Source organism: Furipterus horrens, unplaced genomic scaffold (assembly GCF_987537825.1).
Source record: "Furipterus horrens unplaced genomic scaffold, mFurHor1.1.pri manual_scaffold_5, whole genome shotgun sequence".
Classification (NCBI taxonomy): Eukaryota; Metazoa; Chordata; class Mammalia; order Chiroptera; family Furipteridae; genus Furipterus; species Furipterus horrens.
Genome location: NW_028327175.1, coordinates 15256984 through 15329072, shown reverse-complemented (window position 1 = coordinate 15329072; position 72089 = coordinate 15256984). Strand labels below are relative to the sequence as shown.

The 72089-nt window shown below is 35.0% G+C and overlaps 1 non-coding gene across 1 annotated transcript; it reads left to right on the top strand.

The window, feature by feature from the left end:
• The first annotated feature begins 39275 nt into the window (after window positions 1–39275).
• On the top strand, window positions 39276–39405 carry LOC150008244 (small nucleolar RNA SNORA44). Its single transcript, XR_016511558.1, has one exon. It is a non-coding gene; the product is annotated as a small nucleolar RNA SNORA44 (small nucleolar RNA).
• Window positions 39406–72089: the final 32684 nt, after the last annotated feature.

Sequence of the window (72089 nt, the reverse complement as noted above, 5' to 3'; positions counted from 1 at the left end):
GTTTCACGAGGTAAAAACTCGCTTTGTTTTTTTTTCCACCTTGGTCTACCTTGATCTCATCGCTTGGCAGAGAACATCTCTCCTCCTTTGTGGCATTTTATTTTTATGACAGCAAAGGTTTGATGAGTAGCATCTTCATCTAGACATGTGTCTTCACAAGCGTTAGGAGGAGAATGAACCTAGTAACTGATAACTCACTAATAGATCACTTATGCTTTAAAAAATTCCTTGTAATTTGCAAAAGTAATCAGTGTGGTGTTTTATTAATATTGCCTGGTGCTTTTGGAGCATTGTCATTTTGTTTTATTACATTTTTTAAATATTATAAGTTTGTCAAGTGGGCTCTTCTTTCAAATTAACAATGTATTTATCCCATTTAAAATTTCATCTGTTCTGTTTCATGAAGTTGCTATTTGATGTAATTGGACTTTATTTTCTACATTTCCCTGTCTTAATTTTTCTTCATCTCACTTAGTTTCCATTATTTTCTTCTGGATTCAGAGCAAATTTATTTAATAGGTATTCCATTTAATTGATTTCCCAAAGAATGTAACTTGTTATTTACCACCATCACAATAATTTTTAGTTTGATAATTCTGTCTTTAATCAGGAATACATATTTTATTTCTAGAAAAATTTTATTTATCAAAGGCATAATGGTAGTTTCAATCTAGGTTAAAAAGTTGAGGTGGATGCTGGGTCCCTGGTTTCTGGGCTAAGTGGGTCCCAGCCACAACCAGGCTGCCTGTGTTGAAAAGTGTCCTAAGCAGGGAGGGCTCAGCTCACACAGGGCTTGTCTTCATCTGCTTTGTCGCGCTCCCCCGCGTGGAAGACAGCATGCTGAATGCCTTCCTGAAGTCACACCTGGGAGAGTACAAGAACCTGAATTCTAAGTTGACTCCATCTCCGCATCAGGTCTAAATGCTCTCATTGGAAAAATGGTAATTACACTCTATTTCATGACAGTTATGCAAAGCCATTTTCAACCTGCAATGACGATGAAGGATGAGAAGTTGAACCACTCTCCCCCACACTGCGGACAACAGTGCTGGCTTGGAGCCTAACTCTACACATGGACCAACCAAGAAAGCACACAGGACCCTAAGCTCACCTTCTTTACTTGTATCAAATGATGACCAATAAACTGGCCTTCCATCCCTTTGCTTGTGACAGGAGAGAACTTCAACAAATTACTTAGCATTGTTAAAATAAAAGAAAAAATGAATAATAAAAGAGGTAATAAGAGGAAAACCTTGCCTCACTCCTGCTTTTTCTTTTTTTCTTTCTCTTGTCGCCCTGGGTTACACATGTCAAAGTAAGAAATCACAAGGTTACATATATATAATATATATACTAGAGACACACATATGTGTTTTGTGCAATCAAAAATTCTTCACACTATCTAGAAGACATCTCTTTATCCAGCTATAATTAAAGTCCCCAGTACACAGCACACTGCAGAAAGAAAACTGGAAAAATCAGTTTGAGGTTAGTTCCTCATCTGATGACTAGATCATTAGAGGAAAAATTGAATGGTAAGAAAATATATTTTGGTTCACAAGAGGAGACTACAAAGGTGGTCAAAACCTAAGTTCACATGAAACCCGGGAGCATAACTTGCTTCATTTGAAATATTGATAAAAGCCTTGGAAGAAACTCAGCACAGTAAATATTTTAATATATTGGCCTGGAGGGGAAGAAAGCTGTTTTCTACCCCAAAAGGGGTTGTGGAGTAAAATGGGAAATTGGTGACACTGCATTCTTTGTTTGCAATACTCAAATCATTGACTTATTTTTAAACAAAATTTGAATATACTTTATAATTGTTGATGTAACTCATTTGTGTGATTTGATTTGAAAAATATTAAAAACCGATCTCTTCCGGTCTTCTAGAATTAGTAATATTCTAAAACAGTAATAAAAATATTTTATGATGTGTTTTTAGTCAAGATGAAAATTGGCAGATTGGTGAAACTAAAATAATATATTTTTTTAAAATTTACAAATGTACAGAGAATTTTTACCATAAACAAACATAAAAATTTTTAAACAAAATTTCTAAAATACATTTGACTGCCTCTTATGCATTTTTAATTATAATACCTATTAACATATTGCAGAATCAATGTTGCAATGTTCCATTTTTTAGATCACTTATAAATATTGACTTAAAAAAAGGTTTAATACGTGAAAAAATAAGATATGGAAAGTTATGTTCTTCACTTTCTATATGAGGTCTTTGAAGTCGCTTTAGTTTGTTCTATATAGTAAATTGTTTTTCAAGAATCCCGTGAGATATCGTGAAATAATACGGGTTCAAAAAACCCCGCTGTGCTCTCATCTCTTAAAAACTTTAGTCAGTGACCCAAAATTACTGAAAATGTACAAAAAAGATATAGAAAAAGAATGATTGAATAGGGGAAAAATACAACTTCAAAACAAAACAGGTTTTCCCACAAAATGAGGGCAATCCCCGGCTCCAATTAAATTATATACTCCCACTGGCAAAACTTTGTTTCTAATCTAATAAAACCTGAAAAATTCAATGAGGAATACTACTCATATATATTCATTACTTTTTCCTTGGACATTTAAACCCTTTATTTTATAATAAAACAAGTTGCCTACAGCTACATTGGTTGAGTATGAGAAAACTATTTAAATCATCATTATTTAAAACAAAATTTTCTACTAAAGCTCATACAAGTTTAAATAAATACAGAAAATAAAATTCAAATAGATTAAAAGGAAGCTTGCTTTTTTCTTATGATTAAAAGCAATAAGCTCAAAGATATAAGAAGAATACAGATATTCAATAAATATATGACAATTCATATGTAATTGCAGTCTATTTAATCAATAATTTAATTCTTGAAGCATTGGAATTTACATGTTTAGCTGTCTGTGCATTAGAAAAATTGAGACAACAAATATTGCATTAATGGAAAAATGATTACAATTTAAAAAAAAAACCTTACAACAAATGAAATTATCAGTGGCAATGGAATTAAACATAATCACTAATAAAATGAATCATGGGCTTTCTAGATAATCCACTGAGGAAGGAGTAGAAAGGGGAAATGAAATAATTTGAAAAGCTCCACCATATTTTGGGGAATCTAGGAGGTCATGTTCATGTACAGAACTGTGCACATACCCAGAAAAGACTTGATACGGTTATGTAATCCCTGACTTTGAGGCTAAGACAAGCAGTAAATGAAGGTTATGATACAGTTTTAAACTACTGGCTCAGCAACAAAGGTGTACATCACCACATACGCTGAACCTCTTAACAAAAGCCTAGAAACTTACTATTTTGAGGTATTTAAGTATCTCTCTTTTATGATATTAGCTAAGTAGAGACTTCAGCAGATATGTACAACAAAGACTACAAACATTGCAAAATTAGTCCAAAAAAGTCCTAAATAAAAAAGAACAAGAACAGCCAATAGCAACAATAACAAATTAGAGGGAGGATATGATTTCCAGAGTAGACACGTTAATATAATTTTAAATATCCTATTTTCAGCAGTAACAAGAATTATAAAATAAAGGAACACTTTAGACCTTATTCAGGCAAAAAGTAGTCAATAGAAACAATTCAATTGAAAGCTCAAGAACTAAAAGGAAATGTAAAGGAGATGCATATCCAAATAGAGGTTATCAAAATACATAGAATTCTAAAAAAATAAATACCCACATCCTGAATTTTGGAAACTTCAATAACTAAAGTAGAGATTTCACTAAAGGAACTCAATACCAGACATAGGCTGGCAGAAGAAATTTGAAGACAGGTAAAATGTGATCATCAAAATGAGGAACAAAATAAGAAGAAAATAAAAATAAAAACGAGATTATCGGACAAATTGTGGGATGCCAGCTTGCATGCAAACATGCGCATAATGAGAAGACCAGAAGAAGAGAGAAATGTACAGAAAAAAAATTGAACAAATCATGGCCCCAAACTTCCCAAATTTGATGAGAACCCTTATCTTCCAAGTGCATTTTGAAATAATATCTTGAAATATGATTAGCAGAAAAGTAACCATATTGAATGACTGTCAGTAGCTTACTGTTCATAACTTTCCTGCAGAGAAACTACTTCAGCATAACCATAATATGACCTACCTAGGAAAAAGGGACATTCCCAGCTCTGGCCCACACTGGCATTTCTGTCTTAACTAAGCAACAGGCATAGAGGATGAGGAGAAGCTGGGGACTTGTGGAGATGGCAGGCTAAGGGCAAAGGCTCTTTGAAGGAAATAACATGGGATTACAGCAGTCAGAACTGTAAGGCTAAGGCTCTACTTAAGGGAAAATGTATAGAGAAATCTGTGATTGTTCATATCATCAGTCAACTTGGTTAGGTTATGGCAACCAGTTGGTTGGCCCAACAGCAGTCTGGCTGTTGCTCTACAAGTCTACGTTAGGTGTGACAACACTGAAGTCCGTGCTCTCTGAGTAAGGCAATCTCTGCCCCCGCAGGACAGCGGGCCTCACACGATGAGCTGAAACCCTCAAGAGCTAAGATGCTAGAACTGGTGTCTCCAGAGAAGGAATCCTGTACTTATTCTGAAACTTAGAAATTATGCCCAAGTAGCCAACCTTTGCACTCAAGATCACAACATCAGTTCTGGACGATATTCGCAGCTTGTTGGCCTGCCCTGTTGATATTTGACTTGTTAGTCCTCACAATGACATGAGCCAGTATGAACCAATTCCTTAAAATACCTCTGAAATAAATTCCTTACTCATGTGTTTTTATCTGTATCCATTTCTCTGCTTTTTCTTTCTGTTTCACTATAAATATATATATATCGTCGTCGGCAGCCGTCCGTCTCGAGAGACGATGGTGTAGCTTCTTAAAGAGTCTATCTGCACCGCCGAGAATGGTTGTGCAGTCCGACTCGGGAGTGACACGGTATCTGTCTCCTCCCATGTTGAATCGACATCTTGCGATGACGCTGGAGTGTCCTCTCCAGTGAAGCTGAAGCTACAGAGCCTGGGCAGGGTGATATGGAGGGTCTGCTGTTGCCCATGCAGCAGACCCCCCCTCTCTTCGCAGCTGAAGGGTCCAAGGGAAAGACGGAGTCAATACAGCTTGGCTTCAAGTGCGCCGCAGGAGTTGCCGGTGTTGACTACAACGTCAAACCGCCTTAGGGACTTCGGCTCCGGATTTTCTGTCGGGGTTTACTCCCTTAGCCTTTCCCCTGAAGAGGTATGCCGCAAGGCAGCGGAGGTTTTTTGGAATCAGAGTTTTCCTTCTCTGATGTGCCCTGACTGGAAGATCGAACCAGCGACACTTAGCTCGCAGGCCGACGTTCAATCCACTGAGCCAAACCAGCCATATATATATATATATATATATATATATACACACACACACACACACACACACACAGACACACACAAACACACACACATACATATATATATTTCCATCTTATATTTTCCTCTAGAGGACTTTATTAATACAAAATCAAAAGATAAAGCAAAAAAAAAAAAAAAATCAAGAGCACTAGAGAAAATTAAGGCCTCAGTAAAAACAACCTAACTCCTAGCCAGAAAAACATAAAACTTCAAACTATAAGCCTAGTTATCTCAGTTTCCCTTGCCAATATAATATGTCGGGACGTAATAAAAATTACAATGAATACTAAAAGACAAGAAGAACCATAGTCTAAAAAAAAAAAAATCATGTAACAGAACCAGACTCAGAAATGGCAGATATTTTGAAGATATCAGATTAAAAATTTTAAATCACTGTCATTAATAGATCTATAATAAATAATATAATAAATAATATATAACATGCAAGAACAAATAGGTAATGTAAGCAGAAAGAATGGTAAGAAAAATCCAAAGGAAATGAAGAAATCAGAATCAATATCAGAAATAAAGAATATCTTTCATGGGCTTATTAGTAGACTTGCTGTAACTGAGGAAAGAATCACTGAGCTTAAAGCTATGTTATTAGGAAGTTCAAGCTGAAATGCTTAGAGAAAAATATGAAAAAGAGTAGACAAATATGTAAGAACTGTAATGCAATTATAAAAGGTGTAATATATATATACTAGGAATACCAGAAGAAGAAAAATAAAAGAAGCAGAAAAAGTATGTGAGGTGAAAAGGCTAACAATTTTCCAAAAATAATGGCAGAGACTAAAAATAATGATAGATCAAGGGCCTGGAGAATGCCGAGCAGGATAAATAACAAAAATCCTTCACTTTGGCATACCATATTCAAACTTCTAAAAAAATATCAAAGAGAAAAAGAAAATCTTGAAAAACACATAGAAAAATGATATCTTATATATGAAGGAAGAAGTATAAGACTTGTAGTAGGCTTTGTGTTATTAAAAAAATCAGCAAAAAGAGTAGGGACTGAAAAAATTTTAGTATGAAAGAAAGAAATCACCAGTCTAGAATTCTGTCTCAAGGTAAGTTATTCTTCAATACTGGAAAAATGAAGACTTTCTTAAGCTAATAAAAATAAGTTGTTTTTTTTACCATTAAACCTACCTCTCAGAAATGTTTTAAATGCTTAATAACTAAAAAAAGTATTTAAAGCAAGAAAATGTAGGTCAAAAACAGATCTACATAAAGAAAGGGCATTAGAGAGGGAATAAAGGAAGGTAAAATAATGTCTTTTATTTTTCTTGTTCATGATTGATTGAATAAATAATGGTTCAAACTAATAACAGTATCAATATCATGGATGATCATTGCTTCTTAATACGTGAAATAAATAACAGCAATATTATAAAGCATGAAGGGATGAATTTGAAATATTGTTATAAAGTACCTACACTACTCATAAAATAATGCAATCTTATTTGGAAGTTGACTTGAATTAGTCCTAAATGTATGTTGCAAGTTTTAGCATTTTTATAAAGAAGTGTAATTAATTTGGTAAGAAGTGAGAGAAAACAAAATCATATATAATGCTCAAGTTAAACAAGAAAAAGCAGAAAAAGGGTGGAAGATTTTTTTAAAAGTGTAAAGAAAAGAAAGTATGGAAAGAAAGGAGATTAATCAAACTATGTACATAATCATTTTAAATGTGAATGAATTACATAGAACTAGAAAAAAACCATAAAATGGCCAAGTATACAAAAACAAACAAACAAACAAATGCAAGAACTAACTCTATGTTGTTGATAAGAAACCCAATGTAAATAGAGAAGAGGCAGATAGATTATAAGTAAAGGGATAGAAAAATATACCATGCTAATATTAAGGAAGATAGATATGGAGTAGCTATATCAATTTCAGGCAAAGATGACCAGGCAAAGAAATTTATCAGGGATGATGGGGGACATCACATAATGAAAAAGGGGTAAATTTTCTAAAAGAGTTAATGATCCTTAATGTATACACGCCTAACAGCAAAGCACCAAAATATGTGAGGCAAAAGCTGATAGAATGACAAAATGAAATAAACAACTTTATTATTACAGTTGGAGACTTCAACAGACCTCTCTCAGTAATTGACAGAGCCTGGCAGAAAATCTGTAAAGACGTCATTGAAATGAAGCAGCATCAATCATCTGGATCTAATTGACATTTATGGGATACTTATCCAACAATAGAAGCACATGCATTCTTCTCAATATCACATAGAATATAAACCAAGAAAGATCAAATTCAGGGACGTGAAACACACATCGACACACTTAAAATAATTGAAACCATCCAAAGTAGACTCTTAGAACAAAGCGGAATTAGAGCTCAATGACAGAAAGTGGCTGGAAAATCCCTAACTATTCAGATATTAACCAACAAGCTTTTAAATAACCAAAGGGTCAAAGAGGACATGCTAAGAGATATTAAAAACATTTTGAACTGAATGAAAAGGAAAATACAACTCATCAAAATCTGTGGGATGCAGTGGAAGTGATGCTTAGAACGAAACATAACACTGAATCACATATCATAGAGGAAGAAAGATCTAAAACTAAAAATGTAAGCTTTCATCTTAGGTTATTAGGTAAAAAAGAGCACTAGAAACCTAAATAAAGAAAAAAGAGATAAATAACTTAAAGCAGGAATCAATAGGTTTAAAGTAAGAAATAGAGAAAAGTCAATAGAGAAAATGAGAAAATCAATGAAACCAAAAAGGTGGTTCTTTGAAGAAAGTATTATAACTGATAAACTTCTAGCCAGGCTAAGAATAAAAATACGAAGAAGACATAAGTTACCAATATCAGAAATGGAAGAGGGACCATCATTTAAGAAGGTAACAGAATATTATATAAAAATATATGATCACTAATTTAATAATTTGAATGAATTGGACTAGTACTTGTAAGCCACAACTTACCAAAACTCACACAAGGAGAAATAGATTATGTGAATAAGTCCAAATCTATTACAGAAATTTAAATAATAATTATCCTTCCAGAAAAGAAGGCCCAGAAGTAAGCTGGTCCCAAATCTTTTTAATCTCTAGGAAATAAAAGTAGAGAGAACATTTCCTCACTCGATCTATGAGACCAGAATTACCCCAGTACCCAAACCAGATAATGCCACTACAAGAAAACTACAGATCAGTATCTCTTATAAGTAAATGCAAAAATCCTAATCAAAATTATAACACATCAAATTTTTTAAAATGTATAGAAAGAATTATACATAACAACCAAGTAGAATTTATCCCAGGTAATCAAAGCTGGCTAAACATTTAATAATCAGTGTAATCCATTGTATCAAAAGTATAAAGGAAAACCCTGGCTGCTGTGGCTCAGTGGATTGAGCGTCAGCATGGGAGCCAAGTGTCACTGGTTCGATTCCCAGTCAGGGCACATGACTAGGTTCCATGTCCAAATTCATTTACAAAGCTTTCTTAATAACTAAGAATGTATTTCCATTTTAGTTTTATTCATCTAGAAAAGTTAATTTTCTGTTCTCACTGAATTGGCATGTGAAACTGATTATAAATGAACTGAATTTCATAAGCCAATGAACCCACAATTTTTATTTAAGTTAAGTAGGTATGTGGTACACAACACACACACACGGTTAAATAGTGAAATAGTATAGGTCATATATTATAAGCTTTATATCTAAAGAGAAAAGTAGTAAATACAAATATTTATATGTATTGGGTTAGCCAAAATGTCTGTATGTTTTTTTTTTCTGTAAAATAAGAGACACATTTTGTATTTTCACCAATAATTTTATTGATTTGGGTAGTTTGAGTACATTGGCTTTGTCCTGCATGGTATAATGTTGAGTGTTCTCAATTAGTGTTTAGATTTGATCGTTATCAACTTCAACTGGTCTACCCAACCATGGAGCACCATCCGGCAAGAAATCTCCAGCACAAACGTTCGCAAGTCATCTTTGACACTTTCGATCAGTCACAACACCTTCTTTATTCACTGCACAAATCTTTTTTTTTTTTTTTTTTGCATTTCGGTTGTATTTTTACATTTCTTGATATGTAAAGGATGATATGCTGAAAACATTGCATATTTTATTCCATCTTTAGTATCAAAATGGTGCACAAAAGTTCACCAATGTTGATGTTTGGTTTTTAAATGCATGGTGATATTAAGCCATCAGAATGCAAAATTAAATAAAGTGCAAGACAATTAATCGCTACTAGAGCCAACTTATGGAAAAAATGGAAGAAACATTTTGGCCAACCCAATACATAAAATAGCAATGAAGGGGCAAAGTACAGTTTAGAAAGGACTATGCCTCACTCAAAAATTCACATGTTAAAGTACTAACCCCAAATGTGACTGTATTTGGATACAGGATCCTTAAGGAGGTAATTAATGTTGCATGAGATTATAAGGATGGGGCTCTATTATAATTGAATTGCTGTCATTAGAAGGTCACATAAGGACACAGAGAGAAGGCAGCAAGCCAAGGACAGAAGTGTCAGGGAGAAACCAAACCTGCCAATAACTTAACTTTGGACTTTTGGCCTCTAGAACTGTGAGAAAATAAATTTCTGTTGTTGAAACCACCCAGTCTGTGGTATTTTGTTACACTGTATTCTGTTATTTTGTTATGGCGGCCCTAGAGACTAATACAATTGCCTGTATCCAAAAAGCACTAGTAAGAAATAACTTCCCTACACAAAGCTTGTTAATGGCAGCATATGTAGAAAGTTTTTTTTAGCTACTTAATAGTTTTAGGGTTTATGCGTGTGTGTTCTTAAAAGTCGTCGTCGGCAGCCGTCCGTCTCGAGAGACGATGGTGTAGCTTCTTAAGAGTCTATCTGCACCGCCGAGAATGGCTGTGCAGTCCGACTCGGGAGTGACACGGTATCTGTCTCCTCCCGTGTTGAATCGACATCTTGCGATGACGCTGGAGTGTCCTCTCCAGTGAAGCTGAAGCTACAGAGCCTGGGCAGGGTGATATGGAGGGTCTGCTGTTGCCCATGCAGCAGACCCCCCCTCTCTTCGCAGCTGAAGGGTCCAAGGGAAAGACGGAGTCAATACAGCTTGGCTTCAGGTGCGCCGCAGGAGTTGCCGGTGTTGACTACAACGTCAAAGCGCCTTAGGGACTCCGGCTCCGGATTTTCTGTCGGGGTTTACTCCCTTAGCCTTTCCCCTGAAGAGGTATGCCGCAAGGCAGCGGAGGTTTTTTGGAGTCAGAGTTTTCCTTCTCTGATGTGCCCTGACTGGAAGATCGAACCAGCGACACTTAGCTCGCAGGCCGACGCTCAATCCACTGAGCCAAACCAGCCAGGGCATTCTTAAAAGTACAGCTCATGTAATATTACATATATATTATTTATACTGAGTAAATTAAATCAGCAATATGTATACTTTATTTTGCATAGTTAAGAAGGAACATAATTTGCTTTATAGGTGTTACACAAAGGAGCCAAAGATACACAGATACACACACACACACACACACACACACATATACACACATACGTGCCTGTTGTGGACCCGATGCCATTTACTTCTTCACAGCACTCTAGGACTGTTAGCACCAAAGCCTGCTAGTACTAAACTCAGAGTCTCACATAACCATATGTGTCAAAGATCGTCCAAGGAAGCCTGTTTTTAGCCATGGAGAAGCTGGCCTGCTCTGCATACCTCATGAAACTGCAGCCAGTATCTACTAGCCATAAGTATGTAACCCCAGAGATCATTACATACCCCAGGCCACAGCTAATTTTGAGACCTCTCTGGCCCAGAAACTCCCCACCTTGCTGCTCAGTGACATCACCTAGACACGTTAAGTCTTCTCTCCAACTCTCTCCTACAGTAATTGCTTTGCCTTCTTTCCTTCTGGATGGTGGACTGCTGCTGATATGTCTAAAAAGCCTCCTACTGTGAGGGATTTCCCTTCACCTGCCCCCGTCCAATATCTCAAATAAAACCCCTTGTGTGTTACTGCCACCTTGTGGCATACATCTTTTCTTTGATCAGTCCCTGAAATCCTCAATTCAATGCAATGGGTATGATAGGCTTGTAATCAAACTCAGTAATACACATCAATTTGATAGAAATAAAATATAATTAGAAGTAGAAAATCTCTTATTAAATGCAGCTGTTTCATAACGGTGTTAGGAGAAATAAATTAATTAATGTAGTAAAATACTTAGAATAAAAGTTGAAACACATTCTCTAGCAAATATTAATATTCTTGGCAATCTAGACTCAAAAGGTGCTGATACGATATCCTCAACTTCTTATGCTCTGCCAACTTGTCATAATTACTGTATGATTTATTCAACAAACATCTTTTGAGCGCTTGCAGGGTTCCACATGGTGAGACTGCTTCACATGGGCTCCTCTTATCTTAACAGAGTATTTCACATAGAACTTCACTCTCATATACAGAGAATTTTCTGTCCAGCTGAGTAAATTTAAATCATAAATCATTTATATGATCGTTCTATAATCACTGAAAAAATAAGTTATAGATAGATTACATGGTATTAAAATCATTAAAGTCAGAATAGGAGAGAGAATGATCCTAGGACCATTGAAAAATGCCTGCATTTCCCTTCCACATTATTTTTTGTGATTATACCCAATATTTCCAATATTTAGTTTCAGGTTTCTAGTGTACCAAGTAAATGGGTTTCTTTGATCCTTCAATTTTTATCAAAATGTGTCTCTTATGCATATTTATCTATAATGTATGTATTAAAAATATCAAACCAATCAACTTCCTACGTCTTGCATGCTTAAAGTGGATCCACTCCTAGTTAGACTGACAGGTTCTATGGTCAAGCACCTCCCCCTGCCCCCCAACAATCTGGTACCTGAGTGCGGACAGTGTTACATATGTGAAGAGCAGAAGTTTTTTAGGAAAGCGAAGCTATGCTGTATGATATTGTAGTGGTGAATACATGACACTTTGCATTTGTTAAAAACCATTGAGATTGACAGCACAAAGAGTGAATTTTAATATATGCAAAATTTTTAAAGGTCATTTAGACAGGAGAATCTCACAATGTAAGGTGTTGGGGGAAAAAGAGGCATAGACCTAAGCAACTTTGGAAATAAGTAGAGGATGAAAAATAAAAACAAAAATAAACTATATATATGCACTGTAAAAAATTAATAAACACATACTCTGTTAAGAGAAAATAACTTAGATAATATATTTACTTGAATTAAAAAAAGAAAAACATCATTGAGCCCTGGCTGATGTGTTTCAGTGGATTGAGCACTGGCCTGTGAACCAAAGGGTTGCCAGTTCGATTCCCACTCCGGGCACATGCCTGGATTGCAGGCCAGCTCCCCAATTGGGGGTGCATAAGAGGCAACCACACATAGATGTTTTTTATCGTTTTCTTTCTTCCTTCCTTTCTCTCTCTCTGAAAATAAATATAAAATATAGTTTTAAAGAAAAAAGAATGCACCATTGATATTCCCAGCCTCTGACTAAATTTATATTGCCTAACTCACCCTGGATTATCACATCTGTTACCTTTGAAGTCTAAAACATCAGTGTCTCAGGCAGATGTTTAAGACTTTCCTTAAGATTTCACATACAATGACCTCAGGGACCAATATTCCTAATATGGGATTTGAAAAATGTATTAAAACTGTGTTGGGTATTTACTTTGTTGCCGTCTGTACTCAACTTGCAGATGCCCGTAAGAGTCAAAATGTACACTTATTGTAGCTGACGGCTCAAGCAGATGTGTTAGCGGGGAAGTGCAGAGCAGAGCAAAGTGGAAGGATCCAGCAGAGATTTGTTGGAACCCAGATCCTATTCATTAAAACCAATGGCAAATATAAAACAAATAGGAGGTGACAAAGGTTGAGAAGACATTCACTGTTTGTTTTCCCTGGTGTGTGCTGATTGTCAGCAGTCGCTTCTGTCTGTCATGCATCCCCACACACAGCATGAATCAGAAATTTATTAATAAACGTTTTCACTCCTGATGTTCAAACTATTCTAATAGGCAGTTAAGTACAGTTTTTGGGTTCGCAGCTTGGCATCATCATTTGTCCATCCCCGTGGCAAAGAATACGTAATAAGATTCTCTCAGCGTTTTTTTGCACATAAACTAAAATGACAAATGCTGTGTTTCACTGCCTGATCAGGTACATAAACTCAGACACCCAGCTGGCATGCTGTGGATATACACTACTAGGTTTGGATTTTCTTTCTTTAAATGTTAATGATAGCAGTTTATAAGTTAAATATTATAAAGTCAAGTATACGTTATAGTGAAAGGAATTGCATGAATTAGCAATATGCACAATACAACATATACTTTGATCCTAATATTTTTAGAATTTATGTTATGTGTACAGGATCAGTTTGGATTTTTTTTTTCTATCCGAATAAAGTGAAATTAAATAGAACTATCATAAAAAGGACTATGGTTTATAATTGGGATGAGCTTCCTCAAAAGGCAGAGGGAAGGAAAATGACTAACTCATCCTTCATTTTCTTACATGCATTTAAGAAAATCACTTGATTTTGATGTGCCTCAGTAATAAAATTAGCATTATAATATACACATTGTAATCTATAGCTTTCATACTACATGATCAGGATTTAAATAAAAGTTACAGAATTGCATTACTATAGTTTTAAAGGAGACTAAATAAACACCAAGTTTTGGCTGTATGAGATAAGAAAACTTATGTCATGTGACTTAAAGACTTAGATTTCCGAAATGCTTCATCATTTAACCTGTGTAGAGGCCTTCCCCATGCCCTTTCAGAGAGCACTCCTTTAGTCATTGCTTCAGATATTGGCAAATTATAATATATAATTAATGCAAATTTTAAAATTACACAATTATTAATCTAATATCAAGCAGACCGCATTAAATTATGCTGTGACAGTTTACAATCTCAAAATCTACGTGGCATAACACAACCAAAATGCGCTTCTTGTCAATTAAACACTTTTATTGTAATACTGCAGGGACTTTCTACTTATAAACTGTCACTCAGCAATCTAGGGTGATAGAGGCTCAATCTTAACACTTTTCCACAACCGTTGAAGTAAGGAGATGGCTACATGGAAAGTTGCATGTGGATTTCAAAATTTCCAATTGGAAATTCTTACAATAATACTTCTCTTCACATTTTGTTAGCCATAGCATCACATGACAGTGCTTTGTTGAAAGACAGTAGAAAAGAAATATATCTGGGATGATTTTCAACACAAATTATTACTGCTATCATTATTGAGACATCCCTCCTAGTGCAAACCATAGGCATAGTTATGTTAACTTTAGCCTAGCCATTAGCTCCCAACGTGTGCCAGAAGGAAAGCTGGAGCTCTTGAAAATCAAACTTACCACATGGTAAAGATCACGGTTAACAGGGTTGACTGAGGAATGTTCCTATAAATAAAGTTTTATTGGAATCAGCCATGCCCATTCATTTATGTATTTCTCATGGTTGTTTTTATACTATAACAGAAGAGTAACATAGCTGCAGCAATTTCCACCTAGTCTGGAAAGTCTAAAATATTTATTCTTTAGAATTTTAAATAAAAAGTTTGCCAAAGACTGGAATAAGTGCATACATGACAGATGATAACGATTTTATTTTTGTTTCTTCCATATTTTTTCATGTAGTAGTGCTTGTTACTGATGTAATATTGGGCATGTGAAAATTCAAAAAGACCCTCATTTGTGTTATTGACTAGTGAGTGTGAAAAGCTTCAATCCATATTAACCACCAGAAATTACTGAGAAAGGTAGAGTTTATAACTGTGAAAAGATAAATATAAAGCCATGCATGCCAAGGTTTTTTGTAAACACAGTATTTTAATATATGCTTAAGCATTTCTAATTTTTAAAAAAGTTATATTATTGACAGATTTTATTCCTTTTTTTTCTGTTGTGGCAAAACATAAACAATATAAAATCCACCATTCTCACCTTTTCCATCAAGAGCACCCACATTACTGTGCAACCATCACCACTATTTCCAGAACCCCTCTGTCTTGCCCAGATGAAACCCTGTACCCATTAAATAGCAATTTTCCCAGCCCACAACCCCTAGTAACTACTATTTCACTAAAATTTCTATAAAACTGACCACTCTAGGCAATCCCACCCAAGGAGAATCACACAATATTTATCCTTCTATGACTGGCCTACTTTGTTTAGGTTCATTAATGTTGTAGTATGCACCAAGATTTCTTTTCTTTTTAAGTCCAAACCATAACCTACAGTTTGCATACACCACATTCCGTTTATCCTCTCATCCGTGACTGCCTGGGTGGCCTTCACTCCCTGGTTCCTGTGAAAACTGCTTTCATGAACGTGGGTGTACAGTGTCTGTTCAAGTCCTCCCTCCCACCTCTCCTGGGGACATACCTAGAAGTAGAATTGCCAGATCACATGACAATTCCATGTACCACAACCACCATGCAACTTCATATGCCCATCATCAATGCACAAGGACTCTAGCCTCTCCATATCTTTGCCAGCACCTACCATTTTGTTTTGTTTTGTTTTACAACATGGTCTTGGTCTAAATTTCTCCAAAGATTAATGATATTTAACATTCTTTCACATGCTCATGGGCTACCAGTATAACCTCCCTGGAGATGTATCCACTCAAGTCCTCTAAATTTCAGTTGGGATGTCTGTATTTTTATTGTTGAGGTGCAGAAGATCTTTGTATATTCTGGATACCAACCTCTTATTAAATATATAATTTGAAAACATTTTCACCCAGTCCTTGGATTGTATTTTCAATGTTCATAGTGTCCTTTGATGCACAAGAGTTTTTAATTTTCATGAATTAAAATGTATCTAATTCTTCTTTTGTTGCCTGTGATTTTGGTGCCATATCCAATAAAACATTGTCAAATCCAAGGTTATAAAATTTTGCCTTTATGTTTTCTTCTAAGAGTTAGTTTTAGCACTTACATTTAGGTCTTAGATTTATTTTCAGTTAATTTTTGTGTATTATATTTTGTAAGCATCCAAATTCTTCTTTTTCTTTTTTAGCATGTTAATACCTAGATTTTCCAAAACGATTTATTGAAAAAATTGTGGTTTTTTCCCCATTGAATGGTTTTAACATTTTTGTCAAAAGTAAAGTTGACCATATATGTGACAGCTTACTTCTGGGATTTCTATTGTATTACATTGATCTTTATGTCAGTATGACACTGTTTTAATACTCCACAGTTTAGTAGTAAAATTTAAAATGAAGGAATGTGAGACCTTCAACTTGTTCTTTTCCAAGATTATTTTGTTACTTGAGGTCCCTTTAAATTCCACATCAATTTTAGAATAAATTTTTCTATTTCTGAAAATAAAAACATAATTAAAAATTTAATTAAGATTGTGTTGCATCTGTAGTTTGTTCTAGGTAGTTTTGACATTTTAACGATATTAAATTTTCTGTGAATAAACATGGATGTCTTTCCATTTATATGTCTTCTTTAATTTGTTTAATTTCAGTGCATATATTTTTTGCTTCCTTGGTAGAGTTTATTCTTATGTATTTTATCCTTTTTGATACTATCATAAATTAAATAATTGTCTTAATTTTTTTGATTATTGATTTTCAGCATACAAAAATGCAGTTGATTTCTGTTAGTTTTATCCTCAAAGTTAGCTGATTCATTTATTAATTCTGTTACTTCCTTTTTAATGGAATTATTAGGGTTTTCTATATCTACATATGTCATCTATGAACAGAGATAAGCTTACTTCTTCCTTTCCATTTTAAATCCTTTTTATTTATTTTTCTTGTCTTATTGCTCCAGCTGACTTCCAGTACTATATTCACTAGAAGTTGTAAAAGAGAAAATATTTTAGTCTTTTATAACTGAGCATGAAGTTAGGTATGGGCTTTTAACATTTGGTCTTTCTTATGTTGAAGTAATTTTATTTTATTCCTAGTTTTTTGCATGTTATTATCATGAAAAAATGTTAAATGTTGTCAAAGGTTCTTTTTCCATCAGTTGAGATGATTATATATACTTTTTATCTTTTCATTTTCTTAATATGCTATATTGCATTGATTGATTGTTATATATTGAACCATCCTTGCATTCCCAAAATAAACCTCACTTGGTCATGCTGTAAGTAGGTAGGATGTAAGTAGGTAAGATGTAAGTAGGTAGGAGAAAAAATAAATATTTTAAATTATAAAATTTTCAAATATTCATAAAAAGAGAAAGGTCAATAACTTATTAATTCATCACCCAGTTTTAACACACCATGTTTAAATATCCCCTAGTATTTTTTCTTTAAACCAAACAATGTTGAAGTTAGTATGAATCTCAAAAATAACAAAAAATATTTCTTATGTAAACACAATAACATCAAGCACTACAAATTTAATGATTTATTAATATTATGTAATACTCAATCCATAACCAATTTCCCTTATTCCTTGATAAAAACATATCTTTACAGTTTTTGGTCACATCAGTATAAAAATAAAATCATGCAAAATCCTCCATTCTAAGTTTTTTTTTTTTTTTTTTTTTTGCCATCCCATTTAAATTTTTTAAAAACTGTGTCAATTTTTCTATAGTATATTCCATATACTGGATTTTATTGATTGTTTCCTTGTGGAATAGTTTAAATTTTTCCTTTATTCTCCATATTTTCTGAATATTTTAGTTAGATATAAAGACTTCAACCTCAAAATTTTTGGCAAAAACATTGTGTAGATTGTTTTGGGTGGTCATTTTGCATAACCTGTGGAGACATGTTATGTTTATCTCAATTCTAGTGATTCTAATCAAGAATAAGTTGAAACTAGGTAAGACTTGAAACTTTTATGATTTGTAACCCCCTTTTTAACAAAAAAAAGCCTACAAAATTACAAAAAAAAATAGTTGCAAACATAAATATTTAGTTAGAAATAAGATTTATAAAGCCTAACTAATTACTTCAACTGTCACATATTGTTCTAGTCCCTCCTTGGGCTGGGAAATAGCCTATGCAAGTAAGGAAACTTGAATCTAAACTAAATTATCTCATGGTAATCTGTTTCCAATACTGAGACTGATTAATGAATTCTAGTGGTGATATAAAGCCATTATAATACTTCTCATTAACAATCTACCTTAACACAATGGTACAACCCATCATGATTATTGCCTAAATCAGTTATCTTAACATAGATTGCAAAAAAAAAGTTATTTAAATTTAATCATTTATTCTTCATTTGTGATGAAAATTCATTTTTATATTTATTTTTATTTTTTATATTACAGTTGTTCCTGCTTTTTCTCCTTTTCCCCAATGCCACCCAGCCTCCCCCCCCCCCACCAGTCAATCCCTATATTGATGTCCATGTCTATGGGTTCTTTGATTAATCTCTTCACCATCTTTCACCAGTTCCCCCTTCCCTTCTGGCAGCTGTCAGTCTGTTTCCTGTATCTAATCTTCTGTTACTATTGTGTTCCTTAGTTTATTGTGTTCATTAGATTCCACATATAAGTGAAGTCCTGCGGTATTTGTCTTTTACCTACCACAATATTCTCCAGGTCCACCCATGTTGTTACCAAATGTAAAGGTTTCTTTTTTTTTTACTGCTTTATACTATTCCATTGTGTAAATGTACTATAGTGTATTTTTTTTTGTTTTTGTTTTTTTTATCCACTCATCTACTGATGGGCACTTAAGCTGTTACCAAATCTTGGCTACTGAAAATAGTGTTGCTATGATCATAGGGGTGTATATACTTCTTGTATTCGTGTTTTGGGATCCTTAGGGTGTATTCCCAGAAGTGGAATTGCTGGGTTGAAAGAAAGTTCCATTTTTAATTTTTTGAGGATATTTCATATTGTTTTTCACAGTGACTGTTGATGACAATGCAGTCTGGTGTAAAATCCATTTTTAAGAACAATGATTCAAATCTATGTATCCTAAAATGTAGTTCCTACCAGAAAGATAGTAGTATGTGTATTTCTTTACTATTATTTATTTTCATTGTAATGAGTTGATGTTTTAGGAAACTAATAATTTTATCATGGTGTTATTTTTTTCTTCTTTCTATGAGTATTTTCATGAACTCATTATCTACACAGAAAGAATTTTAATCAACTATATAGACTTTAGAAAAAACATTCAATTATCTTATCATTGGCCTACCTGTTTTTATTTACAGTGACTTCTGGGACCTTTTGACATAACCTTGTTAGTTTTGAACAGCCAGTTTTTTTTCTGGTGTTATAGTATGTGTCAGATTCATCTGGTACATCTTTCCCTCCCCAAATGCAGAACCAGTAATTTCCCCAAGGCAAATCCTAGGCCCTTTAATTAGGTGAACTGTATTAAAAACAATAATTTGGGCATTAAAACAGTTATTATATCATTGTAAAAAGGGGCATCTCCTGCCTCTTTGCAAAAGTTGCATTACAAATTACATCACACCAGAACAAGTAAAATGATTGCTTACAGTCTACTCTGATATTATATATTATTCACTACAATTGGAATGTATTTTTCTTTTGAACCTTACTTTTTTCATTTTAAAGAGCTGTAGATTAATACATTAGTTTTAAAATCTTGTATAATGCAGTTACAAAGAGAAAACCACCCTCTGAGGTAGTTTATATGTGGTGATATGTACAAGTGATATGTATATGTATATCTAATATTTTACACACAATTCACTCTGTAGTCATGGCTGAATAAATAGATATACTTATCATGACTCAGCTGCAAGCTGCTGTTTCCTTATTTCTAATGACAAGTCCTACAACAAGTGAAAATCAAGGATATTTCTGAACATAAATCCTGCCTGGAGCATTTTCTGAAAAAATCTCCCCTTGTAGGACTGTGTTGTTCAGGGTATACGAGTATCCACTATTAAATGATTTCCTCAATTATAAATTCAGAGAAACATAAATTTTACTTTCAGACAGTAAAAATAAAAAGAATTCTCTCAAATAATCATTTCTGAGATTGCTTTCGATATTCCCCACTCTTCCCTGGATCCCATGCCGATTACTCATACAAGAAGGCTACTGTCGCGGGGACCCTTGGCGTATGAATGGTGCACAGCTCCAGTTTCATACCCAGCAATTACTTCTACTTAGGATCTGTGGCATTGGACAGTGAGTGCCTGTCATGCCTGTCATCTAGCTTGCTCTTAATTGGAAAAAATGATGGATCGATGGAAAGACAGGCAGCAGGAAGATGGACAGAAAGATGGAAGACAGCAAATAAAAACAGCAGTGTACAGATTAAAATGTATGTTAAGCTTTGCAAACACTGCAAGAGGCCGGACAGCTTGAAAGATGCTTATGTTCAGTTTACAGATTTATGACTTTCTCTTTCCAATATTCATGAACACAGAGTATTTGCCTAAGGCATGATACAGTGGCAAAGCATTAAAACTGACAATAATTGCCTACCACAGTGAACAACATAATTATATACCTTTGGCTATTTTATCCATTGACTTCAAGATAGATTTACCACTCTTAAATGTATTTATATGTACATAAATGCATTCATCTGAAACAAAGGTCAGTTACTTACAAGATTTCTTAATCTTTTTATCTCTTAACTAATTGTCTTTTTTCCCTCTTTCATTTTGTTTACAGCATGTTAATTGGAGTTTTTCTCAATTCAACAGATCCTTGACTAATTGGCTGTCAGTTCCATTGTGAATGCTATTATCAATAAGCTACAATTATAAATCCTTGGGTCTTCTTATTATTGGAAGAAATATGAGCATAAACAAACTAACATATTTTACATTTAAAAAATTATTGGTTCTTTACAGCAAGATTTTAAGATGATCAAAACAACTGATGTCATTTTATTTATCCCCATATATGTTATATAGAACAGGGGGAATAATGCTCTGCTGGCCAGTCAATTTCTGTGAAGATGTGTAAAAATAATTTGTTTTTAAAAGGGATATACTGATTGCATGTCCCTTTCCAGGTAGACTGTAGTCTTCTCTTCTCCACAACCAAACTTCTTGAACCAGTTCGCTACCTATAAATTTTATTCAAAACATAACCCACACAACTATTCAGTTAACAACAGTCTGGCATCTCTCTTCTTACTCTACTAAAGGATTCTTTGGAGGACCCCAACAAAACCCATTTTGCCAAATCTAAGGATCATCTCACTATTGATATCTCACCAAAACTTTCAGTACTTGATCTTCCCCAAAACATAATCTTCTTTGGTTTTTACTTCATTGCAGGCTCTGGGTTTCCTTCTTTCAATCTGCAAAATTGTAGTAATAAATATTTTTACTAATTGTACTTATATTGAATTTTATAATTTAATTGACTACTACTCATTATACATTTTTATTATTTTTTATTCTCTGGAGAAAGTTATACAATAAATTTTGTCTTAATATGAAGTTGTTTTTCAACTAAATTAAGAGCAGAAAAAAAATGTTGTTTTTAATTACAATTTCTGTCTTTTCTATTCCTTCCTGTACATATGCATCCCAGTAAGTGGTGTTTTCCTTCAGCCTGAAGAACATCCTTAAGTAATTTCTTTAATACATTTCTACTGGCAAGAAAGTCTCTCAGTTTTTCTGTTTTTTCTGAATGTATCTTTGATTTATCCTCATGATTGGACACTTTGTCTACAGTTTATATGTGTTGTTTTAAACTATGTTACATGTGAAAATCTAGAAGATTGCCCCTTTCATTCCTTTAAAATAATTTTTATGGTTAGTGGTGGTTGATCAGAGTTCCAGAGATGGGACTGGAGGCCTTTTATTAGCTCAACGAGAGAACAGTGCTTGAATATTGATCAAGAGAGTTATGTCCCTACATCTGCTCAATCTCCACTGGAGGAACTGAAAATAGGGGCCCTGGTGCTAAAGGGTTTGGCTTCTAGGGGAAACCCTGTCTTCCCCCTTCCCTGTGTCCTGTGTCCTGGGGCCGTGTTCCCATGAGCCATATTGTAGAAGTTGTGCCAAGTTTCAGAAAACTACTCCTGCCTCAGGGTTTTGTCAGCCCCACTCGCCATGGCCCACCGACATTGTCAGCACAGAACAGCCCCTTCCTCTCCTCACGCCGGGCTTGTACAGAAGCTTCTGCTCACAACTAAGACACAGTTCCCAGTTAAAAAACAAAACAAAATAAAACAAAAAAACAAAACAAGCACAGAAAAAATTTTACAGTGGCATGAAGATCACAGCATAACTCTAAAAATTGATTTCAGATGGAAAATGCATTGAATTTTTAATATTACTTTGGAAGAAAATTGAAAATTTTAGAAGTATATATATTTCTATCAAAAAATGTGTTCCTTCCACTTGTTCTGGTCTTGGTTTATGCTCTTCAATAAAACTGTATGGCTTTCTCCATAAGAGTCAGGAACTTGTCCTTTAAGTTTATTCCAAAGTCTTATAGCTTTACTACTGTGTTAAATGGATTTTTTAAATTCATATTACCTCTTCCAACAGAAAAGATCTAGTTGTAAATTATGTTTGCATCAATTCGATTTCCATAGATTCCTTATACTTTTTAAGAATTGATTTGGGTCTCTTAGTTTTTGGAGGTATAAAACTCATATCGAAAGGATTTATCTCTTCATTTTTCATATTTATAAAGACTATTTCTTGTTATGTTATTAACTGTAACAGAATGCATATAATAAAGTGGATGATGATCCTTTCTGTCCTAATCCTGGTTCTTTCTTGATGTAGTCTTCAGAGTTACATTATCTAAAATGATGTTTATTACTAAAGTTTAAAATGATTTTGATGACAATTTCCTTTTTGTTTAGACATTTTATTACAAATGATTTTTAAATGCTACCAAGAAATTTATCTGATTATTGAAGAAAAGTATTTATGTTTTATTTTATGGCTATAATAAAATGTATTGATAGTATTCCTGTTATTGAACTAACTTTTCCATCTTACAATAAATAATACTGTATCATAACATGTTGTGTTCTCATATATTCTATATTATATTAATTATATTATATTATATAACATAGTATATATAAACATATCAATTATATTTGATATAAGACTAAGTTTTAACCATAATTTTTTAAAGTTGCTATATTCTCATTTTATGAAAATATTCAAAGAATTGTATATTTTATTCTATGGCTGGAATGGGCTAAATATGAGTAGAATTAACTATTACTTAAAGTTTATAGAAGAGAAATTAATTATACAAATATCTTTAACTATTTTTTGTTGTTGTTCTCATTTTTCTAGCTTATTTATTGAGGTACACCTGACAAAAAGTATATATATTTAAGGTACAAAATTTGATATCTTGACATGTGTACAAATTATAAAATAATCACCACAATCAAGATAATTAATATATTTACATTAACATTTCACATTGTTACCATTTGCTTATGGGTGTGTGTGTGGTGAAAGCACCTAAGACTTACCCTCTCGACAAGTTTTGAGGATATCAAACCATATTAACTATAGCTACACTGCTATACATTAGATCTTCTGAAATTATTCCTCTCGCATAACTGAAACTATGTACCCTTTGACCAACTTTTCCTCATTTCACCCTCTCGTTTTGACCCTAGAAATGTCCGTTCTACTTTCTATTTCAGTGATTTGACTATTTTATATTCCACTTATAAAGAAGACCATACAGAACAGTATGGTTATTGGAAATACTACTTCAATAAACATTGAAGTGCAGATCTCTTTGAAATATTTATTTCATTAATTTGGGATATAAATAAAATAAATTTGGAACTCTTATTTTTTAATTTTTTGAGGAACATCCAGACTTTTTCCAATAATGAAATGTAATTTTACATTCTTACCAACAAGGTACATGGGTTCCTTTTTATCTTTTTGATAACAGTTATTTTAACTGGTTTAAGGTAATATCTTATTGTGGTGTTAGTTTGAATTTCCCTGATGATCAGTAATTTTTAGCCCCCTTTTCACGTACCTTTTGGCTAATTTTACATCTTCTTCTGCCAATTGTCTATCTGAGCTTTTTGCCTATTTATTAAATTGGCATATTTGGGAGTTTTTTGTTGTTGTTGTTGTTATTGAATTATATAAGTTCTTCATGTAGTTGGGATATCAGCTTTATCAGATATACAGTTTGCAAATATTTTCTCCCAATCTTAGATTGCCATTTCACTCCGTTGATTATTTTCATTGCTATGTAGAATTTTTTAATTTGATATAGTCAATATCTTTTTAATCTGATATAGTCAATATATTTTCTTTTGTTCCTGTGTTTTCCATGTCATACTAAAAATCCATTGACAAGACCAATGGCAGAAAGTTTGTTCTTACCTTTTATTCCAACAATTTCATGGACTCAGGTGTACATTTAACACTTCATTTGGAGTTGATTTTTGTACATGGTGTGAGAGAGGGGTCCAATTTCACTCTTCTACATGTGGGTATCCAGGTTTCTCTATACCATTTATTGATGATACTATATTATCCTCATTGTGTGTTTTGGATAACTTGGTTGAAATTAGTTTTGGAAACATAAATTTGGTCTGGGCTCTCTATTCTGTTCCACTGACTTATATGTCTGTTTCCATGCCAGTGGCATACTCTAGTGATTATTGCAGCTTTGTAATATATTTTGAAATCAATAAGTGTTATGCCTCTAGCTTTGTTCTTCTTGCTCAATGTTGCTTTGGAGATTTGGGGTCTTCTGTGGTTCCATACAAATAGTACAATTGTTTTTAGTTTTTTCCATTTCTGTAAAAATGCCATTGATAATATGTAGTATGGACACTTAAACATCAGTGTTTCCAATTCATGAACATTGAATTTCTGTTCATTTGTGTCTAATTGGTTTTATCTTTTAATTTTATAATTTCAATGTATAGGTATCTCATCTCCTTGGTTAAGTTTATTCTTATTTTATTCTTTTTGTTATTGTGAATAAGACTTTTTTTTTAAGAGTTCGTTGTTTTTGTATATAAATAAATAAAGCTAAATTTTCTTTACTGAGATATAATTGACATATATTACTTTCAGGAGTACAGAGTAATAATTCAATATTTTTGCATATTGCAAAATGATGACCACACTAAGTCTAGCAAACACCACCATACTTTCTTGTTTGGATAGTTCACAGTTTTTGTATATAGAAATAAATGTGACCTAATTTTCTTTATTTCCAAACTTATTTTAAATCAAGACTATTATTTTACAAGGAATTTATTATGTTTTCAAATTTATTGAGATAGAGTTCCAGATAATACTTCATAGTACATTTTTAATTCATCTGTGGAGTTTTGTCTCATTCATTTACCTATAGTCCAGGTCTATTTTCTGGCAGATTTCTTCACTTAGAGAGATCATACTATTCTAAAGCCTAAGATATTTTCTTTATGGCCCTTTACAGGAAATATTTGCTGATATTTTTAAAGGGTATATGGAAAGTCTAATTATTATTACCTTATTGCATTTATTTTCATTACTTTTCTTGGAAATTTCCCAATAGAGCAAAATGTATCAATATATGAGGCTATTTTGTATGTTTTCTATTCTAATTATTACACCTCATTTTATTTCTTTTTCAAAAGTAAACATTATATTTCTTTGTTACAATCATTCCTCCACCTTTCTTATCCAGCTATACAGGTCAGAAACCTGGGTGTTCTTTTGTGTACATTATCCTCCTATATACTCCAGACAATTACTAATAAACGTATTAAATAAATGATATTGAATTTTGCTGTGTTTGGGTAACTAATAATAATATTATGTGAAACTTTTATTCCCTATATGAGATAATTTCCAGTATGTACAGTAGATAATATATTCCTAACAAATCTGCAATTGGCACTGCGTTACCTTCCTGCTGTGACCCAAGTTTGGCACACTCCAGTTCCTTCCCATCTCTTTGCCATTATCTTGTAATGTTTCTTCCAAGCACAGTATCCTCCTACCGGTTTCTCCAGTGCAGAAAGTTCTTTCCCACATTGTGCCATCCACGTGAGCTGTTTCCCCTTCTTGAAAAGCTCCCTCTTCTCTACAACTCATTCAAGCTTCAGAATAAGCATTAATTTCTCTGAAAGGGCTGTTTCTTAACACAAAACACATTTTCTTCCTCACTTCCATTCTTTTTTCAAATACTACACATCTGTTGGATAGTATTTGTTACAAAATAGGACACTGTACGATTTCAGGTTTCTCTCCTCATTACTGTGTAAGCTCAGTGATGACAAGAACCAAATTTTGTAGTAAATACTGAGTCATCGTCGTCGTCAGCAGCCGTCCGTCTCGAGAGACGATGGTGTAGCTTCTTAAGAGTCTATCTGCACCGCCGAGAATGGCTGTGCAGTCCAACTCGGGAGTGACACGGTATCTGTCTCCTCCCGTGTTGAATCGACATCTTGTGATGATGCTGGAGTGTCCTCTCCAGTGAAGCTGAAGCTACAGAGCCTGGGCAGGGTGATATGGAGGGTCTGCTGTTGCCCATGCAGCAGACCCCCCCTCTCTTCGCAGCTGAAGGGTCCAAGGGAAAGACGGAGTCAATACAGCTTGGCTTCAGGTGCGCCGCAGGAGTTGCCAGTGTTGACTACAACGTCAAACCGCCTTAGGGACTCCGGCTCCGGATTTTCTGTCGGGGTTTACTCCCTTAGCCTTTCCCCTGAAGAGGTATGCCGCAAGGCAGCGGAGGTTTTTTGGAATCAGAGTTTTCCTTCTCTGATGTGCCCTGACTGGAAGATCGAACCAGCGACACTTAGCTCGCAGGCCGACGCTCAATCCACTGAACCAAACCAGCCAGGTACCGTGTGGGACTAGACTCCTGTAAAACTATCCTATATAGATCTCCACAAGCACTCTCTAAGTTTCTCAGAGGGAATAAATGAGGAATAGGTTTATATTATTTAGACAGTTTTTGGCTTAATTGATAACAAGTCATATAAACATGCTTAAACAATTAGAAGGTTTATTGTTTCAAAGAATTTACACATGCTAAAACAATGAGAGTTTATCATTTCAAAGAACTGGAAGTTAGAGCAGACTTCTAAGCTCATTGAATACCTGACTTAATGAGATCATCAGTCACTGGTTTTTATCTCTTTTTAACTCTACTGTCCTCGGGGTAGGCTTTATGCTAAGACTGGTTGCCCTCAGGGTTACAAGGTGACTGCCAGTAGCAATCAGTGTTAAAGGCTTACTCCTAGTCTTAGGTTCTTTGCTGGAGAGCAAGAAGGAGCTTTCCCAGAAGCCATTAGAGACTCCTCAACTCTCAGTTCAGAATAAATCCAATGTCTATTATCTAATCCGCTACTGAAAGGTAGAAAGATGAATGTTGTGACTTATTTAGACAACACTGAGACCACTTGGTCTCCACTAAGTTATATAAGCTTCAGAGAATAAATAGATAATTGGGGGAAATGGGTTCAATTTCTAGTAGCGAAATGGAATATGGGTAGGTGAGCTACTAAAATAACCCAATATTACAAGCTCTTTGGCTACCCAAATATTTATTCTACATATATATCTTCATTCTATACATTCTAAAAATATATATTTGTAAAATTTTCACGCCCTCATATAATATGCCTCAGTTCCTCCCCAAAAGGAGAAAATCCAAAGTCAATTATTACAATTAACCTGAAATATGAGATCTCCAAGTACTGTGCCGCTCCCTGCAAGACATCATGTCTAGACGTAGGTCCTAATAATCCAGTGACATCTCACTAAAGGATGAAATATCTTCTCTAAGTGCATGCAAATACAAAGTGACAAAAAGCAGGATAATTACAGTCACACTCCCTCTTGTAAAGGGAAGCAATGCGCAAATTTGGAGTTGTTTATAACATCCTGTGCTTGCTGGACAGGGATCCAAGACCTTCCTGCTCTGTCGGGGGTCGATGTTCACAGCCGGTAAATCAGATGGCTGTTGTTCTCTGCTCTCAGAAGACAGCCATGTATGTTTTCTCTGTGATACATTAGAGTGGACATGAAAATTCTTGGGACTGGTGTTTGACTTAAAAGATTTGCGATTCATATACTCTAACTGAACTTGGGGTCACTTTTCTCATATAGTTCTTTCAAAACTAGTTGTTGTCTATTCTACTTGTTTTCAAGCAACAAAGTAACCACCACTTCATAATTGAAAGTAGTTTGGAGCTAGGAATCTAGAAGTTTCTGGTTTATCATAACAAGTTCCTTGTTTTGTTTGTGCCATGAGAGCTTAATTAAATACTTTCCTTTCCTCTTCACCTCATTTCCCAGGTGATTTAGCCGATTGCTCCTGGAAGGCACATCCTTGTTTTAGACAACTGTGTTGTTATAAGAACCAAGTTGTCACCTTTATCAGTCACACAATGCTTTACAGGAGGTGCTTGGGAGAGGTATCTATTCCAATCATATTTTCTCCCAAATTCTCAAGCTTTTATATTGTCCTGGCAAGCCTTAGCTTTTCTAAATCTTCCAGTCCCCTGATTACTAAACTTTCAATGATTTTGATTATAATACATATGTAAAGATGGGCTCTCTTAGCAAACAAATTTTCCTTTCTCATATTTCAAATAAGCCACCTCCAGACAAAAGTTTCCTCTGTATTTTAAGATGCCGTGTAATGCCATAGAAAGTATTTAACTAGTCAAATGTCATAATTTTTTCTTATCCTAAGATTCACAATGACTCAGTCATCACCAAGAGTTGGTATATGTCTTAAAATTCAAGACAAGAGTAAAACAAACGTTTTCTATAGAATATCAGTATTGTCAGATTCCTGTGATGGAAAATTAAGATCCTCATTGTCCCATGTCAGTTTTACTCAGGCAATACTGTATTTTACAATGTTATTTTCAATGTTCCATTTCTGATACAAATAGCTAATTCATTTAAAATGCTGACTCAAGGAAGCCTGATTCAAATAGTTTAAACATGCTAACTATGAAGACGCTGACCCAAAGGAAGTCTAGAAGAAAGGCAGGTGTCTGGGTTCATCAATCCAGTCGCTCATTGACATTATAAAGGCTCAAGTTCTCCTCTCTCTCAGCTCTCTTGGCCACAGTCCTTACATTATCCTAAAACTGTACCTGAAGAGACTTTTCCAAAGACATTCAAAGGACAACAAGTGCATAAGCAGGTGCTCAACTTCACTAATCATCGGGAAAATGCAAATCAAACCACAATGACATATCACCATGTAACTGCTAGAACGGCATTATTAAAAGGTTAAGAGATAAAAAATGCGGGCAAGAATGTGAGAAAAGGGAACTCTGTCTCGTTGTTGGGAATGTAAGTTGGTACAGGCACTATGGAAAGCAGTATGGAGGCTTCTTGAAAAATTAATAATTTCTTTACCATATATTCTAGCTCAAATCAGTCTGTTAAAGAGATCTTTCCTCCCATATTCATTGCAACATTACTCACAGTAGCCAAAACATAGAAACAACCTGGGTCTACTGATGGATGAATGAAATAAAAAACTATATATATATATATATATATGATGTGGCATAGGTAGGGAGGGAGGGAAGGAGGGAAGGAAATAGAGAGATAAAAAGAGTTATAGTATGTATATACACACAATGAATACGAATATAGCCATAAATGAAAGTAAATCCTGCCATTAGTAACAATGCGGATAAAATGTGAGGGCATAATGTTAAGTGAAATAAGTCAGAAAACAGAGAAAGACAAATACTCTAGGATCTCACTTATAGGTAGCATCTAAAAAGACCTGAATTCATGGAAACAGAGAGTAGAAGTGGTTGCCAGAAGCCCGTGGGTGGGGAAAGTGGGGAGATGTTGGTCAAAGTATACAAACTTCTCGGTATGACATGAATAAATTCTGAGGGGGTGATGTTTAGCCTGGTGACTATAGTTACAGCACTGTATCATATACTTGAAAGAGACAGTGAGAGTAAAGCTTTAAGGTTTTCAGCACAACAACAATAACAAATTGGTAATTGTGTGACATGAAGGATGTGTTAACCAACATTACAGTAGTAAGCATCTCTCAGTATCTTCTTCTTCGGCAGCCGTCCGTCTCGAGAGACGATGGTGTAGCTTCTTAAGAGTCTATCTGCACCACCGAGAATGGCTGTGCAGTCCGACTCGGGAGTGACACGGTATCTGTCTCCTCCCGTGTTGAATCGACATCTTGCAATGAAGCTGGAGTCCTCTCCAGTGAAGCTGAAGCTACAGAGCCTGGGCAGGGTGATATGGAGGGTCTGCTGTTGCCCATGCAGCAGACCCCCCCTCTCTTCGCAGCTGAAGGGTCCAAGGGAAAGACGGAGTCAATACAGCTTGGCTTCAGGTGCGCCGCAGGAGTTGCCGGTGTTGACTACAACGTCGAACCGCCTTAGGGACTCCGGCTCCGGATTTTCTGTCGGGGTTTACTCCCTTAGCCTTTCCCCTGAAGAGGTATGCCGCAAGGCAGCGGAGGTTTTTTGGAGTCAGAGTTTTCCTTCTCTGATGTGCCCTGACTGGAAGATCGAACCAGCGACACTTAGCTCGCAGGCCGACGCTCAATCCGCTGAGCCAAACCAGCCAGGAAGATCTCTCAGTATATACGTGTATCAAATCATCATATCATACACCTTAAACTTATATAATGTCAATGTTAATTATATCTCAGCAAAGTTGGGAAAAAGGTAACTAACCCATAATCAAGCTACATGTCAAAGTAATATTCATATTTACATATTAAAGAAAGAGCTCTTATAATAAGGTCACTTGTTATACATTTATTAAAATAAAAATGTATTTCATAAAACCTTAACAAGTTGACAGGTTTCACAGTGAAAGGATTTAGTAATATGAGAGAAAAAACAGGTGCATAATTTACTGAAATTATTTAAAATGCTCGTTAAATATTTTCTCAGATTATGGATACATTTTCCTTTGCAAGGCAGAGAGCAACACTGATCATTCCTCAATAAATACTTTAAAGTTGAGTTTATCTCTTTTCCATAAGAGCTGAAAGGCTCTACCTAGGGGTGCAATGGTATAGTTACACAATAATTTATGGGATTTTTTTTCCTGTGCTGTGTTATCCTTATGTGTAAAGAGTATATATTTGAATCAGCTTATAATTGGATAGATAGGTACTGATGATAGATTACAGAAAGAGAGATAACAGGAAGAGGGGAAAAGGAGAAAGAAAAGAAGGAATGTACAGGTGGAGAAAGGAAGAAGGGAGGGAAGGAGGAAAGAAAGAGGGGGGAGAAAGAAAACCAGAAAGGAAGGCAGTTAGAAGAATAAGTTAAGGTAAGGAACAGTAAGGAAAGGTAAGGTGGTGTGGGATGGGAAGGGGGGGAGGGGCTAGAAGAGAAGGCATTATGGGTCACCTGCTGATGGGTGTCCTAATCATGGATATTAACAATCTACAATACTTCATTTTATTTTTTTAACAGAATACCTTTACTTCAATAACTCATATTGGTGAATTCCAAAAACGTGCAAAGAAATGTGGGAGTTAAATGTAATATAAGGCTTATATTTTTAATATAATGGACACATTAATGGTTTAGAACTTTTGTTCCCATGAACACTATTAACAGCCGGTAGCTAGAACATCAATCACTGATTTATTGAATGTCCAGTATTCCTGAAACACCAATTATTCATGTCTTCCACTTCATAAGTCTATTTAGTACTCATTTAACAAGGATGGTTCTAAGACTCTGGACTGTGAATAAAATACTTGGAAATCTTGTAGATATGTGCCTGGAGAATAATGACATTCAAGACTTTACTCCTGAGTCAGATGTAAATTCCCCAGTGAGTTCAAGTGATTGTACAGATTTTATCCCTGTTACATATGGGTTTCTTTAATCACGGGACATTTTAGGATAACCATGGTCAACTCTCTGAAACATGCAGACATGCACTCAGGAAAGAAGGCAATGAGATAACAATGTTCTAGAATTGACCGAAGTATATTCCCTGAGAAGACATGACTGGTAAGCTGTTTGCTCATACTTAAATTGCGGGCCATTGTCCTGTCTCACAGGTTTCATGTCTTTTTCTTTCTTTCTTTCTTTCTTTCTTTCTTTCTTTCTTTCTTTCTTTCTTTCTTTCTTTCTTTCTTTCTTTCTTTCTTTCTTCCTTCCTTCCTTCCTTCCTTCCTTCCTTTCTTTCTTTCTTTCTTTCTTTCTTTCTTTCTTTCTTTCTTTCTTTCTTTCTTTCTTTCTTTCTTTCTTTCTTTCTTTCTTATTTTTTTCTTTATATGTATTGCATGGTATAGCCATCACCCAAAGTTAACTCATCTTCCATTACCATATTTTGTCCCCCTTTACTATTCCCAAGCCCCTTCCCTCTTATAGCCACCATACTGTTGTGTGTCTGTAAGTTTCAGTTTTATTGTATGTCCCACATATGAGTGAAATCATATGGTTCTGAGCTTTTTCTGACTAATGCTTTGCTTATCATAATATTCTCAAGGTCCATCCTTGCTGTCCCAAATGGCAGCATGACATCTTTTCTTATGGCTGAGTAGTATTCCATTGTATACATGTACCACATCTTCACTATCTAGCCCTCTGGAAGGACTCATTGGCTCTCTTTATATCCTGGTCACTGTGAATAATGCTGAAATGAACACATGGGTGCATATATTTTTACGAGTAATTTTTCTTGATTTGGTTTTTTGGGGATTGAGAATATCTCTGTAAAGGCTTAGTAGAGTACTAGTCACAGAATTACATTCAATTAATGCAGGCTATTATCTTAATAATAGAACATCACTGTTGATGATTTGGAGTTTATACTATAGATGAATTTTACAGTACAGATTTTGAATTATGATTATATTTCATTTTTTCCCCAATGGGAATGCTGAACAATAGGGGCTTCACATTCACTGCTGGTGGAAATAGAATCTTCCACAAACACTTAAAGGGGTAATCCTGTTATCTAAAATCAATATTTTGCAACTCTGCACTATCTATCCACACCTTCTTTTTAAACTTCTTTTATTTTTATTTTTTTATTTCAAAGAAACTCTGTTATTATCTCAATTGTTCTGAGGTGAAAACAACAGGAACCCTCAAGTATTTCTTTACTTCCAGCAAGAGTACAGAGGCAGTCTCCAAGGTAACAAAATTTCAAACCATATCAGAATTTAGAAATAGAAATCTATACTCTAAATTTTACTAAGAAGTAGAAGTGTATCATTAACACTTTATAGCTCAGTAGCAATATGCTCTGTGTAGTCAATAAATAGGGCAAGAGGTAACTATCCTTATTTTGGTTAAAGCATACTATTATTTCCAATAGAAAACATTGTAATTATAGGTGAAAAATTAAAATTCTAGTTGGAAGAATAACAAAAACAACAAAATATAATAAATACTCATCAATTATAAAAAAAGAAAAAAGTGATACAATATTAGAATTAAGTAAAGTAGCATGATGGCCATATCAACATAATTTTTTTTTAAATTTCTTAGTTTCCTTATATTAACAAAATTTGTTGCAATGATGAATTTAAATAGTTAAATAACATATTGTATGTCATTAGCAATTATAAAATAGTCAGCATAATCTAATGAAATAAGTGAATGAAATACCAAAATACCACTGTAAAAATCCCCAGCATATCTAAAAATATACAAAGTTACATATGATGCTCCCAAATTGAACAAATTCATATTATACAACTATCAAGGCTTACAGAATGTTATTCAATGTAACAAAAATTCTTAAAGGCCTTTTTGAAGTTCAAGTTGATAATAAATTTATTTGGAGACAAAATGATGAATAAATATTCTTCATTAAAATAATAAACAAAAAATTGAAAATAAAAAGGAAAATACAGTAGTAATATAACACCCCAACACATCCTCAGCTCACATCATGTTCACAGTAGCAAGTCATCATCAATGACACAAGCGATATTGGATAAAAAAAAAAAAAATAGAGAGAGCCATATGGTCCCTGGATAACTGAGAAAAGCTATCATACCAGCCCATTTTGAGAGAAAAAGAAACGTCTCTGCTCATTAAGGCATTGTCATTACAGGGTTCTATGACACACAGCTGAATTTCAACCTTAACAAATACAATCATATTTAGAGATGAAATGGGAAGATTTCACTGGGGCAGCAACACTAAAGGTAAATTGGAAAAAGGGATTTAAATAAACTTTAACAGTATATTTTATTTAACTCATTATATCCTAAATAATATCAGTTCAATATGCAATTAATATAAAAACATTAATGAGGTGTTTTGTGTTTTTGTATTGTCTTTGAAATCTTATGTGCATTTTATTCTTACAACATATCTCAATTTGGACTAGTCGTATTTTAATTGTTCAACAGCCACAAGTGGCTAGTGGTTCCCAAATTGGGCCACATAGTTATAGTGGTTTTCTGGAGCATAAGTATTCCAGAAAAGAATACTATGTAGGTGATGCATTACACTGGGAAGTTAGCCCGTATTTGTGATGACTGAGTTTGACTCATTGTTAAGGCAGAACTACCAGATTTCTTCATGAAAAAGAAATATATTTTTTTCTCATTGCAGTTAGTAGCTAGTAATTTTTGCATTTTGCAAATATCCTGTGTATACCAAGTATTCACTTGTTAAAAATTATTTTTAAATGTGTTGTGTAATATTTCAATCATATAAAAAGTTTAAAGACTAACTTAATGAATATCTGGGTGTCCAACCACCCTGCTTTAAAAAAATAAAAACATTCTTTATAGCTGAAACCCCTGGTACCTGTCTCTGATCACATATTCCTTTCTCTGCAAGGGCAACCACTTTCTTAAACGTGTTATCATTTTCATGCATTTCTGTGAACTTGTGATAAAGGGATGTTTTAAAATATTAAGTTAACCCTGTCTGGTGTGGCTCAGTGGATTGAGTACTGGCCTACAAACCAAAGGGTCACGGGTTCAATTCCCAGTCAGGACACACACCTGGGTTGCAGACCAGGTCCCCCTTGGGGGAGCACAAGAGGCAACCACACATTGATGTTTCTCTCTCTCTCTTTCTCCCTCCCTTCCCCTCTTTCTAAAAATAAATAAATAAAATCTTTTTAAAAATCTAAATGCTGAAAAAATAATTAAAATAAAATATTAAATTAGGTCTATAAGAAAACACTAAGACACACTGGCCCAGATATTGCTGTTTTGATGAAAAAATGAAGTTAAATATTTTGTCAAGAGAAAACCAACAGTATTTGCTGACAGTATGAGAGAAGGAAAATTAACAGAGTTAAAGATTTTGAAATTGTTGATTGGATGAGTGATGATACCATTAAACAAAACGGGAAGCATGAAAATGGATCAGGACTACTGGGAGGACGATGATGAGTTTAGTTTTGTTGAAGTAGATTGCATTGCTGATGAAACATTTAAACTTGGTTGCCCCATGTAAGGAGAAGATTGGGTCTGTTCAGCAAGTGAAACAGAGTCTTTATGAGCATAATATCTTTTCTCTAAAATTTTCTACAGCCATTAGAGAAAGTTGAAAGTTATGTATATGAAATAAAGTCATAATGCAGTAGTTAGGATTCCTATTTGTAATAGATAATGTTTTTTTGTTTTGTTTTATTTTTCATTTACCACATATGGAAAATATCTCTGGGTAGTAAAATGATGCTTCTTTGTTTTTTGTACATTTGCAAGTTTAAGCATTACAAACTAAGTACCATAGTAACTCATGCACTCTTTCATATTGTATATATACCCAGAGATAACTAAACCCTTTATACCTCGTCCTCATCTACTCACCCACTAGAAGTATAAAGAAAAAAATTATATGTTAAACATAAATTCCATGCTTTTTCCTCTTTGTTTTACATTTGATATAATCAATTAAGGAACTTCTTAGATTGAAACATATATATTAAAATCCAGATTGATTTGAATCAACCATTCTAAAAACTTTTTATTCAGGTTAATTTGTAAGTTAAACTTATAAAAATAGCATTCAACTATTTTTTATCCTGATTTTTATATCATAAGGTATATAAACGTAAACCTCACAATGACCTCTGTTTATATTTATGGGTTTGAACACTTAACTGGTTAAAAGCAAACACTGAGTATCCGTATTCATTATTTAACCTCCTTTACTTTCTTTTTTGTTATTTTTAAATCTCTGTTGTTCTCATTGTTGAGATTTTTACCCCAGGTACAGATGAATAAGTGTGGATCCAGACAATTTTGGGTGATTGATCTCTGGATTTCCTGACAACTCACAACATATCTAGTAATTACACCAGATACTACTTCAGATTGCCTGGAATAATAACAATTTATCAAACTAGCTAATGGAAATTCATCTTTACCTTAAAGTGTTCACTTCTCTCTCTGTTAAGTTGCTTTAATAGAATGCATCCATAAGGACTTCATCTACAGTCTTTTTCTATTTCTTTCATTTTTTATTATCTTTGGTCATTAAGCAGCCAAAAAAAATGAACAATGTTTCCTCCTTGCATTTTTTATCTTACTTTCTATCAATGCAATAAAGATGTAGATTGTGTCATTTGATATGGAAGCACAAGACAATTAAACATTAGGATTCCAGAGTGCCTTAGCCAAACTCGTACCTGTTCTATACAATTGAGTTTTGCAAAACTCCTTTAATTATGAAAGTAATATTATAAAACTGAAAAATACTATCAATCAGAGAGATTAGTTTCTAATCTTATTCTGCTGAATCTTTAACAATAAAATTATTATATATTTATCAGGTCTAGAAAAAGGAGAAAAGCTAAAATTACAAATTAATACCATGATTTGTCAGTATGAACCAAATCTTTTTTATTTTTATTTTATATGCCAAGAATTCAAAACAGCCCAAGTTCCCATCAGGAGATGAATAGGTAAAACAACTATGGTACATTTACACAATGGAATACTACTAAGCCATAAAAAATAAGCAATGTTTAACTTTTGAGACAGAATAGATGGACTTGGGAAACATTATCCTAAGTAAAATAAACCAGTTACAGAAAGATAAATACCATATGGTTTCACTCTGTGTGAAATCTAATGAAGAAACTGAACTAACAAGCAAAATAGAGACAGACTCATAGATGGAGATCAGGCTGACAGCTCTGGGCAGGGGGCGGGGTGGGGGGGGTTAGCGGGTGGAGAGACCGAGAAAAAAAGAAAAAAAGACTCATGGACATGGACTACAGTATGGAAGTTGCCAGGAAGAGGGCGTAAGTGGAAGTAGAAGAGGGAAATAAATGATAATGGAAAAAATACAATAAAGTGAATAAATAATTAAATAAATAAATACTCTTATTTTTCAAGGACAGTTACTTTCCTCTTCTTTTACTGCTAATATAATTGACAGCAATGTTGTGAACAAATATTTCGCAATGCATATTGGGTCATTGAGAAATATAAAAGAAATGACCAAGGCCTTGGAAAACCAATATTAAAAAAAAAAAAAAAAAAAAAAAAGCAGGTTATACTTCATCATGAACCCTTTTCTCCAGGTCAATGAATCATTGTTATAATGACAAACAACCTAGAGTCTGGTTCCATAAATCAGAGTGAATGGTGGATTTTATGTGTCAGTTTGAGTGAGCTACAAGGATACCCAAACAGCGTTATTTCTGAGTGTTTCATTGAGGGTACTTCTGGAGGAGACGGCATTTACATTAATTGACTGAGTAAAGAAGATCATCTTGAGGAATGCAGATGGTCATCACCCAATCTGTTGAGAAGTTAAACAGAACAAAAAGGCAGATGAAGGAAGAATTTGCAATTTTGCTTGAAGTGGGACATCCATCTTCTCTTGCCTTCAGACAATGGTATTTGATTCTTGCCCCTTGAGACTTGGAACTCAACTTTCAATATCAGCCCTTTCAACAATTCTTCAGTCTTTGGATTCAGATTGAGACTTAAACACCTGGTTCCCTTGGTTGTCAGGCCTTTGGATTAGGACTAAATTATACTTCTGGCAACCCTGGCTCTTCAGCTTGCAGACAGTGGATCATGGTACTTGGCCTCCACAATAACCAATAATTTCTGTAATAAACCCCCTTCCATATATCTACCTATTGGTTCTGTTTCTCTGGAGACCCTTAATACTGAGGATTCTTCAAGGGCATCTTAAAATATATGTATTAAGTTATCTCAAGGGCTTTCTGACATTAAAAGACTATGAATGGAAATAAAGGCAGTAAAGGTATTGACAAGGGACAAAAAATATTAAAATGAAGATTGCCCAGCTCTGTTAATGTACACTTTAAATGAGTGAGCTGAGGAATATATATAAATCATTTCTCAATAAAGTTTATTTTTTTAATTATGTGAATTTATTATTTTCATTTAAAAAGAATTTTTACAAATTTACCTCTCAAATATACACCATATTTTTGCATTATAAGACGCACCTGACCGTAAGATGCGCCAAAGTTTAGAGGAGGAAAACAAGGAAAAAAAATTATCAACCCAGTGGTGTACTAAAATATTTAATAAAATATAACAGAATAATATTTCAACCATATAAAGTGAACACCAATCAACAGTGGTATTAAGAACCGTCATCACTGTCATTAACAAATGAGGAGAGACTTTAAGGTTCAAGTACTCTTCTAGTTTTCTGGGAACCCCAAGAACTCATCATTGCTAGTGTCAGAATTTATGAAGCTCAGTTGCTCACAATCACTGATATCACTTTCTTCACTATCTTCATACTGACCAGAAGCCCTGAGATTCAGCAGTTAAGTGGGACATTTAAGTGTCCCCAGGGGTTTCACGTGGGCCCACCGCTTCCTCTTCTAATAGCTGCCACCACCGCTGACAGGTCAGGTAATACACATCATGGTCTGTGACACAATATTCGCTCCATAAGATGCACAGACATTTCCCCCCCATTTTTGGAGGAAAAAAATAAAGTGTGTCTTATGCAGCGAAAAATACGGTATTTTCTTTTATTGATATTTTTAACCAAAAAAAAATGTGAAATTAAGATGAAATATAAAATATATAATCATTATTGCCACGAGAAAATATGATGTGTAGGCATGGGATCTCCAACTGCACGTGAGAGCAACCTGGAGAGGCTCTGACAGCTCTCCAGCATCATACCTGCAGCTGCCTCTCGCCTTTCCTGTGACCTACATAATATGATGCTTTTCCTGTTTGATATCGGCAAGTTTAACTTAAAATAAATTGTGATTATTTGGAAATATATCCTAATTAAGCATCATCATGCTTAATATAATCTCATAGCACTATTTTTCTTCCCTAATAACAAAGATCACTGCATTACATAACTTTTTTCCCCTACGTATATAATGGCCTTGGTGTCAGGTGTTTTAGTCTTATGTGCATTTGTGTCCTTACATGACATTGTTTTCTCTTCACCCTTATATTTCCCACAAGATGCCAACAATTAGCAAAGTGATGCAGTCCTACCAACTAAATGCAACAGAAAGGCAAAACAAAATAAACCTAAAATAACCAGCTGCTGTCAACGCATATCTATTTTGCCGACTGTCTACGCTTAAGCAGCCTTATTTGTTAGTGCAGAAAAAAGTTTTGGGGAAATCTCCCCAACTGCTATGTAGTATGACAAGAACTATTTCTTGCATAATGCATAAACAGCACAAATTGTTACTAAAGCCTGTATTAAAACAATCAATAATTAAGATGCATATCTAAATTAGAAACTATATTACAGTAATCACCATAACACCAGGAAGATCAAATGACTGAACTGAAATTTAAAATGCCTGATATGCCTGATGTTCTATTTGTCTTTCTAAAGAGGGTTTAAACCCAGACCTCCTCAAGGGTGTTAGGCAGTAATTAGGTGGAAATTCGGTGGCACTAGTTTTTCGTGGGGGTTTTTTTGCCTCTGGCAGTTGGACTTGGGAGCACAGTGATCCACAGCAGGTGGGAGTTTTAATGCTCAGTCAGCTTGTGACAGTGGATGGATCCAGCAAAAGCAGTCCCTCCGAGATACATTTAATGTGAGAAGAGCCTTGGCTGTAAGGCCTGTAATTGTTGTAGATGAGGGAGATAAAAGTCAAGTTACAGAGTTAAATCAGAAGGAGTTGAACAGTGGGCTGAGGTACTTAGACCAAAATACATTTACACTTTTCCAACGTTGTTTGTGTTTCTAAACCTCATTTATAACCTTACTCCATTAGACACGCACTTTTATCTATCACTTTTCTTCCAAGGAATATGGAATGCCATATCATCAGTCATCAAAACAGGCTGGGAAGAAACAAAACGTTATTGACATTCTCCCTTCGCAGATAAAAAATAAAATTGAAGGCAGGGCCAAGCAATTTTCCCTCCTGGATCTCTCCCAGAAGGCATTGGTAAAATCACGAAAGGTTTGATGGGCTCCAGAGACCCATGTCCACAAGTGGGAGATGGAGCTGTGAGACAAAAACATAAACAGAATTCAAATAAGTGGTCAACGATGCCCTTATTTCTCTTGCTCCTCTGTTAGTAACAAAGACAATAAAAAGAGACACTATTTATCAAAATGTGCCCTGTTGTGTTTATTGTAATACTTGTTTGAAACTGCAAAAGTTAGAAATGAGCACATTTATCTTCGGTTTCTTCATAATCATATTTTTAACCGCTTATTCTCAAATGTACTATTTTGATCCACAAATTTGCATTCTAACTCTACTTCTTAAATATTCACAATTCTGTGTTTATAATTCTATAATTTTAATATTTTTTCTGATATTGTAATAATACAGGAGGATTTTACTTTATTTGGAAATATAAAAAGGCTCAATATGTGAAATTACATTTTGCAAACAGATACTGAAAAATAAAAAACTCTACTAATACATAAAATATACATATATAATTACAGGTATGTAATGGCATAGAAATAACTTTATGTCAATAGAAAAATCAAACAAAATAGGAATGGTAGATATGAAGGCAGGATAATAAAATTACAGAACAACAATCAAGCAAAAAAGTGGTAAAGTAAATTAACTGACACCATTCATTAAGGAGGACATTACTTGAATTATATTAAAATTTTCCAGGGACTAGAAAATTTTGTGTCCATATTATAAAACACTCTATCAAATATTATAATGTTCTTTAAGATTTTAACAAGAAGAGAGGTGTAAAAGTAATATTAGTCACTCGTAATAAAACATGTCACTTGTAAGTCATTGATGGGAGTTATTTTCTTAAGAATAGGTGTAGAGGCCCTTTGAAGTCACCAAGGGCACAAAAAGAAGTAACTGGACCATTTTTCAGGAGATTCATTGAAAGAAATATGTTAGAATTTGACAGAAATACTGTGGGAAAGAGCATCTTTTCTTCCTACAGTAAATCCAAATGGAAACACTAGCTTTAGAAACAACCATGTTTAGTAGAGAAACATTCCCAGCCCTCATCCCTGTGCAACACCTACCTCATGTGAATATGGTTAAATACAGACTTTCATATTTAGTTTGACACCCAGAGGTAAACTGCACCCTTAGAAAAATAAATCACAGTCAGATCAGAGATGATATTCCTCAGTTCAGTTTGAATTTGAAAATCATACTACTCTCTGTTGTAATGTACTTGTGTTTTTTCTTAATATACTAAATAAATGAATGGAGATTTATTCAGTTATTGATGGCACTATTTCAGTTCTCATGTTGGTTGCAGTCCTACCTAGTTTTAGAGACTGAAACTAGAGAGTTAAATGCTGATTGAAAAGTAAACAGTAAAGAAGCTTAGCATTTAATGATTTGTATATTTTACAGAAGTGTCTTTATGTTCATGAAGAGCACACTTTTACTGCCAGGTAGGAAAACACAGAACTGTGCAATTCGTTGCAAAATCAGTTTAGAGGGACATTTTGAAAATAATTCTTTGCAACAAAATGTATTCAAACTAAACATTGTGAAAAAAAAATCAACACTTGTTTCCCTAGGAAAAAATATCCCTTATCATATCTTTTTACATTTCATTGCGCTGCACTATATGATTTGAAATGACTCAACTTATACAAAAAAAAAAAAAGAAAAGACATTTTAGAAAATAAATACAGGCATAATTTCAAGAATCGCTTTTATTCACACTGTTCTTATTTGAGAAGTAAACAGATAAACAGAGATGTTTGTTCACTGCAATGATCCAAATAATGTTAAGTTAGCAAAGTTCTTTCAAGAATAATTAGACAGCTAAGGGAGAGGGGTAAGGAGGTGGTCAGATTGAGCAAAAAGGAGAAAGGACTCATGGGCAGGGACAACAGTGTGGTGATTGCTGAGGGGAGGGAGTATAAGGGGACTAAATGGTAATGGAAAAATGCAATTAATTTTTTTTTATTAGAAAATGGGCAGATTAAAGTGACTAAAAGAACTGATATTATCTGCTAACAGCATCCCACCCCAATAAACCTGTCCGGGTCAAGCCTGATATCAACTTTCTTAAAGTCAACCATGTCATATAACATACCTTAATCACAGGAGTGACATCTGTCATAATCACGGTCATGGGGAATTGGGTATGAGTATCAACAGGTGGAAAATCTTGGGACTCAGTTTAGAATTCTGACTACCATACCTACTAAGTTATGCAAGGGAGAGAGTAATCTGGTCTACAGGTACAGCTTAGTATTTGATGATGTTCTTTATACATTTCTGATATTAGTTATTTTAAAGCAAGATGTAAATAATAATATTTCTTAAGTTGATTTAAAGCTATCCCATTTAGACAGATCTAATTTTAAAAAACAATAGAAATAGTTGCATAAATTTCAGTAATAAAGATGACTCAATCTTTCATCATAATTTTTGGAAATTGAGAAGCTCTGGTCAATGCAAAAGACAAAAACTATCAATGTAAGAAAAAAAGGAGAAAAATACAAGTACATGCAACAATGTAGCTTTTTATCTGGAAAAATAAGAAAATTAGCTGGAAAATATTAAAATGAAATAATTGAGTAACATTATTACTTGCAAAATTGTTATGCAAAACCAGTTATCTATAGGTAAACAATGAGCAATTTATGAATATAAAGAAAAAATACCTCATTCATAGTGCAACAACACAAACATAAAAATAAGTAGTTAAGAATAAGCTTTAAAAATAAACTATTTAGGCTGTTTCCAAAATACTTTAAGCTACTGCCTAAGTGCCTATTGGTAGCTGAGTGGATAAGTAACTGTGGGGCATCTACACAATGGAATCCTATGCAGCAGAAAGAAAGAGAGAACTCCTACCTTTTGTGAGAGCGTGGATGGAACTGGAGACTATTATGCTAAGTGAAATAAGCCAGGCAGTGAAAGATAAAACTCATATGATCTCACTTATAAGAGAAATCTAATGAACAGAATAATGAGCAGAATAGAACCAATGACATAGAGTCATGGAACAGACTGACAGCTATAAGAGGGTAGGGGGGAGGCGGGAACTGATTGAAATAAGATGAAGGGATTAGTGAAAGAACATATATAAAGGGCCCATGGACATGGACAATAGTGTGGGGATTGACTATAGGAAAGGGGGGAGGGTTGGGGGAAGGGGGGCAAAAGGAAAATATTGAAACAACTGTAATAGCATAAACAATAAAATATTAAAAAATGAAGTGTTTTTGGAAAGCACAAAATTTACCTAAATAATATACTAAACTAGATATATGTATTCCATGACATACACTTATTATGCAATTCCGAATGTATCTATCAAACTGAATTAATTAAATCCATGTCAGTGCTAAACTATAGAAAACATATTTCTAGGTGAATAATAAAGATGTACTTTCCTTCATGTATTAAAATGCATCAGATACCACTTAAAACAGGACGGTGTTAGTAAAGAATCAGGATGAAATACACAGAAAAAATTAAGTTAATAAATCAATCTAGACGTTGTCTTAATCTTCCCCTACACAAAAACAGAGTAACACAAGCAATGTATTATATGTTGGAGGCTAAATGTAGTACAATGACAACATACATGTGTATTTCTCTGAATGTAAATTTAAGAATTTAATTATATTGTATTATTGGATTAAACTAAATGAAAAAAAATTCTAAGAGCTACAAAATAAAACTACTGATGTACCTTTGACCCAGAAACTATTGTTTTTTATAATTTTATGCTAACAATATAAGATAGTTATAAAACAAACTATGAACAGTATTTTTTATAATAGTGGTATTTGAAATATATTTTTTCAATGTGAACCATGTACATGGCATTTATTCTTTAATTATTCTATACTTGTAGGTTGGGAAATAATACAAATAATAAAAATCAATATTATAGGATTAAATCACCAAGAAAATACTGAAATGCGTATTTTTTTATTTTTATTTTTATTTTGGTTTTTCAATTACAGTTGTCCCCTTTTCCCCTAATTTCTCTCCCCCACACAACCAACCCCCCCCCGCAAAATGCGTATTTTTAAAAACATATTTTTTAAAACAATGATTTTGCTTAAAATATATATGTACACACATATACATATAAAAGTATTTGGAATAATTTTGAGAAAAGTCATTTTAAAATTCTTTTTTGTACTATATTTGTATTCTCTACATTTTCTACAATAAGAACGTATTACTTTAAACATCAACCTAATACACAACAATCTAAAAATAGAGTGAAAACATTCTATAATTAATCAAATTTGATTTCATAGTAATTTGTACTGTTTACTCTTTAGGTAGTCAAGAACTTAGCTTAGAAATAAAGCTTTCAATTAATAAATAGCTATTTCTATATAATAGGTAATACCTTCATTTTTTTTCATTGCAGTTACAATTTTATACTTTTTCACTTATTTTTAAGAAATACAAGTAATAACTCTTATCATAATCCTTGATGCCTTGCTTTTACATATTTCTTATGGATCTCCATTTTTTATTTGATCTCTGGTGATTCATTTTTACTTAGAAATTTTGTTATATTATGTCCCCAATGGATGAGTCTATCAGAAAGGAGACAGGATGTGAAGATGTCTGAATCATACATTAATGCCCTACACAGGACATTCAGGACAGAGAATGCTGTAAAACAATGTATAAGAAGGTCTGTCTTCTTCATGTCAGTCAACTTCTATTCCTAGTTAACCTGATTGTTACTCAATGGGTCCTTAGGCAAAAATATCTGCAAGGCAGTCAATGCATAGTTTTAATGTGATAAACTTCCCTTCACCAAAGCAGATCTAGCTACTAACACTACTTACTGTCCAATCTACCAAAAGCCAAGCCCAAAGCTAGACCTCAGATAGAACACCATGTTCTGGGATCACCAGTCAGCTTCTTTGTAAAAGGTTGATTATATTGGATTCCTGCCATCAAGAAGAGTGTATCGGACTTCTGGCCAAGATGGTGGCCTAGACAGACATGCTGTATCTCCCTCCACAACTAAGAAGGAATACAACTACCTCAAAACTAGAGACAACCAGAAGTTCCAGAAAATCAATCAGCATGGAAGTCCAACAAACAAAGATATAAAGAAGAAATATTCATCCAGACAGGTAGGAGGGGAGGAGCCAGCATGGAGAGGACATAGTGTGGTGGAAGCAGTGGCAGTGGCAGGCTAGCAGAAAGTGCAGTCACACATTTAAAAAAGTTGGGAGGTACATCTGGGGAACATTCCCAGCATCAGACCAGACCGCACAGTTCATGGTCCCAGGCTGGGGAAAATGAAACCTCACTGTTTCTGTCTGTGCAAACCCGTGGGGGTTAGGGCAGAGGAAGAAACTGCCAGTCTCTCAGCAGAGTCTGCTTGTTTAAAGGGCCCCCACAGTCCAAGAACATCTGCAGATCCACCCTCTCTGGGAACAATGGCCAGGGCAACAGCTAGGGGGGCGCCAGTTCCATACAGAAGTGGGAGAAGTGTCTGGAAAAGAGGCAAGTGCTAAGAAAGCAGCACTGTTCCCTCTCAGACCCCTCCCCCACATAGAATGCCACAACATGGTGAAATGGGTTACCCTGTACTGACCAATACCTAAGACTCTGCCCCTTACAATGTAACAGGTGTGACAGCTCTACCTAAGACACAGAGGCAAACAAACACAGGAGCCTGTCAAGTTGAGGAGACAGAGAAGTATGGCCCAAAAGAGAGAACAGATCAAGGTTCCAGTGGGAGAACTAAGCAACGAGGGGATAGCCAACCTAACAGATGCAGAGTTCAAAACACAAGTGATAAAGATGCTCACAGACTTGACAGTTATCCATAAGTATGACAAATGCATAATGGAAGAAGTAAAAGCTATGCTAAATGAAATGAAGGAAAATCCACACAAAACCAGTGGTGAAGGGAAGGAAACTGGGGTTCAAATCAATGATTTAGAACATAAGGAAGAAAAAAGCAGTCAACCAGTACAAAATGAGGAAACAAGAATTGAAAAAAAAATGAGGAGAAGCTTAAGAACCTCTAGGACAACTTTAAACATGCCAACATCTGAACCATAGGGGTGCCAGAAGGAGAAGAGCAAGAGTAAGAAATTGAAAACGTATGTAAGAAAATAATGAAGGAAAATTCCCCAAATTTGGTGAGGGAAATAGACTTACAAGTCCAGGAAGCACAGAGAGTTCCAAACAAGTTAGACCCAAAGAGGACCACAACCAAGACACATCATAATTAAAATGCCAAAGGTTCAAGATAAAGAGAGAATCTTAAAAGCAGCAAGAGAAAAGCAGAGAGTTCCCTACAAAGGGGAGACTATAAGACTGTCAGCTGATTTCTCAAAAGAAACTTTGCAGGCAAGAAGGGACTGGCAAGAAGTATTCAATGTGATGAAAAGCAAAGACTTACAACCAAGATTACTCTATCCAGCAAAGCTATCATTTAGAATAGAAGGGCAGATGAAGTGCTTCCCAGATAAGGTAAAGTTAAAGGAGTTCATCATCACCAAGCCATTATTATATGAAATGTCAAAAGGACTTACTTAAGACAAAGATCAAAATTATGAACATTAAAATGACAACAAATTCACAACAATCAACAACTGAATCTAAAAAATAAAAACAAAATCCAACTAAGCAGACCAGAATAGGAACAGAATCATAGGTATGGGGATCATTTGAAGGGTTATCATCTGGGATGGGGGAGGGGGAGAAATGGGGAAATGATGCAGGGATTAAGAAGTATAATTGGTTGGTATAAAATAGACATAGGGAAGTTATGAATAATAGAAGTTATGAATAATATAAGAAAAGGTGAAGCCAAAGAACTTATATGCACAAACCATGAACATGAATAAGGAGTGTGGGATTGATGGAGGGAAAGGGATACTGGGCAGAGGGGAGCAAAGGGGAAAAAAATTGCAGTATTGTAACAACATAATCAGTAAAATATACTTAAAAAAAGATGTATCCATGAGTTCTATGAGAAATTGATTGCCAATAGCCAGCTGTGCACACCCTTACATATGTGAGCACTAAAATGTGAATCTTATGGGAATCAAAATGTGTGTAATCCTTCCAACCAAGCTGAGGGCAGTGAATAAGGTAACTCAGAATGATAGTATAATGAGAAAGAGTATTAATATTAGCTTAAATATTACTATCAGCTACAGATATAAAAGCTGAAGTATCTATATTTTATGGTAATTTTTCTTTATTTGCCATTTATATGGTAAGTAATGATGGATGCTCATATTTACCTATAGGTCTCAGGTGTATAGAATTAAATAGGTATGAGCTGTGGCAACATGACAGCAGAACTTTAAGTTTCTCTTGCATTGGGGATATGTTCCTGATTACATCACCCTCATCCTTGCTATAGTATTTTGTGACCATATTATATCACTTACCGTATTTTAGGTAAAATTGTTCAAGTATCTTACCTGCTCTGCTAAAGTGAACATCACTAATAATAGACATATTCTTATTCTAATTGTTTTCATCTGAAACACCTATGTGTGCTTTGAATATAGTAAATATTCAACAAATGTTAATTGCATTGGAATACTGAAGGTGATGAAGTTGCAGATAAATATTTGCTAATGGAAAAATATTGGCCAGAATACTGCCTAGAGGGGGAAAGCTATATTTTCTGAAAACTGTTATTACATTCTTGAAATTTTATATTAAATTTCATCAGTTAAAAAAGTGTGATCATATTTTTAGCATTTGATGGCATTTTGACAGGGTCCTAATACCTTTATAAAGGAGGTAAAATGAATTAATATATAAATCCCATTGCAGGTTTACAGGTACATGTATCATAGTTTCACCTTCATTAAAATTTTCGGTTGTGGTCACCTCAGCTCTAAATAAAACTCTCTAAAGAGAAAAAGGCCCGCGAAGAAAAATGAAAAGGATTGTAATCACGGGTGATACTATAGGAGGAGACTCCAAATGAGGGGGATATTAAAAAGGCTTGGCTGAATCGCTCTGAGAAGACCAAGGGGAAAGGGTCACAAAATTGAAGCATATTAAGTAAAGAACAGAATAAAACAGATACACAGAAATTCTTCTCTTTACCCTTCCTTACAATTCAAGGACAGTGGATAAAATCAGAGTGCTTAAAAGATGAAAATAGAAGTCTTCTTCCTTGGAATAAATTGTCAAGAAATAGTTTCAGTGTTTCTGCCTGTTCCATTCTTAATTGAGATACTAAATCAACTTTGCTATACCTTCACTTTCCAAAATTTATATAATAAAATGTTAGATATTTAATGCTTCTAAGACTACACAAGAATCTAATAAGTTTAATTTTTAACAGAAAAGAAATTGAGGCTCATATAATTTGGTACTCGTATTCATTCGTAAACCTAATTAGTTGGAGAGCTGTCCCCAACGTTCTATGTCAGGGATCTTTTGAGAGCTCCATGGTTCCTATCAGAGTAGTTATTGTATAGTATATACCTCATAGCTCAATTATCTATGCATTTAAATACACAAACATATGCATTATTTATGTGCACTGTAAGTGGAATACACATGTAACTATACTTAATGCATCAGAAATTTATTTTAATACTTTTTACTATTTATCTCTTTATTTCAAGGTATTTAAGTAAATGTACCATCTAATTGTCCACATGCTAAAATTATTTATATCAGTTCACACATAAAGTGATATAAATTCTGGATACTTTTAATATAGAGTATCAGTGGAATATATGTTAATATCACAAAACCAATTTTTTGTATGTGGGATAAGTTGAACAACTAATTCTTAAAATTTATCACATTCATTAATTTTTTTCACATTTTCCCTTATTTTCTTAGTCCAACATTAAATTTAAATTGTTGCCATCTTTTAGCATATGTCAGCAAACTGATTTTCTTAAGTTAATGGTTGGCATTAAAAATTTGTATTTTTGTTTTGCTCTGGCTGGTTGGCTCAGTTGGTCAGAGCATTGATCTGAACACCAAAAGGTTTCCAGTTTGATTCCCTGTCAGGGCATATACAGAAGGCAGCTGACCAATGTTTCTCTCTCACATAAATGTTTCTCTCTTGCTCTCTGTCTCCCTGAAAATCAATGAATATATCCTTGGGTGAGAATTTAAAAAATAATTTCTAGTTTTTGAAATTACAAATAAGGAATAAATTTATAATAAAATATGAATTGAAGGAAATTACAAACAGACCTATATTAAAATGTTACACACAGTCAACCTCAGAGACAATATTCAAATTCAGTGCAGATGCTTTTTTAATTGAATTTATTGTGGTGACACTGATTAATAAATTGATATCGGTTTCAGGTGTACAATTCTATAATACATCACCTGTATATTATGTTATGTGTTAACCACCTAAGTCAAGTCTCTCTCCATCACCATTTATTCCCCCTTTACCCTCTTCTATCTCCCTTGCCACCTTCCCTCTGGTAATCACCATACTGTTGTCTATGTTTATGGGTTTTTTTCCTTCACCTTTTTCACCCAGCCCCCAACCCCCTCCCCTCTGACAGCTGTCAGTGTGTTCTCTGTATCTGCCAGTCTGTTTTTATTTTGTTTGTTAGTTCAGTTTGTTCATTAGATTCCACATATGAGTGAAATCCCATGGTATTTGTCTTTCTCTGATTGGCTTAATTCACTTGGTATCATGCTCTCCAGGTCCATCTATTCTGTCACAAAGGGTTAAAAATGCTTATAAGTAGTTTTCCCTTTCTGATTTATCTACCCCTTATTTACTCCAAGTTCATGCCAGGTCGGATTTTTCCTATGTATCTGGGTCTAAGCACTTTCCACAAGCTTTTAGAACAACATATACTTCGGGCTACATCCTGCCATCTATCATCACTGTCCTGTTACTTACTCCTCCTTCTAAGGGGGAAGTTACAATCTCAGCTCCTTGCTATAAGCTTGGTCAAACTATTTGATTAGAGTGAAGGAATGGGAGCCAAAGTGTCAACATGCCAGCTATGAGCTGAAACTTGGAAGTGCATCTGTGTTTCTATCAGCAGTCTTGCTCTGCCATGAGAGAAACATGTTCCAAGCAGGAGCTCCTATAGAATGGTAAAACACACAAAGAGTGATTACAGGCTGACAGAGCACAGTAGAGCTGAGCAGGCAGTGCTGACTTAGAACCATCAAAATACTATGTGAATGAAAAATAAGTTCTGCTGTTGCAAGCTATTAAGATTTGTGTGCTCCTTTGTTACTGCAGAGAATTTGACTGATGTGCATGACAGCCAAATTTTTGGTAAAATTGATATGCTATCCCCAGTGAATTTAAAGACTATTTACTTAGCCTCAGTGTTGTAAGCACAGGTATAACTCTGTGGATATAAAGATTTTTTAAGAGGTATTCTTTTTTATTGCTCATAATAAAATGGATATTGCTGTAGTAGAGAAACATTTACAATAAAATGTGATAAATGCCACAATATAATTATATTCTGGTTCACATTTTGTGAGGAGTCAGAGGCTCACCTAACTCCATGTAAGACAGAAATGCAGAATTTGGAGAATGATTTGCAGAACAGGTAATAACTAACCTGAATCTTGAAGGTAAACAAGGGTTCACTGAAAGGACACATTGAGGAGCTATATTACAGATTTGGGGAAACCTACGAATGAGAGTGACAAATGACACATAGAGGGCCATTGTAAATCAGTCACAGAAGCCTGGGCTGTTGGTAGCTACTGTACCAAAAAGTCAGTCTGTGCCAAATTAAAATGGACCTTTATCATTGCACTAATGAGCTTGCAATTCCCTCAGTAGGTTGAATAGTAGCAAGGCGAAAAATGGGTTATAGATCCAGGGAGAAAGAGATACATGGCTTCTAAAAGTGCATGCAAGAGTTTGAACTAAGACACTGTCGTTGAGCAATTAGAGAAATAAGTTTCCTGCTTGCTTTGGAGGAGACGACCAGTGGGAATTTAGTTTCACTCTGATGCACAATTGTTAGTGTTAGCCAAGGAGCGAAGATGACATTGCTGTCACTGCATCCACCCCGTGAGGCTAACTGGAGGCCTGGCCATACCTTCCTAGTTCTTGCTGAGACGTAAAACTTAGAAATCTGCACAGCTGAGCCAAGGTCAAAGTTCAGAAAAAAGAGTAACTCTGCAGCCTCTCTAAGTCACATTGTCTCAAGAGTAACACTGGACCTATGTGTCTTCATCTTGTGATCAGGACAACGAGAAGGTGGCAGAAACTTGCCAGGGGTGAGGCAGAGTGGAAGAGGTTAGGGGAAAAGAAAAATATAGGAAGAAGTTTTGGATAGTGATATCGTTTTTATCTTTCCATTATTTTGTCCACATACCCAATACATTTCTCTCATAATCTTTTCACTCCACAGGGTTCATTCTAAGTTTCTTTGAACCAAACAGGCAATGTGAGAGAAATTAATTGTGTGTTGTTCTGAAAGTATGAAATTATCCAGAAGGTTTGTGCAGTATCAACCATAAGGAAACAAAATATTTTATCTTAAGTTTTCTCTACATAACGAGATGAGAGAAAGAGACAGGACATCTACAACAATTGAGAGTCATATTCTTCCGACGCTTGTGGTGGTGAGGTGGGTAATTTATCACATAAAAAAAGACCTTAAACCTTTCTTAAACAGATAGATATATTTCACAGTAATGCGTGTATCTGTATGAATGTGTGTTATATATATAATTTCCTATTTCACATAAAAAGCGAAAGGAAAATAATATCACAAAGCTATAACAATCAGCGTAATAGTAAAGTGAATTTGTCATCTCAAGGAGAACTCGAAACATGAAAAACAGCCCAGAAGACTGTCTGAGCAACAGAAATTCTATGAATTCAGCCTTTAATATATAAGCCGACTTTCACAGACACCAGGGTTGCTAAGGAAAAGAGGCAGAAGAGCACGTCTTCATTTTTTTTTCTGCCACCATCAAGGAAAATTCCTTTTTATAGAGGCTGCCAGATCCAGATTTATAAAAAATGGCAGCAATAACAACACTAACAATGCTGAGAATTCTACAACAGGAATTTTATTACTGCTCCAACTTTCAAGTAAAATTAACAAAAATAAGTATCACATTCCTTATTTCCAAAGAGAACAAATTAACTCTATCTATGTCAGTAAAAATAACGGACTTATTTAACTTTTCTAATAGTCACTTGTTTAAAATGTCAGGAAAGAGAACTTAAAGAGGAGAAGGTCTTGAAATAAGGAGACAGAAAAGGTGGAAGAGGAAAGGCTTGAGAATTCAAAAAGCATAAGGTTATCTGGAGGAAAACTGACAGAACTGGAACACAAAGAAAAGGAAAGAAAAGAGAAAAAAAGAAAGAAAAAGAAAAAAAGAAAAGAAGAAAAGAAAAGAAAACTAAGAAAGCAAGCAGAGCTTTGATGAAGAGACACCCTAATCCCACTTGTGAGTGTTGGATCTGAGCTCCCCGAAAGAGTGGTGGCAAAAACCAAGGCAAATCAATAGAAGATGGAGACCTGGAGAATGGCCAGTGCTTTGACTTGGGAGACAATTTTAACTCAGAAAGTCTGTGAGATAAGTGCAATATTATTTGCATAAAACATTGTGCGTGGATGAAGACATGACCCCATGACTGAGGCTGGCATTGAAAACTTGAAAGTTTCCAGGCACACACTTGGAGGACGTTTGTAGGTGATCACTAGAACTTCAAAATAAGAACCAAAAGAAGTGCTTTATTATAATACATTGGATAGTGGTGTTGGTGTGGGTGTGGGTGGGGTGGGTAAAATCTGCATAGTTGACCCACATTTCCCTATATAAACAGTGTAGAATTTTAAAAAATTAGACTTTATTCTCGTAAATCACAGGAGATTAATGCTAAAAAGAATGGATGGAAGGATGTGATAGGAAGACAAGCAGGTTCGTTTTAACTAGTTTCCTTGTTTTGGAGGGCATATCCCATTCTCTGCCTTACACCTAGTGCTCTGTGAGAATGAATACCCCCTGAACCAAGTCTTTTCTTTGGTTCTGCCTATCAATTACCTTCTCTAGCAGGTACTTCTTTTCCTTTCCACAGTAATATTTACGGTTCATGGGTCTGGAGGTTAAGGAAGCAAGTGCTTGTCTGCATGTCATAAATTAATACTGTCTGTATAAAATTCATTACCCTGTTTTCACACCCTGGAAAGGAATAATAATAACAAAACTGCTGTCATTTTCTGTGTCCTGTGCCAGCTGAGGCTGACGTGTAACAGCAGGGGCTTTAGAAGAAAAGCTGTTGGCACTTGGAAAGGCTGGCTGGCACAGCTCCGTCCTATTTCATTACGGAAACAGGACTGTCTATAGGAATTTTTTTCAGAATAGCTCCGGCGAACAAAGTGGCAGAACGTGAAAACCTTTTCAGAACCAGGAACTGAAGAATTTTGAGAACTGGTCAATGATCACAGGAGAAGCATCTTTTTAAAGATCTTTCTTTGAATAAACGTGCTAATCATAAAAATCTTTGCTTTTAGTTCCACTTGTTAGGGTTAGGGTTCGGGTTAGGGTTAGGGTTAGGGTTAGGGTTAGGGTTAGGGTTAGGGTTAGGGTTAGGGTTAGGGTTAGGGTTAGGGTTAGGTTTAGGGTTAGACTTGGGGTTATATATTAAAGGTTGAATTCAGAGAATTCCTGTTGTTCAGAAAGTCTTATGGGCTGTTTTTCGTGTTGTTTCAAGTTCTCCTGGATGTCAATTCACTTTACTGTTACTCTGATAGTTATAGCTTCAGGATGTTAGCTTTCTTTTCACTTTTCTGTGAAATAGGAAATAAAATACATATATGTTACTTTTGAATACATCTATCTGCTTAAGCAGGGTTTAATTTTTTTTCTCTGTGTGCTAAATTACCCACTTCACTTCTACAACCACTGGCAGAATATGTACTCTCAATTTTTGTATATATCCTCTCTCCTTTCCTCAGTTGTAGAGAAAACTTAAGATAAAATGTTTTTTTTTTTTTTCCTTAGGACTTATATTGTGCAAACCTTCTGCATATAATGTGTAAATCAAAGCATGTCTATGGACCTTTTATTTAAATATTTGGGATTAAATGCATGGTTGTGTTTAATTGGATGGCCCTTTGAAAATGTTAATGTCATTTAAAAACCATTTTCTTAAACTATAGTCATACCTTACATTTTTTAGATCTTTACAGATTTCAAATTGTTTTATACTGAAGTTATTTCATTTGACCTTAAAAATAGACATGAGGAATAGTATCACAATTGCAGTTTTCCCTAGGAACACAGAGAGGACCAGAGAGGCTAAGAGTCCCACCCAAAGTCTTGAAGCCAGTCAGAATCAGGTTTGACACAAAAACTGTGATCTTAGCTCAGCCTTGGGACAGTTTTCTGTATATAAAGACGTCCAAAGGTTTTGAGATATCTCCCTCAAAATCTAAAATTATTCTGTGGGGAGTCGGGAGAGAAGCTGACACCTGTTGTAGTCATAGAATGGCCTTCCTGCACAGACCCCGGCCTCTCCCTTTCTGCCTCCTCAGATCTTAGCTCGGCTGCACTGACTCCCCATTTCACCCCGAGAACATGGAAAAGCCGCCAGAGCGTGGGTTGTACAAGCGGATTTCCGCTGTCCAGCTCCCTGTGAAAGCTTGCAAGTCACCACTCCATCCTAACAAGTTAAAAAGCTGAACGGACTGGAAAAACAACTTTTTTTGGATACATAAAGGAAGGGAAGACAAACGGTTTCCCCCCAGTTGGAGAGACTGACAGGCAAATGCAAGGAGTTGTGGCTTCCTGCAGCAGAGACCCCCCGAGCAGAACTGCAGTGGGAACCAGCGCTGGGGCAGGAAAACCTGGACTGCAATTGACAAGGTACTGGAGGCCAGCGTGGGCACATCCAAGATTAAAGACCCCAAGGGGGCCCAGCCGTAGGGGCTCCCCGCAAAATGGTGAAATTTACTTCCGGGAGCTGGCCCAGGTTCCCACTTGTAAATACCAGAGGAAAGGAGTCATTTTTGAAATGCTCAGGACTCTCAACAAGGCCGGCCCTGAGTGGCAACTATTTAACCAGAACCCAACCTGCGGGGCTAACTGCAGAGCATAGCTGAGACCAGGGAAAGGGAGTGACCTCGCTCCAGCTCACTCTAGCTCTATCCTACCTAAGACAGGAAAAAGAAGCAACTGGGAAACACATGTGCAATTCTGTCCAGAGCCACAGGTTCACCAAGGCTCAGCCCTAATCACTCAGGACAACTATAGAGAGTGTCCCCTCCCTCCATACCTCAGCACCACATTACTAAAGGCCAATTTTTTAAGTTCCTTTTACTCAGTACATCACACTTGGCTATTTAAAAAATTATAAAAAATGCTAAAAGGCAATAAAATATAATTTGAAAAGACAAAGCATCCGAACCAGACATGGGTGAGATACTGAATTATCAGACCAGACAGTTTGCAAGAACAGATGAGCAATGTAAGCACAGTAATGGAAATCCTAAGAAACAGCAACAAAAAATACTAAAGATCAAAAACACGGTAACAGAAATTAAGAATGCCTTTGATAGGCTTATCGGCAGACTGGACATGGCTGAAAAGAGTATCTCTGAGCTTGTGGATATTTCAACATAAACCTCCAAAATTGAAAAGCAAACAGAACAAAGTCTGAAAAAAGAGATCAGAGGTCAGAATACCCAAGTACTATGGGACACCTGTAATAGGTGTGTGTGACGTACACAGAATGGGCATATCAGAAAGAGAAGAAAGAGCGAAAGGAACAGAGCAAATATTTGAAACAATAATGATGCAATTGCTCCCAAATTTATTATGTCAGACACCAAATCACAGACCCAGAAAGCTCATAGAATGCCAGCAGGTTGAATGCCAAAAATATACACCTAAGCATGTAATTTTTAACCTAGAGAAAATCAAGGATAAAGAAAAATCTTGAAAGAAACAAGAAAAAAAAAAAGCCTACTTATAAAGAAACAAAGATAAGAATTAATGTGACTTTTCTTTAGAAACAGTGCAAAGAAGAAAGGAGTGAAATATTTAAAGAAAAAGTATTTAATGAAAAAAAATATTGTGCACCTAAAGGTGTACACTATATATTTGCTAAAATAATTTAGCAAATTATTTGTACTGGTCTATAAATAATAAGACTTACTTAAAACTATTGCTTCAAGGAAAATAGTGAAACTCTATATATCTCAGGAGACTACTGAATCTATTGTTACTTCTGCCCCAGGCCCATGTTGTCCCCCATGCCCCAACATCCTCAAAAAAATAAAAAAAAGAAAAAGAAAACCTGTTCAGAGTCTAATCACCAGTTTCAGACAGGCCTTTCTATGGTTTGAAAATTATTGACTTGGTAATCCTTTTTCACTGTTAAAAATATGTTGAGAGAACTTACATTTAAAGAGATGATTGAGCAAGTAGAAGCAACAATATCTTTAGCTTTCATTAGATTCTCAAAAGAGGTCCCTGAACCCCCAATATGTTTGAATGTCTTTACAAATAAAGCAACTAAGATTCCTAATACATGCAATAAAATTTCAAATCTGGGTGCACCTCATGTCTCTTCATTTGTATTCCAATTTTGTTTTTATTATACAAGATGGTTGATGTTTGAGCAGTTTTCCATAAGTCTTTAGTGACACCTTTTGTTCACTTATAAATCACAAACGAGTGAAGATTTCCATGTCACTATTAGAAACAGGCACCTAATGATATAGGAACCTTAAAAAGATCCAACAAGCTAAATAGAAGCAGACCCATAGATGGAGAGCAGGCTGACAGCTACTGGGGAGAGAGGTTAAGGTGTGGAGGGATTGAACTCTGAAGAGAAGAACCAATAAAATGGCATTGGTTTGATCAAGACAGCATAAAGTATATAAAACAAAGCGGGGTCACTCATGTCAACCAAGATGGCTGCCAGTCAGCCATGACACTTTGGTTTAAGAGGGAAACTACCCAAGTCATGCCAGACATGTAAGTCAAGGAGATACACCTAAGGTATCTGCACACATGATCAGAACAACGAGGTCTGCAGAGCGGGACCACCCACAGATAAGCTCCTGGGGAAATTCCCCACTTACCATCAGGGGTGCTAAGATACTTATCAAGAGACCCAGAAGGGTGGAGTACACCACTTTTCAGGTATAACGTAGGCAGGTTCTAGACCACTGCTGAGACAGCTGAGCTCCACACACCAGAGTGCTGCTTCATGCCTTGGATCAGCCACCGGAGGCTCTTGTCTGCCCTGCTGCCCACCTGGCTCCAGAGATCTTTCTTTGCAAGATGCTGACAACTACCTTGCCCACCATGCTGTCTCCTGGACCTGCGGACTGACACTCTGGGACTTGGGTTTGTAATTCTCCACTGATTACTCTGTGTGTGTCTGTCCTTTATAATTTTCTTATATTGTTAGAGCATGGGCAGGATATTAATATATGTTGATGTTCTACTTTGAGTGAACCTGCATAAATAACAGCTGAGTGAATAACATATTGTGTGTGACTCTTGTCTATTCCTTGGTGCTGGGCTGCTCAGCAGGCAGCTAGCCGAGCAGTTGCTCAGTTGATCTATAAGAAAGACTATATAATACAAACATATGCTTATGACAGGAGGAAAAAGGAAAAAGGACTCATAGGCATGGACAAAAGGGTGGTCGTTTGCATGGAGGAAGGAGGTATAAGGGGGTTAAATGGTAATGAAATAATACAATTTAAAAATTGGACAAGAATACATTATTTAAAACCTATGGTCTCAAAACCCCAAATTCTATGTTTCACTTTTTAAGCTAGATTACATCCTCTATATCATTTGGCACTTACTGTGTGTGTGTGTGTGTGTGTGTGTGTGTGTGTGTGTGTAAAGGACTATGCCTAATAAATAACAAATCTATTAAACTTTGTATTAATTTAATTGTCATGAGTAATTTGACTTAAAGTTTCTATTTCACATTACAGGGGATGAGTGGTTTAATATAGTGTGTAAAGCCATCAAAAACATATTATGAAATCTGCAGTAATTATTTTCCTTGAAAGCCTAATTTTCATTAAGTCTTATAACCACATAGTGCAGTTAGAATATTGGTGTGTTATAGCCCTTTGATCCAACATTCCATCGCTACTGAAATATATAAATGTGTAAGATGTGACCAAAATGTCAATACATTCCCAATATCACAAATAAATATAAAAATATCTCATGGCTTTTGAATAATCACATGGGCGCATAGTCCAAATAAATAATATACTGCTTCTCCATCTTTGAATTTGTTTTTTCTGTTCCCTTTTACTAGAATAATCTTTGTCTTTCTCTTGCATGAAGTTTCAATCACTCCTAAGACCCTTTTTATGTCATGGCCTCCAGAAAGTATGTTTCAGTTATTCTCCACAAAATTAATTATTCCCTTAGTACTTGGGAGCACCAGTTAATAGTATTTCAAAATATACATCAGCCACTAGAGTGATGTATGTAAGAAAATCTGCCTCCCACGTATCTTTCCATTTACACCTAATGTATTTCCAGACACTCAGTCAATGCTAAATGAATATTTGATGAGTAAATCTAAGAATGAAAAGAGAAAGAATTCTTTTATTTTTAAGCATAAATTGTGTGTTGGGCACCATGCTAGGCTGCAAGGACACATAGATCTTACCCTCAGCTGCTGATAGGCTGTTGCCAAGATTCTTATTCAGAAGCCCCTGCTTATACCTTAAAATCTCTATCTGGAGATTTGGAGAATGGTTGAAAATAATGTTTGTTGAGTTTCTTTTTTAGGCCAAACACCATGCATATTGCTCTCTTATTTCCATAAATAGCAGTGACATACTGATTTCTCTTTTTACAACCTTACTTTTTCCCTAATCGTAAGCAATATGGACAGATAGGACTGTAACATTCTCCATTTGCATCCTCCCTTTCCACTCTCTGCATCAACATCCCCCACAATCAATAAACTTTCTGATAGTGGGAGCTCTGATTGTCAAGTACAAATTATATTTTTCCTTTTATCTTTTTGAATATGTCTAACTCTCATCACTCTTATTTATCTCTATATTTATAAATCATCATATAGCTTTCTTTTGTATTTATTTAGTTAACTTTTTCTGATCACTTATTATGAACTGAACATCTTATTATAGGCTATATTCATTGCTGTAATTTAATCAAAAGAAATAATATTAATAAAATTTGTTTTTACTCTAAAATGTGTGTCTATATTCCATGAAGTGGAAACTGAGGATCAAAGAGGTTAAATAATTTTCCAAGAGTCGAATAACCAATGACCAGAGGAACTGAGATTTATACCCAAATCTGCTATCAGAACCCAGCCACTCTATTTATATCCTTAATTCCCAGATTGTATAGCTCCAGACCTCTCCTCCTCATCTTTGAATGTGCTTGTCCTCCTTTGTGAATTTAAATTGGTATCTCTTAGGTTTTGTTATAACAATAATGCTTGATACACTTGCCTGCATTGTCACACTACCTCTCCACACTTATGCTGAATTAACTGTTGAAATCTGAGGGTATCCCTCCAGCTCCAGCTCCTCTGTCTAAGAACTGACTATCACACAAGGTCTCTGATGAAGAGAGGGACATGGCTTCATCTAAGTACAAATGGCTCTGCTGTTTAGCCACCAATTACATACTTTCCAAGACTTGTTTCTGTGATATGGTTCAGATATAAGAGTGAGATAGGCCATGAGCCCATGTTGCATCAAAGAGACAGATGGAGAGTAACCTCAGTTCCCGAATTACCAGATCTTGTACCAGGTCATTCAATAATATTCCTTGGTTGCTGAGAGGTAAACGTATGAATTGTCCATTCGGTTTCAGCTGGTTTTATCAAACACTTGGGAGTGCAACTATACAGAGCAGAGTAAGATTTTTCCAGACTGGGGCATAAATCTATCACCACCAAGTAATAAATTATAAATCAACTAATTAACATGCTCCTTGATATTTTTAGGAGCATAGACCTTGCAATCACATGAGGTTAATCCTTTAGGGAAGCAAATACAATTGTAGCTTAATGAATTAGAAAAAAGAAAAGTCTACTCTGAGGTTGCCAAGCTTAAAACAGAAATGAAAATGTGAACTACATACCTTACTAGATAACATATATCTTTTAAAATATTTTATTTATTTATTTTAGAGAGAGGGGAAGAAGAGAAGGAGAAGGAGATAGAGAAATATCTTAATTGGTTACTTCTCACATGCCCCCATCTGGCGACCTGGCCCATAACACAGACATGTGCGCTGACTGGGAATCAAACCAGCACCTTTAGGTTTGCAGACCTGCATTTTATCTACTGAACTATACCAGCCAGGACTGGATAAAAGACACTGAATGGATGCTTTTCCAGAAATCAATTATTTTCCACTCTAAACTGTGAGGTCCCTTATTGTTTGACCTACATTTATAAGGGCTACTGATTTCCAGGTGGGATCATCCTTGCATATTATATTTATAAGAAATTGTATAAATGAAATCATTTCAAAACAGAGTTGGAGCTGCCATCCCTGAGGAATCACCTTGCGTGTCTTATTCCTCAAGCCTTTGGAATTTTTGAACTGGTAAAAATGACCCTTGGACTGAGCCAAACCATCATGTACTCCAAACAACTTTTGTGAAGCTAAAGGGAAAGTAGACATCCTGACTACAAGGACTGAAAATTAAATACATCCTTTAGTACCACGTGTATAGCTTAAGAATAACTTAAGCTATATTTGCACCTATAGGTGCTTATTTGCACCTATAGAAATTTCTTTCTTCTATTTTTGCAATTATTTCCCCTTTCTTATAAATATCCCTTACCTCCTCCCCATAATGGAATGCTATTTGGAACACTTAATGATGAAATACCCCAGAATTGGAATACTGCCTAAATCAGTACTTCCTGAATAACTATTTTTTGATCCCAAATAAACACCTGTTGCTACTCACTTTGGCTTTTTATTTTTAAGGTTGAATCGACATATTAGAGGATGTTAGGAGACTGTAGAAACACAGCTACCTGAGTTTTTCTAATGTGTATCCTGTGTGCAGGTTTCCTGTAGCTATATCCCTTTGTAATGCCTAATTAGTGTTGCTATGGGACAGGCGACATGGGGAGATAAGCCGAAACATATGGGAAAAAATGTCCCTGCAGTCCCACTCCCAGAGAACTCTGTATGCCATTAGTGCCCTCAGTCTAGAAGAGGCATGGAGGGGGGGGGGGAACATGGTTGCTAGGCAACAAAGCTTCCCATTTTGGTCATCCTATAATAAGAAGCTGGAAAGCAGTGAAGCTGGAGAGTGATTCAAGGTCCAGTAGGAAAAAAAAACTTCCAACAACACCCAAACTGTAATAGAGTCCATGGAATGTCTAATAAGAGGAAATCAAAATGAAATAAAACAGCATTCCCTCCCTCTCCCCCAACCTCTCTTTCTTCCCCCTCTCTCCGTCCCCCTCCCCTTTCTCTCAGGTTTAGCAGACACAAACAGAGACTCTTAGCTTCCTAGGTAACCCAAAGTTTGGAAGACAATTAAAATTAAATGGGCATAATACATGCCCAGCCCCTGTCCAGAGTTCCCCTGAGGGAAGTTCTGAAGCACCAGACACCAGATGAGCTCTCCTTATAAACAACTCACTATGTATCAGATTTGTTCAACGGGAACATTCTGCCTTGCAGGACACAGACAGTCCTCTGATCTTGATGCTCAAGCCCATATCTGCCCCAGGGATCTCTTCCTGGCCCTACCAATGGTTAGTTCTATGACTGCAAGAAAGTCACCTTGCCTCTCCGTCATTCATATTCCTCAGCTTTCAGATAAGGATATGAATAGCCACCCCAGCATGAGGTATTTGTAAAGGTTAAATGAGTTACCGCATATGTACACTTCTCTGAAGAGTACCTGGAGGAAAAGTTAGCTCTTGTGGGCTCTCCTACAAGCGAGGAAACACAGTGTAAGTAACATTCACAGTTACATCACTAATAAATGCTAACACTGGAAGTTAAAAACAGGAGATCTGATCCCCGACATATTTTCTTGATAACTTTTCATAACCATATAATCATAGTGTGTTTTTTTTTTGTTTGTTTGTTTAAAATTGTAATCTGTTGCATTGGGAATGATTATCTTTCTCATTTAGCTCAAAGCTTGCAAAGATAATGAGAAGAAGTACCTGGTGTATCTTGAAGATCAGTGGAGGAAAAACAGCAGCTAGAGATATCCAGCTTCATTAAGTTATCCACTCTCAGTGCTAGACACTCACATTGTCTCCAGTTTGAGACTATAATGATTAATGTTGTAATCAACATTATTATATGTGACAGGTATGTGTATGTAAATGAGTATGCACATACATGCATTTATGTTGTGTATATGCCTAGAAGGCTATAGTCCTACATATACCTTGAAAATGTCAGCTTTAACAGATGACAGTTTTTCAAAATAATTGTTCCACTTTACACTTCTACTGGCAATATTTGGCAGTTTCAGCTGTCGCACTTCCTCACCAATATCTGCAGTTGTCTGTCCTCTTCATTTGGGCCTTCCAGTGTTCCTCTGCTAATGATTTCGCTGGATCAGTCTGCACCAATCAAAAGCTTTAAGTTACCATATATGACTAAGACCCCAACAGAGCAAGGAGGACCAATTGTCTTCTTAGTAGGCCTGAATGCCCGGTTGTCTCTCTGTTTTGTCCATCAAAGGAAGTAATTTTTCCAACTCTTCAAAATTCACAATGTAAAGGAAATAAAAGAAATGTTATATCTTTGACACCTCTTAGTATAGTTGTTCTTGTACACAGAATACAAGAATTGATCTGAAAAAACAAATTTTACTCAAGTCTGAGATAAATTATATTTTTAATGTGATGAGTTATAGATTTAAAGTTTCTGACTTACCTGCCCTTGAAATACTTTTAGTATGATATTTACTCATATATTCCCAGCTTTCCTCACTCTGTCTTGCAGAATAGCTGCTCAGTGCTGGTTAAAGAAGCTTGCACTCACAGACACTATAATTGGTTTACTCAAATATCAGAAGCTTATTTTTATGGACAGTTAAGTGATTTCACATCAGTAAACATTTACTTTACTTACAAGAACTCTGCCACTTACAAAAACAAAATTGAGCAATGGATTGTAATTAAAAATCTTAGCCCTTCCCTTTCATATGCATGTGTTTTATAGACCTGATGAGAATTTGATGCCCTCAACAACAAAAATACAATCACACATATAAAATCTCTGTCACTGTTTTTTGGAATTTCTCTCCATTCTGAGGCTATCCAGGGCAACCCACCCTAAGTTACCTATACCATAAACTCCAAAAGGAGCGCCTCCGCAATAAGCAAAGACACTCTAATCACTCAGGACATCCCAAGGTTTTTAGGAGATTTGTGCCAGGGCCCCAAAGCAAAGAACAAATAGACTTTTATTGCAAACCAAATATATAAAAGATTCTTCTTTTGTTTTCTAGCACTTAACATTCAATGCCATTTGCCACTAGTACTTTGAAAAAAATCAAAGCAGGAATTCTGAAGGGACCTTCTATTTCTCTAGTAAAATGAGTTTTCTATTTCCTAATTTATCTGTAAATTCACACTCAGACCCCAATGCTAACTAACTTTCTGAATGCCTCCAATGATTTTCTTAATTCGCTTTGATATTTAACTTCCTGTTCCTCTCCTACAAGAATATCTCCCAAGTAGTTACCTCATTTGTAACAGATAAGTACCTCAATGGTCTTTCTTCAAGTCAGCCTTTCTAAGCAGTATCACTGGCCTGGTCTGCCTAATATGTCTACCAGGTATCTTTTAACTGAAAAAAGTTATAGCAAATAACAACAACAAAAAGGTGTTTGAAAACATATCAGCTAAATTTAAAGAAACTCATAAGATTGTAAATGAATATACTTAACAACTAGTTGACAATTTATCACATATCTTAGAAACACACTGAGCTGTTCTTATTACCACTCCCTTTGCTCTCCCATTGAAATAATCACTCTCCTGCTTTTTTAAATTGATTATCTTCCTATTCTTTATACTTTTTCTCTCTTACGTATTTTTACCACACATTTTTTTTTGTGTGTGTGTATTGGTGTGTATAAGATTATACAAATGGGCAGTAAGGAAAGAGTTGTTGGAAGCTTGAAAGATGAAAATCTATGTAACACAGTGGTAAAACATTTGATTAAAATAATTCAGAAGATAGCTCATATACATATGAATATCTAACATTAGCAGGAGAGTTTATAAATCAGAACATTAGTGGTCTGGTACACAGTGATTCCAGTTGGTTACATTTGATAAACTCTTACTTGAAAGAAACAAGTTCAGAAAAAAATCTGGCTGGTTTGAACAAAAAATAAAAGAATAAAAAAGGGCCTGTGATTCAAGAATTTGCATATTTGGAATAAACAACTAAAACACACAAGTAAGGAAGTCTTTGAACTATAAATGCCACTAGAACTCAGCCTTGAAATACAGATTAAATTTCTGTCTTTTACACCCCTTGGTCAAACCTCTGGGTAGAATCAAATGGTGCCTAATAAATCTTTTCAGAAAAAAATTAAACTAGACCACCTTCTTACACCACACACAAGAATAAGTTCAGAATGGATTAAAGACTTAACTGTTAGACCCAAAACCATAAAAATCATGGAAGACCACATAGGCAGCAAAATCTCAGAAAGTATTTGTAGCAATATTTTATCATATCTGTGTCTCCAGGCAAGGGAAAAAAAAGAAAAAATAAAAATAAACAAGTGGGACTATATCAAACTAAAAAGTTTTTGCACAGCAAAGGAAATCATTAACAAAATAAAAAGACAACCCACAGAATTGGAGAACATATTCACTGATACATCTGATAAGGGGTTAATATTCAAAATTTATAAATAACTTATAAAACATAACACCAAAATAAAAAACTATTGAAAAATCGGCAAAAGCCCAGAATAGACACTTCCCCACAGAGGACACACAGATGGCCAATAGTCATATGAAAAGATGCTCAATGTTACTTACCATTAGAGAAATGAAAATTAAAACCAGAATGGCCATCATCAATAAATCAACAAACACTAAGTGCTGGTGAGGCTGTGGAGAAAGGGGAACCCTTTTGCACTATTGGTGGGAATGCAGTCTGGTGCAGCCACTGTGGAAAGAAGTATGGAGATACATCAAAAAATTAAAAATGGATCAGCATTTTGACCCAGTGATCCCACTTCTGGGAATATATCTAAAAGAACCCAAAACACTAATCTGAAAAAACATAAGCACTCCTATCTTCATTGCAACGCTATTTATGATCGCCAACATAGGGAAGCAGCCCAAGTGTCAATCAGTAGATGAGTGGATAAAACAACTATGGGACATTTACACAATAGAATACTGTGTGGCATAAAAGAAAAAAAAGAAGAAAAATTTACCGTTTGAGACAGTATGGATAGACCTGGAGAACGTTATGCTAAGTGAACCAAGCCAGTCAGAGAAAGACAAGTATCATCTAATTTCACTCATGTAGAATCTAATGAACAAACTGAACTGACAAGCAAGATAGAGCGCTCTTATCTCATAGATGGTGGGATGATAGTTAAGCGTGGGGGAGGAGGTTAGGGGGTTCAGGAACTGAACAAAAAGAAAAGACTCATGGGCATGGACAACACAGTGGTGATTGTAGAAGGGGGGTATAAAGGGACTAAATGGCAATGGAAAAAATACAATAAAATTTTTTTTTTTTAACTCAAGGAAAAATAAACTGAGAGTGAACCCTTCACTATATGTGTGTGTGTAAATATATGGCTTTTCTGATTTTTTTGGTCAATATTCTGAGTATAAAAATTAATGTATTTATAGTTTTGATCCACATTCCCATGATTGCCAGTGAAATTGACCATTTTTTATTTATATATGTATTTACAGGCCATTTGGTTGTCATTTTTATGAAATTTTTATTGCCTGCTTTTGTGTTCAGTTTCTTATTTATAGTATTTCTGTTTATATTTGGGTTACTGGTCTTCTGTCAGATCATGAGTTGCAAATATTTTCTGTTATGTGTTGTTTTTCACTCACATTATGATGTCTTACAGATTTAAGACCAACGTTCTGAAGTTTCATATCATTTCTCCTCCTAGCAGTTATCGATTGTCCCACCACAACTTTTGAAAAGCCTGTTATTTTCCCAGTAACGCTCAAAAACCAGGTTGATCTGAGGTGGGCAGTGTTTGCTAATTGACTGTAGTAGCATCACCCAGACTCTTCTACAATGAGCCCTTACCATGTCTGACCAAGGAGAGTCTGCTTTTCTGTCTTTGAATCCCAGCTGGTCCCATGAGCTGTTCTAACAACAAAATGAGTGGGATGTCACATTCTGAATCCTCAAACTGGGCCTTAACAGGTCTACAAATTCCATCTTCATTTTGAAATACGAATCCATATTTCTTGGAACATAGCCCCCACCACACAGTAAGGAGACCCAAGTATCTATGTGGAGAGGCTCATATAAAGATAAACCAGGTGCTCTGCTGATGAGATGCCCTTAGCTGAGAGTCCAGCTACCATACAATTCAGGCTTCAAACGATGTGAGGGAGGAGATTTTGGATTTTCCAATTATGCTTGTACCTCCATCTATATCATATGAACCAGAAAAATTAGATCAACCTACAGATTTATAAACAAATAAATGAATATTGGTTTAAACCACTAAATATCAGAGTAGATTTTAATTCAGTGATAAATAATTGAAGCAGACTCTAATCAAATGTAACTATGTGCCAGTTTCTCCCTGTCCTCTTGATTCTGTACCACTGTTCATGTTTTCAATACCGGTTTCACTACATATTTTAATAACTTTACTTTCAATATTCTTCTTGACATATTTTTAGACATTCTTATGCTTCTTCTTCTGGAATGCTTTTTTTTTTTTTTTTTACATGACCTAGTATAATAATGATCTGTGTACTTTACTGTATTTCTGCTTCTGAAATTATATTATCTTCAGAGTACATCTGGGTCTTGTTCATCTGAAAAGCCTCCCCTCCAGCAACTGCCCTACTTCCACAAAGCCCTGGGCATCGCCTCCATGTAACAGGGGTCAATAGATATTTGTTTAGTCGGATTGGGTTAAGGGCTGGTTCTGTTGTAATAAACTAAATAGACATTATATGGATGACAGTTTTTGCTGGGTGTTACCAGTACTTTTTATAGTCATGTATAAATAAAACCAGGTTTCTGTGTTCTTTGGAGAACCTGACTTGTGGAAATATATCAGCTCAACAGCTGCTTTATTATTAATGTGTAATATCCTTTTCATCTTTTTTACTGAATTAATTGGGGTAACAACGGTTAATAAAATTATGTAGGTTTCAGGTGTACAATTTTATAGTACATCATCTGTATATTAATTATATTATGTGTTCACCACCTAAAATTATTGACCTTTGCTCCTTGATTTAAATCTGGTCAGAGTATCAAGTTGCTTAAGACAATTAAAATTTTTATAGGGACTACATGTTAATTATATATCTGGAGATAAATTTGAAGATTAAGATCTATGTTTTTTATCTATCTCCATTTATTTGTCTTTGTTTATATTTTTAAATAGAATTTTATAATTTTTCCAACAATGCCTCATCAATATTTTATTTAAATTCATTTCTAGATACTTTAGACGATCAATGCTATTTTAAGTGTGTTTTCTGGGGGTTGTTGAAGTACAGAAATGCAAATGGATTTTTTTTGCATATGGATTATGAATTTATACTTGTTACTCTCTAAATAACTTAATATTTTATTTCTCAATTCTTTGGAATATTATGTTAAAATTTTTTTTTTTTTTGCCTTAGTGAAACGAATAAGCACACGCTAGAGTGTTGAAAGAAGTGGGAACAGTGGACACCTTTATTTGTTTTCCATCCTAAGAGGAGTGTTTGAAATGTTTCCCCATAAAGTTTGATGCATGCTGCAAGCCCTTTGGCAGATACTTTTGACACCTTATACCTGACTTCAGTTATTGGTAAGTCCTATATTCTCCTTCTATAAATACTTCTTGTATATGAGGTAAATATTTAATACAAAATAAATAAATGCTTTAAAACCACTTAAATAAAAATTTTTTCTTTCCAGGATAGTTTGTCCACATATATGCATTTCTGAATGGAACCTCATTGTCAAATTTGTAATAAAAATTTAGAAATATAAATACATACATTGATCAGGGTGATGGCAAAATAATATAGGATAGATGTTTATTTCCAATCCAGAAAGTTTGGTGACTTACTAAAACTCACAAATTGACTAGTGTTTTATAATAAAGAGACAAGTCTAAGAGACAAAGCCACCTCTGCAACAGCAATGATCTAGAAGTGATTCAGCTTTCACTCAATGCATGGAGGAAAAACTTCTTTGCAATGGTAAACTAAGTGGCCTTTGAAGTTTATATAATTAGTGGTCACTTCAAAGTTTACTTAGAAGGAAATAGATTATCACTGAAAAAAAAAATCTTCAAATTATAGTGTGCAGTTATACAAAATAGCCAAGTGCAAAAGATGGGTGTAGAAAATATTTAACAAATGAATGAAAAATTCAGTGAGTTTCTTGAGATATGCAGGGTAGGGCAAAAGTAGGTTTACAGATGTTTGTATGGAAAATAATACAATAATTAATAAATAATAATATGAATCAACTGTGTTTTGTATACACACAACTGTAAACCTACTTTTGTCCCACCTTGCATACTTCCAATATTTCTCTTATTTATTTTGCATTTCAGATTTTCCATCTTGAATTTTTTTTCTTGTAAGTAAAATACATTCTTTGTAATTTTATTTGATATAGGACCTTTTGTCGTACCATCTCTGTGCTTATATATACAAAAAAGTCTTTATTTCAGCTTGTTTCTTCAAAGAGAGCAGGTTGAAAGTTTCTCTCAACTCATTAATAACATCTTTCTACTGTTTTCCTGCTGTAGGTAGTTCAGCAAGTGGTCTAATTTTCATTGATTAGTAGGTTATCTGTCTTTTCTCCCTGGCTTTCTAAAAAGTCTTGTCTTACTTTGGTGTTTTATTGATTTAATATTTGTGTATAGGTGTGGTTTTCTTTTTTATTTACCTTGCTGATATTCATTGGACTTCCTGAAGCAGAGGTTGCTGCCTTACAAATATTCTAGACATTTATCAACTACTGTTTGGATTTTCCTTTGCCACATTTTCTCTATATTTTTACCCTTACTGATGTGTCAATTTTCTATCTTGATCTCTTTCCTTATATCCCCAATTAAAAAAGAAATCTATCCATCCACATTGAATTTTGACTAATATATTTAACAATCTCTTTGTTCTGTTTAACATACCCTTTAACTAGCTAAGTTTTGATACATATAGCATTAAAACACTTTAATTTTCATCTTTGTATATCTGTACATACTACTTTTTATATTTGTATTTGTGTTTTGAGTGTGGGGGTTCCTGAACCTGCCATCCCCCAATCACAGATGAAGAAATTGACCCAGAGACTAATGACATGGGGAGGAAGAAGAGAGTGCCCCTAGGGTAGGGTCACTCCCAACCTTCTTTTCAACAGAGCTTTTATTGAGTTAACTATGTGCAGAAATGCTTGGCTTGTGAAAGCAGCCCTCCATGGAACCATAAAGAGGATTATCAAAGAGGAACAAATATCAATACATTGTAACAATCAGTTAGACTTTCTGGCATCAGAGCACATTACAAAAGGTTAGACTGTACTCCTTGAGTTAAGCATTCTGTTGATAGTAAACATCATGCTGATAGCAAGACAGGCTTCAAGAGATACATCGAATTCCTATTCCTTCCCTTTAGCACTTGACCAGTGGTGTATTATTTGGAGCATGCCCCCAGCTGCTTCCCATTTTCAGTCAAGTCTTACACTCCCATTTTCAGACCTGGCTTGTGGAGCGGTTACAATTTCCTATACCACACAAAACAGTCTCCTACATTGAGTTATTTAGTCTAAACTTGGCTGGCCAGCAGCACTCCAAGCTGTGCTCAGGTAAGGTCTCCTAGTTTGATTCTGGAATCCAGAAAGAAGTGACAACGTCCACTTAGGAGATGCTTTTCTGATGTGTACAAGACCTGAATTTGGCTAGTGTGTATAGCCAAATTTTGCACATATCTTTAAAGCTTCTTTTTCATCACATCTGCTAACATTCATCAGCCAAGAGAAGTCACAAGACAACAAAATAGGGCCACATAGACAGATGTACCCACAGTTGGAGGTACTGCAAAGTGGCAGGACACAGGATTACTAAATGAAAACAATAATCCAATTATAACACTCATCAGTTCTTCAAGTGAATTTTTATTTTAATTTTTATTATTTTTCACTGCTAGAAACTGTATTTATTGTTTTGTATCAGCTTGATCATTCTTTGTTGTTTGTTTTGTCCTGCTAATATTTCAAAGCTTTCTTTTTAATTTCTTCAAAAGTATTAAACATTATTTATTCTTATTTTGTATGTCATAATTCCGATAGCTGGACTCTGTTCAAATATCTTTCTGTTTGTTTTTCTTTCCACTCATTCTCACTTAGGTTTCCTTTTTCCTTTCTGCTGATTTTTTTTTTTAAGATTTTTTTTCTGTGAGTGGTTTCTAATCCTTGGAATTTTATCTCTATTTAAGGCTGGGCTTGAATTTAATTACCTCTAGGCAAAAATTAGATTTGATACTGATTCTTGACTAAAGACAAATTTTCTCATGAGGGTCTTCAGAGAAGTAGTGTGAATTTGGACGACAGACCTACGGCTGGGCTCACTTATGATTCTAAATTCTCTAGGGACAATTTTTCTCCCCATCGTGTCTTTGATAGTGTAAAGGCAGACAAATCTTTTACATGGTGGGGATAACTTCTTGTTTGCCTAAACACATGGAATGCAATCCTTTGTGGCCCTAGCTTTATGCAAAGATAGCTTATTAAATCTTTCCTCTCCTTTAGTCCTGAGTTCTATCTCCTGTCCTGCATCCCTGTGCAATGATCAAATGGCAGTTCCTGGTCCCCAGGGTTCAGTTAGAAAGCAAATTGGAAGTCAGCTGTGCTGTGACACCTCCGTGGTTCCTTCTTTCAGTTTAGTTTTGGTGCCTGCAGTTCTCTAAATGTATAATTTATGTCAAGTTAGTGAAGTATTATGCGTGAAAGTGTGCGTGTCTGTGAATGTTTGCATATTTATATGTACACTTTACATATGATTGTAAACATCTGGCCGTTTAGTTATTTCAATTGAAAGAATTGTTCATTGTGTATTATCCACAGTATTGAAAGATGTAAGTGTGCTTTTGAATGATCTAACCTTGGCACAAATTTCTCCAATGGTAAGCTGGCTTCTTCTCCCAGAGATGTGCTAACTTTCTTTTCCTTGGATCTGTGCACACAGCCTTGGCTTCGCTTAGGAAACTGGTTCTAACCCGTTTGCCTATTTTGTCTGTGAGTCAGTTCAGTTTTATAACTATCACATTATGATGTAATGGGCCT